Raw genomic sequence first — 72,089 nt, forward strand, 5'->3', positions numbered from 1 at the left:
GATCCTTTGTGAAACCCACACCGAGGGGTCGGCCGTGCACTGTGGGGGTTATTTACCACCTCACTTAAACGTTTGCCATGAAAAAGCCACATCTCAGAGTCACTGTAACATGAAAAGGAATGCGAGTCGGGGTGAATCTAGTAGGAATCTGGGCATTTAGGCATATTAAAACCCCACCGAGGTTCTGTCACTGTACCCCAGTGCCAAGAAGAGTGAGGGTTAAACTCCTATCACGTCTGCACGTTAAATCCCGGCATCCTTCCTGGGGGCCAGCCAGCTAGGGGCCTGACTGGTATGTGCAGTTGAAAATATCAGGTTAGTTGGTAACAAGAGTCAATCCTTTCAAAGAACAGAAAAGAATCCTTCAAGTTGATCAGCAAGACACAGAAAGACAGGCAAACAGAGAGACGGACAGACACATGGATAGGCAGCTAGGAGGATGGACCGTGAGATGGGGTGCATAGTGGGATGGATGTTGTGGTGTCTGGAGAGGGCTTAAGTTGAAAGTAACGCCACTAACCCTTGGACAACAGCAGCTTCCCGCCTTCAGGTCACCTGTTCAACATGACGATTTCTCATAACCTTACACGCTTGGGAGGCACTCACTAAAGAGTTTAGGGACATGGGATCTGCTGGACAGCTTTAAGGTCTTGACGTTCTCGAGAATGCAAACCACCCTGTTCGTTCATTCAGTTCACAGATATTAGAGTCCAGTCTGCACTGAGGACAGGAGAAACTTGGTTCAGAAAACATGGACGGCTGGTTTCTGTCCAGTCCCATTTACAGAACCATGCACAGTTAGGAAGACAGCCTAAGCCAAGTGTCCTAGTTGCATTTCCACCGCTATGACAAACACTTGACCAGAAACACATTTTGGGGAGAAAGGGTTTATTTGACCCACAATTCCAGGCCACATCCCATCCTTGAGGCAAGTCAAGACAGGAACCTGAATGGAAGGAGTGGAGGCAACTGTGAGTGTGTGAAGCCCCGAGTGAGCGTGTGTTGTTCACATGAGTACGGCCACATCAAGGACACCAATGCCTCAGCCCCACAAGAGCAGCAAAGCCTTCTCTGGGTGAGACTCAGAGGGATGGCAAAGCTTCCCTCAGGGCTCTGCGTGCAAATGTTTGACCAGGCTGTACAAAAATAGCATCTGCAGCTCTCTGCTATGGGGTGTCTTCAGAGGGAGGCTGCTCACTTACAGAGATCTCCTCCCAAGACCACCGAACCCTTCCCCATGTGCTGAACCCAATAAACACACCGAGGTTCTGTAACTGGCCCCAGACCTTAGCCCAACTGACGCCATGATGTAAGCACCATTCAAGCCCTGGAAACTAGCACAAATGCAGAACCACCAGCCAACATGAGGACAAAGACCTAATCCATCAAAGTCCATAGTTCTGGCAAGGTGCCTAAACGTACTGACCTTGCTTCTGTATTCAGCTTCTGGCTAACTGTTCTTGCTGACTGGGGTGCGTAAACCCACGATGTGGTATTTGTTCTTAAAAGCCCATCCTGAGAAAGGCTGGGGACTTCACTCAGGTCTAGAACACCCAGTGTAGCCGCCAGCGGGCTAGTAAAGATTTTCTATCGGCTTGAACCCCTGTCTGAGTGGTCTTTTCTGGTGGCTCCCCCACAGCCGTTCTGGGTTGTGGCCTGAGTAGCTACCACTCCATTAGAGTGCACACCCCACTGATCCCCTTTTCTGTACTGCCTATGTATCTGTACTTTCTTGATTCCCTTGCCACCCCTAGTCGGGGTTCGGGGACTCAAGCCAGGCTGCACCTGAGGGCAGGCCAGCTTCCTCTGCCACACACCATTGCCTCTGACCAAGGAACCCACTTCACAACCAAAGAAATGAGGTAAGACATGGAGGGTGTTGTTTGCTGGCTTACGCCCAGCTAGCTTTCTTAGGTAACTCAGAACAATTTGCCTAAGGACGGGAGCTGCCCTCGGTGGGCTGGGCCCTCCTACATTAATTAACAATTAAGTCTGCCTCCTGTCAGACAGTTTGATCTAGGCAATAACTCAATTGAGATTCTCTTCTCAGATAATTCTATATTATGGCAAGTTGACATTTATATAACTAACCTGTGTAGCAGAAGTAATAAAAACAGAAATTGGGGTTCAACCTGAAGATCTGAAAAGCAAAACAGCCCAGTCACTGACTCTTACCTCTACCTCAGTCCGAAATGACGATTCTGCCTCCAAGAATCTCAGAATGAGACTGTGTCTGAGAGCTGTCTCCTCCCGTTTTATATTCCTCTCTAGTGCCAGGATTAAAGGCGTGTACCATTACTGCTCAGTTTCTATGGCAAACTAGTGTGGCTAGTGGGATTAAAGGTGTGTGTCACCACTGCCTGGTCTGTAAGGCTAACCAATGGGGCTCTTCTAATCTCTGAACTTCAGGCAAGCTTTATTTATTAAAATACAAATGAAATATCAATACAAACCTGCACACCAAGTATGGTGGTCTATGACTGTCTACAGTCATCCTATTACTTGGGATGCTGAGGCAGGAGGATCACAGTTCAGAGTCCCCCTGGACTATAGACTGGCCTCTCTAAGAAGGCAGAACGAAAAGAAAGAAATGAACACCCTGGGAAGAATCCTGGGGTAATGGTACAAGATGGGCACAATGGGCACCTAGAGAAAGCAGACCGAGGAGCGTGCTTAGAATCCAGGTGAAACAAGGTCTCAAATGCCTGTGTTTTCCTTTTGTCTCCCAGAGGACCCCAGACTAGAGGGCAATGACGCCCAAAACCTCTGATAGACACAGAGGAGGAGAAGGCAAAAATCACATGGAGAGCTCTCCCCAACCCCACAACAGGGCACAAGTGGTCTTCGAATCCCTACTGGGCTGACCACCCCTTCTCCAGAATTGGGTAACTGGCTGTTGGGCTGGTCAGTCATTGAGACAGCATCAGCAAAGTCTGCTGTTGCCTTGCTTTGAGTCTAATTGCCGGAGGGGATGTAGGCCTATGGCTTCATTTCCTCCCATCTGCCATGGCAGAAGGTGGCCTTGCCACATAGCAGCTGGGACAGAGAAGCAACTTCTGTTCTGCCAGAAAGCAACACTGGAGGCCCAGGAAGAGCCGCAGAAACGCCAGAGAAAGTAGGCCAGTGAGCAACATCACGAGAGTGGGAAGACACAACTGGCGTTAGAGGCATGGGACGCAGATGCAGGCCAGAAGCCAGTCTATGCTCCAGAAAGCTGAGTCTCTGCTTACATAGGAGACTGAAGTCCCAGCACGAGACCCAGAGCAGAAGAGCCGACGTGCCCCGGATACAATGAAAGCCACTGGTCCTATGAGTACCCGGGGAAACCACACATTTAATGAGGAAAACAACCACCAAAATCTCCCCATGCAAGCCCTGAAATGAATCATGTTGACATCACTTCCAAGGACTGAAAGGGTTGCAGTAAGAAAGCTTCAACAGATTCCCCTGAGACAAATGAAAACCAGCCTCAGCCCAGCTCTCAGCAAACAGACACTGTAAAATATGGAAATCATCGGACAGAGAAACACAACTGAAGCGAAAAACGTGTAGGACAGACACAGTGTTCAAGCGGGGATGGCAGGAGATGAAACCTAAACACATAAAGACCTCTGTGGGAAGCATCTGGAAACCAGAGAAAAACAGGGAAAATAAACCAGCCACCGAGAGCCTTAGCTGTCTGGAGGAGCCTTAGCCCCCACACCTAGATCACCTCACAGCCGCATGTGTAGAGAGAGTTCCAGAAGAAAGTGGGAAGAAGCTGGGGCTCGAAAGTCCCAAAGGAATGGTGTCTGTCAGTCTCTCAAAATTGGCCAGAGACAGAAAACCTCAGAGTTCTACGGGTAAACAAAGCCAAATAGGATAAACCAAAACCAATGGACACCAAAAACACAAGAGTAATGCAACTGCCAAAAGCAAAATGAAATAAAACAAAAACAAAACCCAACAAATCCAACCAACCTAAACAAACAAACAAACAAACAAACATCTTTAAACAGCCCGAGATGAATGCAGTACCTATAGAGGAAGACTCACTGAGCGACCGAAGAGCTGTAGTCATAAACACCAGAAGTTAGAGGCAAGGTTTTCAAGTGATTAAAAAAAAAAAAAAGACTGTGAGCCATAGATCCTATAGCTGAGAAAATCATCATTCAAAAATGGAGGGGGAACAAGGAGGGGTCAGGGAACAGCTCAGTGGGTAAAGGACTTGCTGCCAAGTCCGGTGACCTACATTCCATCCTCAGATCCCACATGGAAGGAGGAGAGAACTGACAGCCGAGGGTTCTGATTTTCACATCTGTGGCTGGTGGCTTCCGAGTGTGCATGACACACAGACTAAGTAAACCCAATAAATTTGAATAAAAACAAAAATGAAGAGGGCCCCATCGAGATGCTATGCAGGTTTGAGGACCCAAGTTCAAATCCCCAGAACCCATCTGGCGAGATGCAGCAGCTTACGCTTACCATTCTGTCTCTCTTACAGGGAGATGGGAGACAGAGTCAGAGTTCTGGAAGCCTGCGGGCCAGTTAGCCCAGCCTACTCAGTCCAACACAGGAAGGAAATTCGGTCTCAACAAAACGAAAGGTGAGGACTGACACCCCAAGTTGTCTCTGCCTCCACATGCTCAGTGGGATGTGGATACTCACACTGACATCAGACACACACAGTGACAGGGCAGAAGACATTTTTCCATGGAGCAAAGCTAAAAATTTGTGATTTGTTCATCTCTGGGCTTAGGAGGAGGGTGGACGTGAGAGAGATGCCCTATTTGTGGCCGAGTAGCACACAGACATTTGTTCTTGGCACTCTGACCAACTGTGAGTTAGAAACTTCTTTTTAAAGTTAGTAAATGAAATTAGTAACTAACAAATACAAAGAGAAAAAAAGAGGGCATCCAAATGCCTCAGTGCTGGGTAGCATCATGACTTGAATCCTAATGCTAGGACCAAGGCTTTAGAAAAAGTTTGTAATCCAAGTCCTGGGGAGGCAGAGACAGGAGGATCCCTGAGGTAAGGGATCTTATTGTTCAGTCTGTTCTTTACATATGGTTATATAGTGTCCAGGATAAGCCTCAGTGTACTAGATGGACAGAGGTATTAGAAAGTACCATGGCTTCCCAGAACTGGGGAAGGACTGTGACATAGCCTTTCCCTAACCCTGCGGTAGGGACAACTTTTTGAAATACTTACTTTATGTGTATATGTGGTTTGCCTGCATGTATGTATGGGTACCTTGTGTCCTCACAGGTTAGAAGACAGTGTTGATTTGTGAACCACCATGTGGGTGCTGGTAATCAAATTTGGGTCTTCTGCAAGGGCAGCCAGTGTGCTGGGGTGCTCTTAACTGCTGGGGATGGGGAAGACTGGACAGAGAGAGTGTCGCGGAGACCGGCTCATCAAAGAGCACAAGAGAGAAACAGACTGAAAGTGCGAGTGAGTGGGAGGCTCAACAATAGACAGAAATAACACTTAAAGAACTGATGGATACAGAGAACCGGCATCTGTAGTTGTGTTTGTTTGGTTTTGGTTTTTGGAGATGGTTTCTCTGAGCAGCCCTGGCTGTCCAGGAACTAGCTCTGGAACTGCTAGGCTTCCTGAGCCTCCTTATTCCCCAGAGAAAGGTGAGTGTGCTATCCGCCCATTCTACAGCCCCACTACACAGGACAATCATATGCGCTAGGGAGTCGAGGCAAAGCAGGAACTCAGTTTATTACTATGTCAGCTTCTATATGTTAAGTGACATTCTGTGATGTGGGGTACCTCCAGCCAGTGAGAGACAGTCAAACTTCCCTCTGGCTGGAGGGGCATCTACCTCGTTTTTGCTGTCTCATCATTAAACTCACGCCAGGCTTCTGTCTGTTCCATAGGCCTCGATATAGAGGCCCTGAGATAATTTTGGCCCAACACTTCTGTAGACCAGGCTGGCCCTGAACTCAAAGATTCGCCTGTCTCTGCCTCCTGAGCACTGGGATTAAAGGCTGGCGCCATCACCACCCAGCTAGCATCTGTAGTTCGTGCAGCCCTGGCCCGCACATCATAGAAACTGCTTCAGATCTGCAGAAATCCCTGCACCCAGCGACTTTTTTCCTGAGCTTTCTTCATGGTAGGAAAACATTTAAAAAAAGCTGAGATATCTCCAAAAGAAAATTGGTCAAATAAATTGTACTACAGCCAAACTGCAGAACGCTCTGCCCCAGGTTTAAACGTGCCTTACTGGTGAGATCAGATTCCTGCATTAAGTCTTAATAATGAAGTTACTCTGTGGATGTTATTCTCAGTGCCCTTCGAATGTGGGTACAGATATACGAACTCATGAAATGTTCTTGGAGGACGGCCAGCTCAGCTATTCCCTGGGGGGGAGGGAGGAAGGCAGAGGTCAACCTCAAATGTCTGTCCCAGTTTCTGCCTACCTTCGATTTTTGAGACAGGACCATTCACTGAACATGAAGACGGCCTTTGGGGTCAGAGTACTGGACACACGACCACCACCTACTGTCCTATTAGGGGAATCATGATTGTGAAGTCAACCTTTTACCAACTGAACATCTCTCAGCTCCTATTCCGGTATTTGAAGAGAAGCACTTGTATAATTTAAAAGTGTAAACAGCATCAACGCCAGGAGGGCCACCAGGCACCAGGTGACAGACACAGGGTGAAACAATGACAGCCCAGCACCCCACCTCCAAGTCGGCCCTAGGGTAGAGCGAAGGGTTCATCTTGTGTGGAACAGCAGGGTTTTGAAAACAGAAATGGAGGCCCCCATGCAGAGGTCCTGCATCCCGGAGGCTGGAGGGGAGGGGCTGTTGTGACTCACGGCTACTCAGCAGTGTTCCAGGAAGCCCCGTCAAGCTGGGCTTTTCTGTGCAGACAGTAGAGAGAGCCTCGCATGCCCAACAAGGGCACCTGGCCTCAGATCTCATTGCTGTGCCCTGGGCTGAGCAATCAATGCAAGTTTGGAGTTGGGAAAGCTGCTGCAGAGTCTGCCTCCCAGTGCCCCGGGGCAGGGGAGCACCCTATAGGAGAGTCTCGGAAATCGGCACAGAGCTCCTTCTCAGGTGCCTCCTTTCCCTGCGGCCCGGAGTCCTCAGTTCTACAGCTTACAGCTGTTTATCACACAAGATGAATTCTCACTTAGCAGACGGAGGAATGGAGGCACAGGGCACATAGTGACAGTCCAAGTCTGGGCAGGTGGAGAGAGAGATGCTGAGCCCTCGTCAGGTAAGCTGCAGTCCTGCATCTCCTCACCGCTGGGTAGTATGGTCAACTGTGTCCCGAGGACTTGCTCTGCCTGGCCTTTCCCTAGCCTGTTGTGTGTGTGAACCGGGAAGCCTGCAGATTCAATGCAATGCCCATCAAAATCCCAGTAAAATTCTTAACAGACCTTGAAAGAACAACACTCAACTACATATGGAAAAGCAAAAAAACCCAGGATAGTCAAAAAATCCTGTACAATAAAAGAACTTCTGGAGGAATCACAGTCCCTGACATCAAACTCTACTACAGAGCTACAGTACTGAAAACAGCCTGGTATTGGCGTAAAAACAGACAGGAGTACCAATGGAACAAAATCAAAGACACAGATATTAATCCACACACCTACAAACACCTGGTTTTTGACAAACAAGTAAAAAAAATATAAAATGGAAAAAAGAACAACAAAAAAAGAACAATGGCGCTGGTATAACTGGATAACAACATGTAGAAGAATGAAAACAGATCCGTATCTATCGCCATGCACAAAACTCAAGTCCAAATGGATCAAAGACCTCAACATAAAGCCAACCACATTGAATCTCAAAGAACAGAAAGTGGGAAATACTCTTGAATGCATTGGCACAGGAGACCACTTTCTAAATATAACCCCAGCAGCACAGACACAGAGAAACAATGAATAAATGGGACCTCCTGAAACTGAAAAGCTTCTGTAAAGCAAAGGACATGGTCAACAAGACAAAATGACAGCCTACAGGATGGGAAAAGATTTTCACTAACCCCACATCAGACAGAGGTCTGATCTCCAAAATATACAAAGTATTCAAGAAACTGGTTATCAAAAGAACAAATAATCCAATAAAAAAATGGGGTACAGACCTAGACAGAGAACTCTTAACAGAGGAACCTAAAATGGCTGAAAGATACTTAAGGAATGCTAAACATCCTTAGTCATCAGAGAAATGCAAATCAAAACACTCTGAGATTCCATCTTACACCTGTAAGAATGGCCAAGATCAAAAACACTGATGACAACTTATGCTGGAGAGGATATGGGGAAAAGGGAACACTCCTCCATTGCTGATGGGAGTACAAGCTGGTACAACCACTTTGGATGTCAGTGACGATTTCTCAGAAAATTAAAAAACAACCTTCTTCAAGACCCAGCAATACCACTTTTTGATATACACACAAAAGATGATCAATCATACCATAAGAACATGTGCTCAACTATGTTCATAGCAGCATTGTTTGTCATGGCCAGAACCTGGAAACAACTTAAATGCCCCTCAACCAAAGAATGGATAAGGAAAATGTGGTACATTTACACAACGGAGTACTACACAGCAGAAAAAAATAATGACATCTTAAAATTTGCGGGTAAATGGATGGATCTAGAAAACATCATATTGAGTGAGGTGACCCAGACCCAGAAAGAGAAATATGTACTCACTCGTAAGTGTTTTTTAAATATAAAGCAAAGAAAACCAGTCTACAAATCACAATCTTAGAGAACCTAGACAACAATGAGTACCTTAAGAGAGACATTCATGGATCTAATGTACATGGGAAGTAGAAAAAGACAAGATCTCCTGAGTAAACTGGGAGCATGGGGACCATGGGAACCATGGGAGAGGGTAGAAAGGAAGAGGGGAGGAGAGGAGGAGAGCAGAGAAAAGTATATAGCTCAATAAAAACAATTTAAAAAAAGATTTGATTCTCTGTGTAAGAGAATAATAAGATAATTCTCAAATAAAGAATAATAATAAGTTCTCAAATAAAGAGCACATCCTCTCATTAGTGGGAAAAAAAATACTGAATGGTCACTAGCCAGGCAGGAAAAGGTTAGAGAGAGGGGAGGAGATGAATCTAGGCACTGGAGAGACACCAGAGGACATGGAGAGGAAACAGAAGGCGCAGTAGAGGTAGAGAGCCACAGGGCAAAATGTACATGAAGATAAATGGGTTAACTGAAGGGATAAGAGTATGTTGGACTGACCTAAGCTATAAGCTAAGCTTTCATAAGAAGACTTCCTGTCATTTTTGTGAACTAGTGCCCCCCCCCAAATCATCTAAAATTTATTTATTAAGGTTTTTTTGGGACAGGGTTTCTTGATGCAACAGCCTTGGCTTCCTGGAAGTTGCTTTGTAGACCAGGCTGATCTCAATCTCAGCCTTTCAAGTGCTGGAATTAAAGGCGAGTGCAATCACCATTGGTCTATGCAGACTTTATTGTCTCTGTACTTGCTACTTATCTGTTTGAATTTGATTTACCATCTGGTACCCTTCCCTTCCACACTGAAAGTCTTTCTTAGTATTTACTACGAGGCAGGTCACAGGTTTGTTGTGTTTGTCTGGGAGAACCCTTCTGTTCATTTCATTACTGACAGATAGTTCGGCTGGCTAGAGAATTCTTGATACAATTTTAGTTTCAGCACTTTGACTATTTCATCTCAATGCCTTCTTACCCACCTCCAGTGGAACTTAGCCTTATTTGAATGTTGATCTTTTGTGTTGGTTTTTGTCTTATAGCGGGCTAAGTTGGCTGTACCTAGTATTCTTCTGGCTTATCTAATTTGGAGTCTGTTGAGATTCTGGAGTTTGTATGCTATGGAAACTTTCCATTATTGCATCACCTTTCCTTCCTTTCCTTGGTGGAGAACTAAATATGTGTGTTAGTGAATGCGATGTTCCCATAAATGACATGGTCATCGTTCTCTCGAGCCTCAGCAGCTGTGAGTACCATCAAGAGACCACACAAAATTGAGCTTTTAACAGTAAGCATGTTATGGAGGTGGGCCTGGATATCCACGCAGTTCTCAATTGCCTGGTTTGCCATTGTGCTAGTAGGTAACTGGAGTAGTCACTGGTTTGCCAAGCTTAGACATGAGTGAACTGCTTCTTTGGTTTCTTTCCTTCCATCTTTTTTTTTTTTTTTTTTTTTTTTGAGAGAGAAACACCAGGTTGGCCTCAAACGCAGAGATCCATCTGTGTCTGCCTCCTGAGTGCTGGGATTAGACACCTGAGCCACCACAGCTTCTTTGGTCTTCCGCTGGTGTCTTGTCTGAAGTGAACAGATGTCTGTTCAAGTCTTGCCTGAAGTTCACACACTAGCTAGGTCTGATCTGGGGGCGACAGTGATCCTGAACTTTGAACTTCTTGTTTGTACTATGTGGCCCTTGCTGAAGCTGGAGGGAGTGCACCAACTGGAAGAGGTAGCCAGGAATCAAGTTGACCCATTGTTTCTGGACCTCTTCTTCCCAACAAACAGAAGTAGCTGCTGTTTGTAGACGTCTTTGAAAGCTTCGTGCCCTTGTCTCTCATCCAGGCTTCCTTCCCAGCTGAAAGGATCAAATCCAGGGCCTTACGCTTGCCAGTACTCTCCCACTGAACTAAGTGTCAGCCTTTGCTCTAGCATTTTTATAGTCCTCCTTAACCAATGTTAGTAGTTAGTAGGAACCTAAGAATTTTAAAATAGTATATACTCTTTGGTTGAGCAGGGAAATGGGACTAAGAAACTAAATTATTTTCTAAAACAGAAGAAAAACACACAGGGAAAATGAATAGTGCCTTAGACTTGTAGAAAGGTTAGAAGAGCCTGCTGAGCTGAGCATGTTGCTGGACAAACACTCGCTTTCAGGAATAGGCTCTTGGAGGTTTATTTCACTAAAAACCAAACAGAACAGACCCATCCCCGATAGGACCGTACCCTCACAGCAGCAGCAATCACAAGGCACGTATGAAATAGAAACATTCAAAATGTCACAGATCACTTAAACAGATGCCGATCCACCGTTAACATGGATGCACATCATAAAATGACATTTAAATGACCCGATTCCTCTGCCTGTGCAACAAGAGAAGGAATGACGGCCTTCCACGCACACGCTCCGTGGCACATACACAGCCTTACAGCACTCAGCGTGTTCGCCAAGGAGAGCAGCAGCCAGGGTGCAGCTCAAAGTCACCTTCAGAGCATCCCTGTTTTTCTGAGGCATCTGGAATTTATAGGATGAAAGAAGTTCTTACTTTTCTCAGCTTAGGAAAAGTTCACGGTTCTGTGCTCCTGGACAAAACCCACCATGAAACAGACATCTGACATATTCAAAAATGCCCAGGGCATGGTTCATATTTGGGGACCAGAATAACCCTCTTCCCAAAACTGACGAGAGAATATTAAAAATATAAAGTCAATTACACAAAAATAAATGTTCAATTCAGATTATTGCTTAGGAAGCACTATGAATATTTTCAGTTAGTGAAGCTCAGAAACGATAACATCAATAACTAGTGCATAGAAGGTTCTGGAATTCAAATACACTATATGACATTTCTAACTTGCAGGAAATGTTCTCCGCAAGCAGTTACCACTGAGCTTACGTGAGGGACTTGGGAAGATTCAACAGACTCCTTCTCCCATAGTAACTGCGGTACATGCTGAGTTCCTCTTAGCTGCTACGTCCTTTTCTATGAAATACGGAGGAGTGCTTATCAAATCATTACCACAGGCGGGAGAAGGAAAACTGAAGCTCCCGTTTAAACAAATATAAATGACAGAGAGTAAAGCATCCAAACAGACCAAATGGCACACTGTACAGTTAGTTATACGCTGTCATCTGTCTTCCTCTAAAGTCAGCTCCTGCATTATAAACAAATCCATCCATTGATTAAGGCTGTGTACTCAAGCCACAGCTGCACCACGGGACAGCAGTCCACTCCCTGGCAAACTGGAGGTCTCCAAGCAGTTCTGCCTGCAGGCGATGTGGCAGGAAGCATGGGGCTGCAGCCTACAGCAGCACAGCCTGGGCAGCCTCCCTGATGGTGGACGCAGCCCTCTCCAGCTCTTCCTCTGTCTGCTCCACTGTGACCACAACCCTGATACTGAGAAAGACAAAATACAGAGAGGTGGGGTCAGTACTGGAGATTGTTACGGTTCTTCTGGAAGCCCACCCGTGCTCCTTCCACCTGCTGCTGCTTTCCTGCTGTGCAGCAGCAGCAGCAGCAGCAGCAGCAGCAGCAGCAGCAGCAGCAGCAGCAGCAGCAGGGAGCAGCTGTGAGAGGTATCTGCAGCCTAACATCATCTCTGTGGCCATGGGCAGAAACTATGCCTCCTGGATTCTCATCTGCAACTACTCCGAGGGTTTGTACTATGTTTCCCAGCCTCAGTGGGAAAGTCCTCTGAACAACCTACCACTCTAAGCAGTCCTGCCCCAAAGCAAGAAGTCAGTATTTCTCACACCAGGGACTGTCTGGTTGCCCCTGTTTAATAAGTCAGCTGGAAACATGAATGCCTACATGAGAGAGAAAAGCTGACATGTTCAAGTTCCTTAGGAAACAGAAGCTGATGAGGCATCACTCCTCCTGCCCTCTGCCAACACTGGCTTTAAGCACCAGGCATGGCCACGAAGGACACAGAACAAGAGTGTTTCCTATCTTCGCCCTGTGCTCTGACAAGGAAGCACAGACGCACAGGGACGGTGAGCACAGACAGGACGGAGCTGGAACTTTAACTCTTTTTGAGCAGTTCTTGAGTGAGCTCGGTCCCGATGGAGCCTTCTGCATGTGAGACCCCTTCACCCAGTGGGGACTCTGTGCCCAGGTCCATGGCATCTCATTCTCTGTGCTCCAGTCCAGGCTGGACCTGGAGGTCTTCAACCACACCCAAGCCAATTAGTGTCTCATCTGCTGAAGATCATGGTGCCCACCAGCGTCCTCTTGAGCAGATACTGCTTGGTCCAGGGTGGGATGACATGTCAACAAACCCTCTACAAATTTCATCCAGCTAACACACTCAGCCAGAGCACTCTAAGGCCTATGAGCTCAGGGCATTAGCCCACAGCGTGGAAATGTCACATATAACAACCCGACTTTATATGTCAAGCTATGAGACCCCACTAACATGAGTAATCAAATGCTTAGGGAGAGAAAATCTGCAGGGAAACCATCAGAAGATAGGGACTGTCTGCACTGACTCTCCGAGGTCAGGATGTCACCTATTCTAGGATCATGCCAGTCTCCTCTGTGGCCTCTGACCTAGGACTTTGGTGGTCAGTGTGTGCACTTTCTCTGAACAGTGTAGGCACTTTGAGGTCAGACTTGTGTCTCAACAGCCTATGTGCGAATCCTCATCTCCCCCTTGCTTTGTAGTCCTGAAGTAGCTTTGGGATCCACAGCATGATGCACCCAGACTCCCACCAGGGCAGCTAGGAAGGCGACCACAACCAGGCTGCTCCCTCCCTCCAGAGTGTCTCCATAGAACGAGTTAGTGTTGGACTCCAGCTGTTATTAGCCACCGAGAGTCTGTCATCTGTTCACTCTTGGGTCTCCAGATGACCCTTCCAGTCACCTAGGAGGACATCGGTCCTGAGATGCTCTTCAGGGAAAATGAAAACCATCCAGTTGAGAGCAAACCCATGAATGTGCTATAGTTTAAGGACAGTCTTATCCTGCAATAGTCTGTAATGTTTCCCAACACACCTGTGCTTTAACGTTAACCAACCTTGGAGGAGGAAGGCACTTCTCGTCCTTGTCCAAGTAGCGTGCCTGAGTCAACGCGATGCCCTTGTTCATGCACTGCAGGGAGAAAGGGATATTAACAATCCAGACTTAGACCACAGTGCAGAGATCTATGCTGCCTTCAAAAGTACCGCCCGTTCATAGTTCCATGCAGAGTTCTAGGAGACAAAGCATATATGCCCCACTGGACTCTCAAGGTGAATCCTTTTGGACTTAGACTTTCCCGTGATGGTGGATGTGCTGGTCTATGGAGTCTGGTAGCTACAGACCCTGTGTGATATCTGAACACTTGGGAGAAAAGACTAGGCTCCATACAACTGCAAATCTGATTCTACACACTTTGACTCATTTTTCAGTTACACAGACATAGAAGCTAGAGACAATATTTCACACAAAGTAGAGTGAGGACCCAGGGAGGCCAGGAGCAAAGCCCCATGTGCAGACAGTGTTGGCAGGACTGCCTCAATGTAGGACAGCCACATTGAGACCGTCCATGGTTCCATCTTGGCAAAGTGCTCCCAGGCCCCAAGAGTCTGCCACTGAAAACGACTGTTCTGAGCTGTCCTATGCATTAGGCACCCACTGATTACCTGTCTAACTGAAAAGGCCTCCACTGTGCACAGGAAGCCCAGACCCTTGAGCGAGGCAGCAGTCTGTACAGACAGAGTTCCTTTTGGGTGATGGCAACTTCTGGAATTAGACAGTGAGAGCTGCAGAACCCGTGAATACAGCCTAGGCCCTGAAAGGCAGGCTTCCCAGGGTTGTATCGGCTGTGTTCCCTCTGGGTGCACGTGCACACTTAAGTGCACACATGGTGCACAATGCAAGGCGTGATGCACAAGAGAAGGCTGACTCCTCAACTGCCCACCAGGAAAAGCATCATCCCAAGGAAAGGTGGCCACAAGCTTCAAGGAAAGATGGAATACCATGCAATGGCATCAGAGCCGTGCGCTCACTTCAGATCCAGGGAGAGAAATTGGAAGCGTGCCATCGTCTGGACATCTGGCCTGGCTGTGTCTAGCCTGGCTGGTTAAGAGACATCACAAACCGGAGCTGTTGTGAAAACAATGTCCTGACAAACAACTCAACATAAACCTGGTGAAAGTTCTCAGGTCCGCAAAGGGTAATGCAGGTTACTGTACCCCAACTCCTTCTCTAAATACAGGGAGAGCAGGGGCAGGGGCAGGGACTAGGAAGACTTAAGAGTGGAGGCTGTGAAGACGCTGTGCGGCTCTCCTTCCATGCTGGATTTCACAGGGTGATTTCCCAAGACAGCCAGTGACGTAAGAGCCTGCAGCCCAGACATGAGCCTGGGAACTGTTCCAGGCCTTGCATCCTTAGTATTATTTGGTTCCTGTGTGTGCACATGTGTGTGTGTGTGTGCGTGCATCTGGAGGCCAGAGGACAGCCTGGCTGTTCCTCTGCACATACCATCCACCTTTTTGAGACAGGGTCTCTCAGTGGCCTGATACCAGGTAGGCCCAGCTCGCCAATGCTGAGACCACAAGTATGTGCTGCTATGACCGGCTTAAAACCAGAAGCGATTGAAATCAGATCCATACAGCCTGAAGTGATATATGGCTTGGATGAGAACAGACCCACAGGCTCATGTATTTGAATACTTGGTTCCCAGGTGGTAGAACTGTTTGGGAAGGATTAGGAGGTGTGGGCTTCCTGGAGGAAGTGTGTCACTGGGTGTGGTCATTCCTGCTATTCACAACGTGATCTCTGCCTCCTACGTGTGGATTAAGATGTGAGTTCTTAGTTGTTGTTGCCACTATGCCTTTTCTCCACCATTATAGACTCTAACTCTCTGAAATGGCAAGTGCAAATTAAACACTTCCTCATAAACTGTCTTAGTCGTGGTGGTTTACCACAACTATAGAAAAAAGCACACCGAGTCATCTCTCAGGCCCCATCTTTAGGTTTCCTTCTGAGAAGGTCTGTGCAGGCAGTCTGCTCATGTCCCCTGCTTGCCCATGAGCCTGGGTCTCTGAAAGGCAGCTTCCCTGTGTTGAGGAAGAGAGCAGAGTGGGTCTAATAGAGAGCAGATGTGCTGACACGAGGGTCACTCCAACCACAGGGCAGTGCATAGGCCACAGGCCAGGGGAGACAGGAAATAATGGGCTCCTTTTGTGGGCCCCAACAGAGGCACACAGCTTTTATAGAGCCTCTGCTCTGTGTCCACTAGCAGGCCTACCAATGAGAGCAATCCTGTTGAAAACAGCAGACTCAACAGTCACATGGAAGCAATGGAGTCCAATTGAGCTGCCCTGGCTTGTCCGTTTAGTTGCTCTAAATGTGTGCATCTGCTTTCACCTTTGTCTAAAAACTCCAAGCACAAGTTTATTTTCACACCTATATATACCTAGGGTACAGTACTGAGGTAGTAAAAGGCTAGAGGGATGCTCTGTCCCTTTTAGGAAGTCTGTCTTTCCTCAGGCCGGCAGAGCTGAGCCTGTGTAGCCTGTGTATGATGTGTCCTTTTCCAGTCAGGCAAGTACTGCTGGCCTGATCATTATGCTCTGACATGTGTCCTTAATTATGAATTTTAGATTCTGCTTTTTTTGTTTTTAATACAGTGGAGGCCAAGAAATTGTTTACCATGTGCAGTCCTGCACAGACTCACTCCAGATCACACAATTAAAACATGGTAGAATGAAGGATGGCCCAGGAAGCTTAAGCAACCACAAGAGGTCTTGACATACCAGCTGCACACTGAATATCATGTGACCAGCCAGTGCCCTCCAGGCACGCCACAGGGTGGAGGGGGAGAGGGGTAGGCTTCTTATTTTCTTTAAGGAACCTGTTGGTATTGTCTCAGGGCAGTAGCAGGGTGGAATGAAACCTTTATTCCTCCTCAAAGGCATAAAGGGCCCATGCCAGGTTCCACAGGGAGGCTACACGACCCCAGATGTGCACATCCCCAGAGCTGTAGCACACTGGAGTTCTGCACGAGAGAGCAGGAGCCTAGAAGAAAGGCAGGAAGGCCTCAGGAAGGCAGCGACTGCTGGGAGGATGGACCAAGCAACTGTGCAGTGAGCCATAGAGTCAACAACTTAGCAGTAATTTGTAAAAACAAAGTGAAACATTGGTAAACCTATTAAAGAGTCAGGAGTAGTGGCTCACACTGCAACCCCAGCACTCAGGAAGCTGAGGCAGGATGACCTGAGTGGGAAGTCCAGCCGGCTACACAGTGAGTTTCAGGCCAGCCTGGGGATGGCAGAGAGACATCTTATCTCAGAAGATGGTGAGCGGGAGAGTGTTCTGCAGGGCTATTCAGGAGAGAAGCTGAGCACAGACACATACAGGAGGAGCAGGTTCACAACTTTAGGAGCTGAGTGACGCAAAGGGAGAGAAGACCGTTAGTCAGCACTTCAGGTACTGTGTGAGCTCAGCAGGGCTGTCTGGAGGGTCATGGTGATGTGGTGACCATCTCCTCCTGGCATACCCCACCGTCTGTGGTAGGGAGGTGTTCCTGGAAACGAGGTGAGCAGTGGACAGGCTGCCGAGGCTCACTGCACAAGGGCACACTTACTTGAACTATGATTTCCTGAAGCAGCTTCACATCCTTCTCCCGAGACCCAGTGCTCTCTTCCAGCTGGAGGTGAAGTGCTGGGGACAGGGGCTCCCCCACCACTTTTAAACCAGAAATGCTGCACAAACAAACAAACATGACATCGGGACACTGCAGGCTCACAGAGATCCCCCCCCCACAGTGTAACTGTCAGGGCAGGGGTCTGGGCTCAGGGCATCATGCTTGCCTAGCATGTGTGAGGCCCTGGGTTCAATCCCCAATGCCATACATAAAACATAATAAATACATAAATACTCAGCTCTGTCAAGGCACCCTGGACTAACAGCAGAACTGGGGGTGTGGAAATGAGCCACACTGCCTGGCAGGATTCCATCTTGAGAAGCCATGTGTGGGACAGTGCCTTCCAGTCCAGGAAAGGCCCGTGATCGAAAGCTCCTATCCATGGGATGCTGTGGCCTTCTCAGTCTCCCGTGGGAGTCTGGGCATCATTGCTGCTCGACCTACAAGGCCCCTCTTCTCACAGCCCCTCAGCCCTGGGGTTGGTCCTCCCATCTCTTCACCAGATACATACTGCTCTCTTGTTCCCAATAGAGCTGTCCATACTGACTTCCGGATCACGTTGCCTTTCTGGAGGGACCTCCCTTGGGATCCAATTAGAGCAGGACGTAACTACCATTTTCTATGACTTGTCCTGTTTGTTTCCTTTAGGTCAGTGTACTGTCACACTGCCTTGTCTATTATCCAGGCTTCAGAATGCCATAGAGACTTGAAGTGATAACATTCTATTTGACTATCCACAATAGCTGTAGGGGGCATGATTGTCTTATCTGTGTGATTTGGTTTACATCTTATGCACTTTAAGATTTTCTTCTTAGAGTAACACACAGAAATCTGCTACGTCAGTGAAGAGGACAAATTCCTTTATGGTAAATCTTGTCTTTTGGAATGAGCTGCAGCGCAGCCCTGAGTGCTCCTCAGTCAGGTTCACTTTCAGCCATGCTACCCATCTCCTGGGCACAGCTGGGATGCAGGCCTGTTTGAAAAAGGGCTCCCTGTTTCAGTGTTCTTAGGCCCAGGTTTCCTCTCAGGATGAAATGAATCCCCAGAAAAGGTCTAAAACAATGAGAGATCATTTCCTGTGGAATCAAAATCAGCCTGAAGATTCCCTATTCTTTTCTGGAAAAAGACCACTCGTGACTAACTTCAATTTACTAAGGGTAGCATGGACAGTAGGGCTCGGGACTGTCTAGTACACAGCACTGTCCAGTACACAGCACACAGTGCCGCCCTCTCGCTGGGGAGATGAGATGAACCACGTGCACCTGGGTCACCCCTGAGAGCAGCTGCAGCTTATTCTCCTGGTTAGTACACTGCCCACTACACGCCATGGAACTTCTAGAATAAGGCCTTGTCTTTACGGCAGCTCCAAGTGGCTGATCCAGTTGTTTCTGAAGCTGCATGGACTGAGATTTTGCTTCTCTGGCTGCAGTGTGGGTGAAACTTCCAGAGCCCACAAAACTCAGAACTGCAGTGCTGTTGAATGTGGGGAGGACGCATGTTATGTGCTCACCCTTGTAGAGATTTATGGATGTGTTGGCATTTCTTCTTTAAAACTGCAAAAATGCCTGCGTAGAGAAAAAGGGTGATGGTTATTTAGGACATTGATGGGACCAGCTTATGAATTCCTCTACACGCCCCGATCCTTAGTCTGAAATGCTGTGAATGCTTCCGATGTGAGCAGACATTCAGCAATCACACCTTGAGGGTCTGGACTTCTGACATCATCAGCGGGCTCCTCCTCACTGGTGCTGCCCACTGGCTAGACCAGGGATGATGACTTCTGAACCAAACCCAGGCTCTTGTCCTTATCAAGATCTGCACAGTCCCACTAAGATCTCAGGGTGCCATTTACTCAGTCTGAACTCGAAACGAGTGGATAGCAAAGTAATTTGGGGGAATGTTTTCCTCTACTCAGGGAAAGCTCAAAGTGAAAGCCATGTGACTGGGAGTTGGGGCCTGCACCCTCCTGGTGTGCACATGAGTGCATGAGACACATTTGACCCTGCGAGCAGACATCTCTACGGAGATTCAGGACTGACAGCTAGGGAAGGGCTCTTCTCCTTTCCTGCTTCTTAAAATTGGTGTGTGTAGGGGGCTTGGGTGGCCATGCAACACTGGGCATGTGCGGAGGTCAGAGGACAATTTTATGGAGTTAGTTCTCTCCTACCATCTTTATCTGGGTCCTGGGGATCTGACCCAGGCTGCTAGGGTCACAGAGCATGCACCTTTGCCTGCTGAGACATCTTGGCGGCCCACTTTTGATCTTAAAGGCTGCCTATTATAGTCAAAGGCCACTTGCTAAAATGTTTTGCCCACTGAGTTATTGGTAACAAAACAGGCTAGCATTGAATTAATCAATGATTCAAAGGCTGAAGGAGAAAACAAGAGAGAAAATGACATCCACTAAGCCTTAGAACACTTCAGCTAGCTTCTCCAAACGCTATACAGCAAACGACGACAGCTACCACACTTGGGGAAGCACCCAGGACTGGCAGTGACCCAGATCCCCACCATTCTGGCACTGCCACCTGGAGCAGCAGCCAGCCACTCTGGCTCCAGCACCACACTCAGAGCTAAAGCTCCATGCACAGCCCTCAGGCAGGGGTGGCTTCTCCGCTGCCATCTTCCCACAATGTCAGGCACTGCTAAGAACACCCACTTATATTCTGGGGTGAGGTATGGTTCAGATCTTGGTGTTTCAGACTTTGGGGCATTTTCAAAGACTATTGGTTGAATGTGAAGCACCTGTGCTCAACAAGTTTAGATATCGGTTTTTGTATTAGGGGCTATGATTTCAAAAGTAATTCAGAGTTTTGTTTGATAAATAATTCCCTAGTGCTAATTCTTCCAGAAAGCAAGTTGGCACCACAGTTAAGAGAACCAGACATTACAAGGCTGTACCTGGATTCTCCTCCATGATGTTGAGGGCCTCGATGGCGGCAGAAGCTAGCAGGGGAGGCAATGAAGCTGAAAAGCAGTATCCTTGGCCAGAGAGTCGCTAAGGAGATACAAAATAAACAGATAATTTCTCTCTGGAGAGACATTTGGAAGCTACCACATATCCACAGGCATCTGAACGGCAAGCACACTGAGTGCACCAGGAGGGCAGCTGAGGGACAGTGTAACAAACCCAGGATGCTGTCTTAGTGATAGGGACCTATGTGTCTGTACACAATTTGAGTTATGCTTTAAAAACAGGCTTTTAAGTAAAAACAATGTGGTAAGTTATGAGTTAAAGTATATATAAAGCTTGTACTGGAAACGTCATTCTGCAGTGACAGCGGGAACAATTGTCTGTGACTATGCTTCATCTCTACAAGTGGTATGGGACCATGGTCTGTATTCTGTCAATTATATTTTAAATAAATGCTGATTGGCCAGTAGCCAGGCAGAAAGTATAGGTGGGAAAAACAGACAAGAAGTAGAGGCGGGTCAATGAAACAGAAGAATTCTGGGAAGAGGACATAGTCCTGATCTGACCATAGAAGAAGCAAGATGTGACTGCCCTGCTGAATAAGGTACTGAGCCACATGGCTAGCATAGATAAGAATAATGGGCTATATAAGTTATAAGAGTTAATAAAAAGCCTGAGCTAATAGGCCAATCAGTTTATAGTTAATGTAGATCTCTGTGTGATTTCTTTGGGACTTAACCACTGCGGGAATTGGGCAGGACAGAAACCCCTGACAACAAATGGTGCCCATGTAGACAACTGATCCACATAAAGCCTGAGAAAGTATGGGAAGTAATTCTAGACATAAAATAATAGAGTTAAGTACGGCTTATTGATAGCAGCACTATCTCGGGTCTGCTCTGCTTGCTAGAGGCAAGCACTCTCATTTAAGAGAGGCTTCCTGACTCAGCTTGAGCTGTAAAACCTTGCAGCTCTCCTGTCAAGAAACACATAAATGGTGTTGATGAAAAGCTGACCGCATGCTTTTTGGTTTTCAGCCATAGCAGGAAAAAAGCTACACAGTTTCAAAATGCTGGCTTTCTGGGCCATCCTGCCAGGGCAAACTCTGACTCTTTCAGGCAGGAGGTCCAGCTACAGAAAAATTGACTGTGGTTTGTGAGCAAACAGCCGCAGCTTGCTTGCTGGCAGGGACCTTGAAATGCCATAGAGTTGTGGCAATAAACGTGGCTACAGCCAGTACCTCCATCATGAGGCTGAAATCTCAGAAAGTTAAGAAATGAGTTGGATCTAGCTGTCAAAGCCATGGCTTTAATCCTCTCCATACTGATTAGCAAATTAAAGACTAAGTCAGAAAAAGAGAGATATACAGTAAAGAGAGATTTAAAGATGAAGAAAACCTCTAAATGTTTTACAGTGTGTTAAAAATATATGCTGGCTTGGGAAAAGAAAAAGGTTAAAGTCCTTAAAATAAAAAAAAAAAAAGAACAGTTGGGTGTGGTGGCATACACCTTTAATCCCAACACTTGGAAGACAGAGGAAGGCAGACCTCTGTGAGTTCAAGGAAAACCTGGTATACAGAGTAAATTCCAGGAGAAAAATACACAGAGAAATTCTGTCTCAAAAAGCTAAAAATTAAAAATAAAAAAATAGAGGTTAAAATAAAGCCACATAAAGATGAAAAATACAGAGAGAATCTGGATAATGTATGTTACGATGCTCTCTTTGAGTTGTCTGAATGCTGAGAGAGGAGCAACAGCTGCTAAAAGATATTTGTTTATAAATGCTGCTGAATTAATCCAAGATAGGTGTTTTGAAAATACCTTGACTTCAAAATTGAAGTCAAAAGGTATGTTACTTTGGAGAAGAGGTTTTGCTTTTGTTTCTACAGAAAATGAGAGGCTCTGAATTTATTCTGAGTTAAGAAAAATCAGGTTTGATTAAGGAAGACCACCTGAGAAATCTCCGATAGAAGCTGATGGCCCAGATGTACATCCAGAACAGATTCAAGATGCTGCCTGAGATGATCAAGCTTCACAGGATACTCCAGTCAGGACTTGGTCATAACTCTAAATTTTCTTTAGGTCCCAAAAGATTATCATCACCCCCAACCAGCAGGAAGTAGCCTAGAAAACTACGCCCACATTCAGAAAAAATGGACAATGGATATTCTTAGTCTTTTTTTTTTAAAAAAAAAAAAAAGAGGGGGAAGTGTTGTTGGACCATGGTCTGTATTCTGTCAATTGTATTTCAAATAAATGCTGATTGGCCAGTAGCCAGGCAGGAAGCATAGGTGGGACAACCAGATAGGAAGTAGAGGTGGATCAATGAGAACAGGAAAATTCTGGTAAGAGGATACAGTCCTGACCCGACCACAGATGAAGCAAGATGTAACTTTCCCGCTGAATAAGGTACTGAGTCACATGGCTAACACAGATAAGAATAATAGGCTAATAATGGGCTATATAAGTTATAAGAGTTAACAAGAAGCCTGAGCTAATGGGCCAATCAGTTTATAGTTAATGCAGACCTCTGTGTGATTTCTTTGGGACTTAATGACTGCAGGAACCAGGCAGGACAGAAACCCTAACATAGAAGCATTACCTGATGGTCAACCACGAAAGACCTGCCGCAGCAGAAGCCCCCAACAGAGGCGAGAGCATTTTCCATGTTAGCGCTGATCAGGTCAATGTCGTCAATCTGCCATGAAAAACAGCGAGCAGTTCCCCATCAAGCCCTCTGCGTTCACTTCTATGCCGCCCTTACCTTCACTAAGCCCCACCAACACCTATCTGCTGATGTCAGCTGTCAGCTAACTCCATGCAGCATTACTCTGTACTCTGGGGCAGGGCAGTGCTGGGGTGCAGATAACTAATGGGGCTTTGCATTTTGCCATCAACATGTATTTTTGATACATGTAGCAAAACTCATCACCCACATTTGGAGAAAAAGCACCCTGTAACTCTATTCTATAGTGGCCAGCAAGGTGGCTGTCACCAGCCTGAAGACCAGGAGCACAGCCCAGGGCACTTGGTCTCTCTGGCTCCATCTCCCTTCGGTGAAAGGAAAGGGGTCAATGTTATCCCAACTGTTTAAGCTTTAGTTGCTTTGCTGAAGCCATTCTCAGCAGTGTTTTTGACAGCATGTGTGTGTGTGTGTGTGTGTGTGTGTCAAAATTATATGTTAAACATGTACACACATACTGTCACCACCTAAACAAACAATACATATATGGTGCAATTGTACATATGAATTTCCACAGATTATATGTAGAATTTAAATACTAAACTGTCTTCTAAAGGACTAACGGAACGCTTTTTGTTGTAACTGTTTGTGTGGGGATCTCTTAATGTAGTTCATGAAGGCCTCAGTTTCCCAACTGCTGTGATCACAGGCATGTGCTGCCATGTCCAGCTCCTAAGGAAATTCTTAGTGACCTTAATAATACAATACAAAACATGAAAAGTCAAGTTCAACATTTACCTCATCCCAGGTAAACAAAAATCTTAGAGGGAGGATATGGTCCTTGACTGGGCTGCCTAGACCCACCTAGACAAAGCCTCAGAAGCCTCTGGTTCATTAAAGGCTGTTTCTCATGCCTCTGACAGGCTTGCTACAGGGCAGAGCTTCCCCACCCCCAATGAGGACTCACGCTGATCCCATAGTGCTCCGTGACTCCGCGCCCGTGCTCCCCGAGGACTCCAAATGAAAGGCTTTCCTCCAGAAAGATTCTTGCTTTATATTTGTATTTTAACTTAACCTAGGTAAAAATAAAACTGGACTTAATACCACCATCATTAACAACATACAGAAGGTCTTTTGTAGAAAAAAAATAAACTTGTAAAAGTACTGACAGTTGATCCTCAATATCTATGAATTCTGCATTTGAAAATTTACCTACTTGTTAAAATCTATGACTTTAAAATCAATATCCACTCATCCATCCTTCAGAAGGCTCATGTGTGTAGTGGTCAAGAAATGAGTGAGCTACCTGCCAGCGGGTGCACGCAGCTGAGAGGTCACTGTCCTCTGAAGAAGTGTGCGTTTCACATCACTCTGCCATCACTAGAAATTTTGATGTTCTCATTGTCCCTGCTAATGAGCTTTCAAGTATTCTCAGATGCAGAAAGGTTGAGAAATGCATTCTGGGAAAATGGACATTGGAGAAACTTCCTTCAGCATGAATTAGAGAGCTGTGGGCAGGAGTCCAGTGTGGATGAATCAACAGTATGTATTAGAAAAGGTGTCTTTAAACAGAATCATGCACAAACCAGCTATGTCCTGACTGCAGCTCACAGGAGCACAGTAGCAATGGCTCACCTTTATGTCCCTATGTCGCTGCATGTGCTACCTTTACAGAATGTAAGTACACTGAATAATGAGAATCAGCTGTCCTTCCAATCTCTGAAATGACCCACATTAGTAACAGACAGCACAGGACCTAGTTTTCAAAAGGGAAAAGTTAAGACATTTATGTGTGTAGATGTACAACTTCTCAGTTAAATACTTGTCTGACTTCATATAAAACTTCCTGGGAAGTATAGTATTTTTTTCTCAGTAGTTATTTTACTTTGGATTTGCAGAAATGTTTGAATGTAAAAAGTTCTATTATATTTATTATTATGGTTCATTACTCTGTTTTCCTCTTACTTTTATTTATTAATTTACTTTATAAGCGGGATCTCACTCAGTAACACAGGCTAGCCTAAAACTTTCATGCTGAACAGGGTGACCTAAAGACTTGATCCTCTCGTCTGAGTCTACTCAGTGCTAGGACACAGGCATTGCAGGTGGGCAGTAGCATGGACGGCTTGTTCTTCTCTGCCATTGGGCATAGAAGAAAATCTTTTAGCTTCTAGTGTTTTAGATGTGTACTTATCTGTATTTTGTTCTGAGAATCTTTTTTTTTTAAAAAAAAAAAACCAAGAAGTCAGAGGTGGATATGATCAAGACACATTGTAGACATGTATAAAATAATAATAATAATAATAATAATAATAATTTGGTTGTTCCAGACAGGGTTTCTCTTTGTAGCTCTGGCTGTCCTGGAAGTCACTCTGCACACCAGGCTGGCCTCAAACTTAGAGATCTGCCTGCCTCTGCCTCCTGAGTGCTGGGATTAAAGGTGTGTGCCACTGTGCACACTGTTGCAGGAGATTTGTTTACACTTCGTGAAGATGTTGTCTGTGTTTTGCCTCACCTCCTAAGGCACCTGATTGGTTTAATAAAGAGTTGAATGGCCAATAGCTAGGCAGGAGAGAATAGGTGGGACTTTTGGGCAGAGGGAGGAATTCAGGAAGAATCTAGGTGTGCAGCAAATGCCAGTGAGACATGAAGTAAGTTAGACATACAAAAATGGAGGAGAGGTAAAAAGCCACTTGGCAGAATGTAGACTAATAGAAGCAGGTTTAACTTAAGTTATAAGAACTAGTTGGGGACAAGCCTATGCTAAAGGCCAAGTTTTCATTAATTAATAACAAGTCTCCATGTCATTATTTGGGGATTGGCGACCCAAAAGGAAAGTCTGACAACAACACATACTTTTATTATTATTTTTTTAATAAATATTTCTGATTTATTTGTGCATGTGTGTGCATGCCATAGCTTGTGTGTGGAGTTGAATCACAGCTCTCATGGGTCAATTCCCTCATTCCACCCTGTGGATTCTGGGGATCGAACTCAGGTCAGGCAAAACGCAAGCACCTTCATCTGCTGCGCAACCTTGTGTCCCAGGTATCACGCTTTAAATACGATTACAGCTGAAAGGTCTAACTCAGATAATCAGCACACTAATAAGGACTAACAGGGCTGCTCACCAGTTCCGGAAGAGGACAGACAGTTCCTGTGTTCATATATAATCCTTCCACGACGATGAAACGCCGAGTCACACGGGCCTTCCGAGGATTCTTTAGGAAATGAGACATCTTAACTGTCATAACTCCAAATAGAAATTGTTACTCCCAAGAGCTTGCGCCTCATAAAGGATTTATTTAAAAGGGGGGAAAAGGCCATATTGAATTCAAACTCAGCTCTTGAGATCCTATTATTTTGACAGAAACACTGTGAGAAGAAACAGCTTTCCTTCCTCAGGCATTTTAGCTGACAGTGTCAGCGAGGTGACCTCACACACCACTGGAGTTGCCCGAATATTAAACAATGTCCCAGGGAACTTAATGATGAAGCACAGACTCCAGAGTGAAAACATTAAAAATTACACAGCTAGGATTTACACATTTCAGTGTAAAAGGAGAAAAAAAATTACAAATGAATGAAAACCATTGTTACCACAGGTGTGGCCTGAGGAGCAGGGAGAGGCATGGGTGGTGCAAGTGTAGTGGGAGGTTGATGATAACAGTATGGGAGGGGCGTAGTGTGTGTGTGTGTGTGTGTGAATTATACTACTGTATTTTCCTCTGTGTGTTGGTAATTTCTAACCTTCATCACCCATCAAAATATAACGAACTCCTCGTTTGCATTGGCTGTTCAGTGAGTCAGGTAAAATCCAAATGTGACCTTGTCTGATCTAATACAAGGTGGTAGACTAGAGCAGCCTAATTCAGACAGTATGTGTCTTCCTCATTGTGTTCAGAAGGCCATGAGTCTATCACACCTAAGAACCTGAAGATGCTGCAGATGTGACAGGCTGGAAAACCAGAGTTAGAACTCATCCCCACATTCCTACCCAAAGATTTCCTACTTGTTTGTGCTCCAATCACTAATTACAACAATGCTATGGCACCTTTCAGGACCAGCAGCATGTGCACGTGTGTGCAATGCCCACAGATCAGAAGAAGGTTGCATGAGACACCTAGAACTGGAGTCAGAATGCTGGAAAATGAGCCTGGATCCTCTGGAACAGCAGTAAGTACTCTAAACCACGGAGGCATCTCTCCAGCTTGTGACATCACGGCTTTGCTGGAGACATCCCTCTGGGGGCTACTTTGACATAAGTTCTACTCATATTCTAGAGATAGCATCCCAAGGAAGAACAACTTTCTAAAATTAAATGTGAAGTTATTTAAGAGCATACTCCTGGCAGAAAAATGAGGTGTAAATTAATTAGTGAAAATGTGAAATTAAATTTCTACGATACATAATTAGCTCTCTGATTGTTACCCACAGGAGCTCCATAGATTATCTTACGAAAAACACACATGAAATGTGAGCACGACAGTGCCTAGGTCCAGCACGCTGACTCCGTAGTCACATTTTCCAAACCAGTATTTATTCTGGTGGTTGGGATCAAGTGTTTAATCAGACTAAAGTCATCTTTCTAGTCTGTTGAAAGAATTAAATCTGTGAAACAGTCTCAATTTTAGAATTTCTTTAGCTTTTTCTTAATCATGTAACTATGGAACACTGGCTGATACTATACAGAGCACTCCATGGTGAGTTCATCACACTCAGTATGATAATGTGCATATTCGCCAAGTATCTATCACGCAGGCTGACTCCTAAACAAAGACGACAGAATCCTGAGTGAATAATCCAAATGTTTAGGAAAATCTAAATACAAAAATCAAAGAAGGCAGTGAGCATTTTCATCAGTTACTCTAGTTATGAATGAGCTGTTGGGGCAAAGTCCACTTGAAAGAGGGGCTTGAGATGTGACAGATGTACTTCCAGGACAGGCCACACATCATGAGGTCCTGCTGCAGAGCCACACAGCACCACCATCTCAGCCTTTCCTACCCACACTGCCCGGAAGGTAAGTCAAGATCCTCCCATGATGCTTTGAACACACTTCCTCTGTGCAGCTCTCCAATCATGTCAGGGAGACACTGCCTAATCACTACCACTAGGCGTATTCAAGGCTCCCAGGCACCCCTTCTTCAGGGAGGCTGTTCCCCACAGGCAGCAGCTGTTTAGAGCTTCAGGAGGGCTTAAGATTTGATAGAATAAGTAAGAATATTCTGAATTTAATCCATGCACTTCCTTACAGCCTTGGTGTGTTCCAGAGCTCCTACACAGAACTCAGAGTACTGTATCTCCTCAAGGGCAAGCTGCTGCTCTCCCCTCGGCCCCCATAGAAAGTCGCCTCAACCGCCTCCCCCAAATATGACAAAGCTCTCCAAACCTGAAATACATTAATAAGCAGGAACACCCTTACTTAGTATCCAAATGTGATTCACAGGCCAGTTTTCGGTGACAAATTACCATTTCATGTATAATTTAGCTGCTTAGGAAGTACAAAGAGCTGTACAATGCTCTTCAAAAGGATCATACCTTTTGATCTTCTATCTCTTGTTCTTTTAGCAGTCGCTCCAGGTCAGCTACATCATTATGCTTAAACAACTTAATGTCACTGCGTGATGCCTGTAATCCTTTCTGGATAGCAAAGCAGGCCGCACAGTCCCTGCAAGGGGGAGAGGCACCAAATTGGGGTTAAAGGGCCTTGTCAACACTCTCAGAAGAAGAATGCCTGCTTTTGTACGCCGACCAGCCTCCAACTGTTACCTGAAACACAGCACATAGAGCGTGTTTGAGCGCTCACACCCATTGTTTGCTCTTTACCCTGCAAGTCCTTTCCACATGGCTACTTAAAACAGCGAGCTGCATCATGACCTCTCTGAAACCAGGATGCATGCTGTGGCTGGCATCCGAGCTTACTCACATGCTCCTCTTTCTAAGAACTTTGCAGAACGCTGGTGACCTCACTGTCAGTGGCACCTCTGCTCACCCGACTCATCACCGGCAGTCAGCCGGAAGCACAGCGTCTGGGCTATAAGCACGTGACTGCGGACAAGCACAGGGACGGTCTAAGCTCACGCACACCAGCTGGGGCCGAGTGAAGAACTAAGCTGTTGGCCTTTGAAGGGTTATTGTAATGGAACTCTGCATCCCTCCTAGGTACACAAACTTCTCATCAACAAGGTAACAATGAGGCACCCCCACATTTTCTACTTGGGTGAGGAAACCCACGGGAAATCAAGACTGTCACCATCACCCAGCAGCAATGAAGAAACTCTGACACCCTTGGGTGTCCAGGCTGAAGCATGGATTGGCACTGAAAGTGCCTGGCATTTGGAATGACACAGTAGTCTCCCACTTCCCATTTCCCACGTGTCAGAGAAAGCTGACCCTAACAGACGGTTCCACAACACTGTCATCTGCAAAGCCCATGTTCCAGAAACACAACCAAATTAGAAGAGGTGTAAAAATTTCACAATGTTTTAAGTTTAGAATTCTGTGGTGGGCCACATTTATAGCTACCTTGGGGCGCATGTGGCCTGTGGACAGCAGGTTGGACACTAGTATGGACTGGGGCACATTACATAAAGTGCTGGGTCCAGCTGAGGATCACTTCCATTGAGTGTTACTACTGAGAAAACAGAGCCAAAGATGACCTAGCAGTGAACTCAAAGCAGCCAGGAGAAAATGAGTAGTCACCAACACACCTAAAACAAGGGACTAAAACAGAAAGCTGAGCAAAATAGAAGCTACAGAGAGAATACTATCCTATGGAGAAAGTGTTCTCAAACATCAGTCAGTGAGATGCACAGCGGACCAGAGGGAAAGGACTAGTGAACAGAAAGACACTGAAACGAGTCAGTGCGTGTCAGAGAGACGGAGAAACAGACAGGCAAGAAGAAAGCAGAGCTCCAAGGACTTGGGGGTGGAGGTATAAAACAACCTAACATTCGAGTCAGTGGAGTCATAGGAGAAAGACATTAGAACCGCTAACTGACACAAACAAGCTGGCAAAAAAAAAAAAAAAAAGAAAAAAAGACTTAAGCCTACAGATTAAAGACAGTGAGCAAAACTCAAACAGGTAAGGTCAAATGAAGAGTCACAGGGGGTACAGTGAAACCCCGAGTCTCTGCAGGCTCTCAAGGCTGTCAAATGCATGCACAATCCAACTTGGTGCCAGCCACTCAGCATATGTCTAGATGGCCAAAGGATAGCCTTCACCCATTACAGCGCGGAACAAGACTCCATTCATGGAGGAAGAACAAGAAAAGCATAGAGACACGACTTCCAAGTGTCAAATGGGACACATATAATGCAGGGAGTCACTAATTCCCCTATCCCCTGCCCATCTTCAGGTCTAAGGACAGAGATTTCCCTGGTAGCAGGATATCTCAGTGTGTAAGAGACCTTTGTAAGAGTCAGGATCACTCATGCCAGGCGCACTGACCACGGGCCAGGAGTCCACATCACCCTTAGTCTAGAGCAGTTGTGTTCTTGTGCAGGTTTGGGGCCTTATGTATCCCTCAGCTTGGCACTGCTGATGGCACACGTGGAGCACAGGAGGTTGAGTACATCTACCTACAATAACTGCCATGGCGCACGGAATCCTGTAGGTATGCCAGTGACTGTGAGGACAAGATGCCTGGGCCAGATACTCCTGATTCATCCCTAACCTGCCAACTATGAATTTGAGATGAACTTGGGCTTGAATCGCCCTCTAGTGTTCAAAGAGTAGTACTACAACAGCCCACTTAGGGTAAGCCTAGTCTTGGCGATCACAATACTCATTCTAGAAAGAGAGGCACCAGCAAAGTCAGTTTGAAAAAATGAGTCATGACTCCTTCAGTGACCAGATGATGTTTCACACCATCAACATCAAGAGCCGTCAATAAACTAAGACCTTGGGGTGGGAATACTGCCTCAGCCATTAAGAGCACTGCGGCTCTGCAGAGGGGCTGAGTTCAATTCTTAACAGCACATGGTGCGTAGTGACCACCCTTAACTCCAGTTCCAAGGGATATGATGTCTTTTTCTGACCTCTGTGGACACTGCACACACATGGTGTGCACATACATACATGCACATATACACATTAAATAGAAATCTTAAAAAACAAACAAACAAGGGGCTGGAGAAATGGCTCAGAGGTTAAGAGCACTGACTGTTTTTCCAGAGCTCCTGAGTTCAATTCCCAGCAACTACATGAAGGCTCACAACTATCTGTAATGAGATCTGGTGCCCTCTTCTGGTCTGTAGGCACACATGTAGACAGAAAACAATGCATAATAAATAAACAAACAAACAACAACAACAAAAAACCCTCAAAACCCCCCTGAACTCACTACATCATAACAAGGTACCAGAAACTGACCACACTGTAATCAGTATTGAAGAAACTACAAGAAGACTCAGGGGAAGAGTCACAGGAAGACTCATAGGAGGACTCACAGGAGGATTCATAGGAGGACTCACAGGAGGAGTCACAGGAGGACTCAGAACAACTGTTCTAAAGAAAGCCAAGGAGCTCGAGGAATAGACAAACCACTCAGTACTCTAATATGGGTACCTGCTAAGAGGAAACACACACACAGAACTCTTTGAGCAACAAAACAAAACAAACAAACAAAAAACCCACACAAGATGTGAAAAAAAATTGGCAGAAGGTATCAGCATCAGGAATGTTCAAATACAAGAAGGAATCGCTGAGTTCAGGGACGGTTATCTGCAGGGAAACAAAGAACCCCAGAAGATTCCTTTTTCCTTTAGGAGGTAATTTCCAATGCAGTGCAGGACCTGCTGAGCCTGGCGGTACAGTGCTGTTTCAGAAGGATCTGGATAGAAGGGCAGGTGAAGGCACTTACACGAAAACAATGTCCCCTCTTTTAGAGTACGCAGGAATGGCGCTGGCTATGGTGGAAAATCCATAGGAGTAAATGATGGCTTCTTCGGTCCTCATAAATTTTGCAAGGCGCTCTTCCAAATCCAGATGGACATCTATTTTACAGAAAAAGTAAAATAGTAAATCTTAAAACTCATTTTCCTTTACTAACAAAAGAAAAGAAGCATTTTAATAGTCTAATTACTGCCTCTTTCACCTTATAGATAAAATGCAATTTTAAAAATATTTCTTATTTATGTCTGTGTTTTTTTGCCACAGCCCACGTGTGGAGGTTAGAGGGCAACTTTTGAGACTTTGCTGTTTCCATTCAACAGTTTAGTTCTGGGGGTCAAACTCAGGTCTTCAGGATTGACAGAAAGTGTTCCACTTACTGACCCATCTCACCAGTCCCTAAAATGGAATTAGAAGCAACAACAACAAACCCAAAAACCTCTAGATTAAAATAATTCTGGACCCAGAGTTCTTCTGAGACATGTGAGCTGAAAGCAGTTCCCCATCTCTAAGAATGGCAAATGGAGACCTCAGTTTAGCTATAGGTTTTTTAAGTGTTCCAGAAGCCCTGGAGCAGTGACAGACCATGAAGCAGGGCCTATGCATTCTTACCCCTCTGCGGTGGGAATCCCACACCCCTGACTTTACTCACCTTACCCACCCACTTCAGTTTCCTGTGGACACTTTGCTGAGGCTTTACCACTTACACAAGCGACCCTCACACTTTAACAAGAAGACCTTCACACACTCTACACCAAGACACACTCAAGTGGCCTCTTCTCTCACCGTCCAGGCCAGCGATCAGGTGTGGCAACTGCCACTCCCAAGTACACCAGGGAATTCACATTCACAGTACTGACAGAAACAGGGCTCTTGTGTAGCAGCTAAGAATGCTGGTCTAAGTTCACAGAACCACAGAGGGGATGTATAAAGGACCAGCGGGCACAAGAAAAGGAAGTAGAGGAGATCGCTATGGATGGGTGGGGTGCTGGGACAGGAAGTTGATGGAGGGAATACAGGGAGAGACAACAAAGATTAAGGGTCACTTATATGGAAACCTAATACAGTAGAAGCTTCCTAAAATGTATACATATATGAAGGTGATCTAAATGAAACTGTCAAATAATGGGGAAGACAGAGTCCCAACTGGCTATCTCTTATCACCAAAATAAGATTCCAGTACCAGAACTGGGTTACATCTAATTGAGTTGTTGGCAAAAGGGATCCCATGGGAATCCTCAAACAATCCAGGCTGTTGCTAAGACAAACTGAATGCAAGGCCCACTGCTGAAGACACCACCTACACAACTCATTGAACACGAAGACATCGAACTAGCGCCTATATAGAGAGCCTCGACCCTCATCTTCTACCATCTTCGGTATAAGAAGGTACTCTGCACTCTACCAAAGGAGAATCTTAAACACCAAGCCAGACGCAAACCTCCGATCTACAACCCTGTCCTGCCTGTAAGATGTGCTAGAGCATTGCTAGCACAAAGCTTGTGGGAATAAACCAGCCAACACCTGACTGGACTGAAGGCCCACTCCACGAGACGGAACCCACATCCAACACCACTTGGGGGATCAAAAACCAGATATTCTGCTATACCCACAGATCAGTACCCTGCTCAGTCATCATTAGAGAAGCTTTCTCCTACAGCAGATGGGAACACATACAGAGACCCACATGATGGCTAGTTTAATTTGTCAACTTGACTACATCCGGAACGAAGTACAATCATTCATTCCATGGGAGGAAACATCGTGAGAGATTGATTATTTCTGCTTGATTTGAAGTAAGTGAATGCACTTCTAGTATTGACCTTTGCCACACCTTTAACCAGGGCCACACCATCTGCCAGAAACCTTTACGAGGATGTGGAAGTGGGAAGCTTTTACTTGTTTCGTCCGTGTCCTGGCCTTGCTAGTACAGTCATTCCTTCACTGGTATCGGAACCCACTTCTTTGGGATTCCAGCATATAATGAAATGAAGACCAGACAGGTATCCAGCCTTGTGGACCGACCAACAGTTGGACTTTTGGACTTTCTGTTCACAGCCAGCCATTGTTGGATTAGCTGGACAACAGTCCCTAAGTCATTCCAATTTCTATATTCATTCTGTAAGTTTCGTTACTCTAGACAACTCAGACTAATAGAATCCACAAGCAGGCATCATGTGGAGTCAGAAACCTTGGAACACTCAGCCCTAAATGAGGTGTCTCTAGAAAATCTGTCCCCTCAGGGCTCAGCAAACCCCAGGGAAGAGGAGATAGAAAGAATCTAAGAGCCAGAGGGGACAGAGGACACCAAGAAAACGAGGCCTCTAAATCAACCTGAACAAAGCTCATAGGAACTCACAGAGACTGAAGCAGCAAGCACAGGGCCTGCATGGGTCTGCACCAGGTCGCCTACATATATATTACAACTTCCAGTTTAGTGTTTTTATGAAATTCCTGAGTGTGTGAATAAGCAAGTCTCTGATTTTTGTGCCTTCTCTTGGGCGCTTTTCCTCCTGTTTGTTTGTCTTCTCCAACTCTAATGTGTTAGTTTTGCTTTATCTTATTCTATTTTATTATTAAATAATAGGAGTCTTTAAAAAAAAAAGTTTTGGTTTGTTTTTGGAGACAGGGTTTCACTGCATAGCCCTGGCTGTCCTGGAACTTAACTGTAACCATGCTGGCCTCATACTCACAGATCTACCTGTCTTTGCCTCCTGAATGTTAGGGTTAAAGTGTCATACTGCCTGGTGTCTGTTTGTTTTCCTATGAGAGACAGAATAAATAAATAAAAAGGGGAAAAAGAATGCTGGTATAACAGCATAAAATGTAATACTGAACTGACATATTTAGTCAATCATGGCTTCTTAAGGGCTTTTAAATCACAGTTGGAGCCCTTATCACATGCTCTGGAGAAGGACAACAGCCTTCGGAGACAGCCTGCCACCAACTGCCTCAGTCTTAGAGCTTCAAGGTCATTTTAAAAGGAGACATTCTGAAGAGAGAACTGGCAATGTGAGCACCCTTTCCCATCTCACCATAGTGGGCTCACACCTGGAAGACCAGATCGGCTTCACCGCATGCTATGTGCAAGAAGCACTCAGCTCAGGAAAGGAAGCTAGTTCTGGCTCCTGAACATTAAGGGAGGAATAAGGGGCAAGGAGGGAAGTACAGACAGATCCCAAAGCAGTGGAGGAAGGAGTCAGGGTGTGTTCACAGGAATACTCTGGGTAATGGCCAGAACAAGACTCCTCCAAGTGAAGTATGGCAGATCCCAGATCAGCTAGATTCCTTAAAAGGTGCTAGCCTTGTGAAAACACACAGTAGCTCCCATTTCAAGCCAGCGGTGAGGCAGCCTGCTTCTGCCCACTTTCTGGTCACAACAGCACTGTAAGGAACAGGAATGCACTGACAACTGCCACAGTCAAATCATGACTAATCAGTTTCTTACATCAACTGTAAATAAATGTGGCTCTCACAGGACTATGCCAAAGTTCATTAACCCCACGAAGAGTCTAAGGTAGGTGGCTGCCCAGCTTCTAGAGGAATGTCACTGGGGAAAGGCTTCAGGAAAACAATGGCTATGAGGACTTAACAGCTTGTCACCCCCAAGCTACTGAGCACAGATGAGTCTGAGACATCTTCCTTCCCTTCTCTAGGGTCCTCAGCATCATGGTCTGTGCCTCTCAAGTCCAGGAAAAAGACCCCTGTAACTACAGCCCTGCTTCTGGCTGGGAGTCTACCATAACCTTCAGGGTTTAGCTGGTAGGTGGACAGTCCAGGCCACCAGCTCTTATTTCTGATCTCCATTTCAGAACACAATGCAGGCTGTCACACTGATGTGCAATTCCCCACTGCATGCTGGGGATATGTTTTATTGCCATTGGTTAATAAAGAAACTGCTTTTGGGCAATGGCTTAACAGAGTAAAGCTAGGCAGGAAAACTAAACTGAATGCTAGAAGAAAGAAGGTGGAGTCAGGAGAAGCCATGGAGCTGCCCACAGGAGACAGACACCTCCCCTGGAGCCTGCCGAAACTTTGCCGGTAGGCCACGATCTTTTGGTGATGCACAGATTAATGGAGATGGGTTAGTTTAGGATATAAACATGCTTAAGCTATTGGCCAAACAGTATTTCAAATACAGTTTCTGTGTGATTATTTCAAGTCTGAGTGAACTCTGCCAACATCATACCATGCAATATTTTTACTGACTCTGAAAGGAATTACTATCGATTATTATGCAGGCTTCTTAGCTCTCCAGACTCTTGTACTGGTGAGGGATAAGACTGAAAAGCTGGACTTACCAGGGCTTTAGAAGAAGCACCTCAGCTACTGGAAAGTGTGCAGAGCAACCTCATTACTGTGTACACTGAAGGCCACGCACACAGCTGCAGGAGAGCACGCTCATTACTGTGTACACTGAAGGCCACGCACACAGCTGCAGGAGAGCACGCTCATCACTGTGTACATGGAATGCCACGCACACATAGCTGCTGTGGTCTGGGATAGAGAATCCGAGTAATAAATTGATGACTTGTCTAGTTCCCAAAGTTTCAGAAACTGCGGTCTTTCCTTCTATCTAACAACACAGATTTTGGCTGGTGTCAGTCCAGCAGAGCAGGTTCTGTGATGGGTCAACAGGTGTAAGTGCAGAACTCGTTTCTCTTGATGTGAGCCTGTGGGTGAACTCCTCCCCACCCAAGGGAGGGAGGCAGCAGGAAAAACCACCAAGGGCATTTCTGTGACTGCTGATGGCCCTGACTTCTGAGTGAGGTCCACCCAGGCCAGTGAGGCCCCAACTATGCATGGAGTAAAACCCAAGCACTATAGTTTCTAACTCACATCAGTAGAGACCAGCACTGGGAGGTCTGTGTCCCCCACTCCCTAAAGATTCTGATGCTTCAAGGTACTCCAGCCCTCCGAGAAACTGAGACAGAAGGTCCAATCACTGAGCTATCCAAAGAGCTCATGCTGCAACCAGGCCCCTGGGAGGTTCAGGCTGGGCACTCATCATTGGGTGTACATTCAGACAACTCTGAGACTGTTCCACACCTGCAATGTTTCCCCTGACAAACATGAGTAAGAGCCACGCCTTCCTCAAGGGACTTCTGGGAGGACAATCATTTAGCATGAATAAAACACTCAGAACAGTGCCGAGCTCTGGAAGACTGTACAGTCAAACCAAAGTCTAGGAAGAAGCTTTTACTTCAGAAAAGAAAAGTTTGGTTATCCCTTATCTTCCAACAAAGTCACGTGAATTGATAGCAGTTAAAGTTTATCTTCTGTAGGGTCACTTGTCTAGCCTCATTTACAGTGAGGAAACAGCAACCCCCGTGGTAGTTGTTTTCTAAAGAAAAGACTAGAAAGCAACCAACTTCACAATAGTGCAAATTCAATTTGCCATATTTTCTGTTAAGAACTTTGTATTTTTGTGTAAATACAACTTAGTAACACCTGCCTCACAATAAAACTACAGAAAAGGGTGGGTAGAGTGTTCACTGGTATAGCGCATGCCCGGCAGGTTTAAGTCCCAACAACACACATAAATGCATGCACTCACACACAATTTTTCCTAAAAGTAAAAACAGCAGCACGTCTGTATTCAAATGTCATGAATGTTTCACATCCAGGACACTGTGGGATTCTTACTGAGACGCTCTACACTACAAGCCTGAGGACTGCTCCCCACACCTACAAAACCACTGCCTTATGAACGAGGTAAAGCAGCAGCCGATCTAGGAGTCAGAAGAGCATGTGATCTTCCGGGCCCCAGCCGCAGCCCAGTTGACTAGTCTCACACAAAAAGAAGGAACGAATGAAGGAAGGCACGGAATGTTCACTGCTGAGCACGCCACATAATGATGTCTTTTGGTCAGGGCAAGACCAAGAAGCCAGTGAGGATTACGTGTAAGTTACAGCTTCTGTGTACCCAAACAGGAAAGCACTGGAACAAATAGGCACAGCCCACCCTCCTGAACACACAGAACCTGACTACCCCAGAGGGAGACGAGGTTCTGAGCTCTAAACCATAAATAAGCGGGAGGGAAAGAGTCCAGTCATGACTTTCTGTTTACTTGTAAACCACAATTAACAACACATAGCTGTACAAAGTAGCAGGTATCTTGTGTGGTCTGTAAACACGATATGTGTGTTGTGAGCTGGCCACTGCAAGAACTCAGTGTTCAGTTCTCTCTGCCTGTCTTTTGGGAGGAAGAACTCAGTGTTCAGTTCTCTCTGCCTGTCTTCTGGGAGGAAGGCCACATTTATTCTAAAAACAGACAAACTTTAGCTTAATCACTGCTCCACCGTGTCTCTGTATTAACCATCTAACAAATGACTAAAAAAAAGAGCATTAAAAAGCAAACCAACTTATTTTGCATGTGTGTGTGAGGAGGGGTACAGGTATACCATGGTGCATGTGTCATGGTCAGAGGATGACTTAAAAGAGTCAGCTCTCTCTTCCTACTCCGGGACAGGTCCCATATTCAGGCATAACTGGCGCGCAAAAACAAAATCTGGGTTTTTTTTTTGTTTTGGAGGACGGGGGAGCGGTGGGCTTTTTTATTTTGTTTTGCTTTGTTTGGGCATTTCTTTTTGTCTTACCTTGCCCCCCTTTTGAGAGAGAAAATAAACATGAACTTGGGTAGGATCTGGGAGGAGTTGGGGGACGGAACATGATCAAATACACTGCATAAAAATTTTTAACTAAAAAAATTGAAAAAGCAAACAAAAATTAGAGCACAGAACAATGTGTAAAACAGTTCTATTTTTACAAAAATGGGTGAAACATGCATATACAGAAATCACCCATATATGCTGAAGAAGAGCTGTGGCCTGGCAGACAAGTGATTGACAGCTGTTGACTGTGGGGCAGACGGCAGCTGGGAGGACCTGGTCTGAAATCTGCATCTGTTCCAGATCACTTGGTAAAGGAGCGCTAACTGAACAATCTCTAGTACGTGCCTGACAAGTGACAGAGAGGGAGAATTGGGCCGTTTAAACTATGTTTTCACAGCTCTGGGAAAATTAGGCTTAAAGATTTGACCCCTCCTCTAAGAGCAATATATCTCAATTGCTTTCCCAGTTAACTACTCAAGAGCAGTGAGGGTCCACAAATAAAGGCTACCACAGACTTCGAAGAAAGCAGTTTTTGTACTAAGACAAACTCACAGAGAGCAAGCCTCGTGAATCAGGTGACAGCCACCAAGTCATGTAAAAAGCAGCTTTTCCCGTTTTCTAGTCCTATGAAAGTAAACAAGTCCCTACCAGTGAGAGGCAGCAAGCTGCACTGCTTGCCTTAGACTAGACGGTAGTGGGAGTTTCGGGTCTGATCAGTCCTCTGATCCTGTCACTTGAGTCTGAGCTGGCAGCTGGGAAACTTGGCCCAGGTTTAGGGTAGAAACCCGTGAACTGTGTAACTACCTGGGGCATCCTTTCTCTTCTAAACAGTCAGGATGCTAAGGGGAAAGAATCTCTAGGTTCTAGCTCTGGGATTCTGGGCACCAGCTGTCCTCATCTGTTCCAGCATGAAAACAGCAACCACCAAACAAAAAAAACAAAGGAAGGGTCTCTTTCATAAAAACATGTTACCCACTGAGGTTAAGACACAGAAACTCCATAAATGGAAATGAGACGGCCTCCTAAACCAGGCTATTCCAAGGTTTAGCCACCAGAACACTGACTGGCATTCCAGAAGCAGGGGACAATGTACATAGTGAAGTCTCTGAAGGCTGAGTTGGGAAGCTTCTGGTACTTTCTATCTTGTACCACCTATGGACTCAGGGAGCCTGTCCCAGAGTCTCACACACAAAGACACCTGTGACTCTCCACCTCCACCGCAGAAAGAAAAAAAAAGCTACAACCTCAACCCAGTAAATGTGTTCTTGCCTTTCTCTGTGGTCCTGACTGCCCAGGGTTCTTTATCAGCCCTGCCTAAGGACCAGGTACGGCCTGCTGTTAGTGCTTGCCAGTGGACAGCGGGAAAGTGAGGTACAAGGCCCCTTGTCCTGTGGGAACGACACTGTTGCCTGCCCTTTCATTCCACAACATGGTGACACTAGACACGGATCACCACATGACTACAATGAGCAGGCCCCAGAAGCTGGACCTTTCACCCAACAACTGGACGCACAATTCAAACAGTCTCCCCTAGCCCCATGCATCAGGACTCCGGCAGTAGAGCCTTTCAGGACACATCCTCAGGCCCCAACAGCTCTTCCCCTACAGCTCCTACTACACTCCCAAACACAACTAAGAGAAAAGCAAGAAAGCACACGCTCTCAACTGAGGGTTAAGAATGCTTCCTAAGGAGCTGCAAATGCAAACTGATCTTTCAACGGAGTCTGAAAAGAATGTAACTTACCAAAGGTGCCATAAAATCCCCGTGGTCCACAGGTACCCACGCCGTACTTCTTTAAAGATGCTAAAGCTGCAGCCTTTATGGAAACAAATGTGCTAATGATTTCCTTTGCGTGGTCCTGACGACCCTCCCTACTCTTGGACCCACATGACACCCCCCCCCCCAACTTTCCTTTCTTCCCTGTAACTATGGGAATTAGAACAAGCCCAGGCAATACTTCCCACTCTTGGGCCCATATGTCTCCTCTTCCTCTCTCTTACCTTCCTTCCCCCATTTCTTGTAACTACAGCAATTCTAATGGGGTTTAAGAAACACAGATGAGTGAGACACACGACTGAAACATGGAGAGGTGACATTCGCCTACCTCCAAAAGCCCAAAGATCACTAGTTTCTCCTGAGATCTGCAAGTCCCAACAGGAGCTGGGAAACTTGCGCATGCTCTCTCACCACTGCCTGGGTCGGGCTTCCTCGGTTCTCTGGCTGTCACCCACACTGAGCCCACCTGACACATCTGCTCTGAATGGTTCAAGTCCAGATTTTGATTCTGTCAGACACCATAGTGTGAAACTGTCCCTCTCAGATGACCCCACCTGACTTTTATGTCATTTCTGTAGCTAGCAAGGTTTTGTCCCACTTCAGTATCATGCGCTACTCACCTTAACCCGAGGGTTGGCCAGCAACCCAAGAAAATTAAAGGATGCAAAGTTTACACATTCCTTTCCATTGACTACGATGTTGTGAGTTGGAGGTCTGGGGAAAGAGACAGAGAGGGGTTCACTTCAGCACCCATCTGAGCACACGAGGGCAGGCACAGCCCAGCTATGCAGTCATCCCACTCTGTCTGTCCTCCATTCCTTTCCTTTGCACTTTTTTATAAATTAGGGAATGGTAAATTAAAAGTCAAACATCTTCCCATTAGCTCTGTTCTTTAATAAGTTCCCTCTACTTAATGAAGAATAAGATGGTGGGGGGTTGTGGGAAAGCCAGCCCTTTGCACAGCATAACAGAACAGACAGATGCCATCAAAGCACGGGCCAAGCGAGGAGAGGGATTGTGCCCGGAACTGTGGTTTCAATGACACTGCTGACAGCCTGTCTGTGGAGGGCCCGAAAGGACTGCACACTGCTCTTACAGACACTACTTATTTATTTTTAACAGAACTGGTAACTCATGAGAAAAAAAGGTAAGAATTCTAGAAAGCCAGAGAAGATACTGCCTGAAATCAACTCACAGTACTAACATACAAAATGAAAAAAGACTCAGGGAGACAGAGGCAGGAGGAGCTTCGTGAATCCAAGGTTAGTCTGCTCTACATAGTGATTTCCAGGTCTTTCAGCAGTACATAGAGAGACCTTGTCTTAAGAAAACAAAACAAAGCAAAAAAAAAAAAAAGAACCTACAGAAATATGAAAGAGCACATAAGGACATGGAGAGTAGCGGAAAAGTTAAAAGTCCAGTGAGCAGACAGCCCAGAAAAAAAAAGTGGAGAAAAACCAAAACAAAATAAGACACGCATAGCAGGTGGCAGGGAGGTAGTCATCTCTGCTCTCTGCCACTCATCCGGCAGTCAAGCAGACAGACAGAAAACATCTGAGATGCAATGTCTCAGCAACAATAAAATGCATGATGCAACGGATGCAAGATACCCTGCAATAAATCAAACGTTTGCTTTATTAAAAAATACTAAAAATACATGTCATGACATTTAGTATCATAAAACACTGGTATTTTCACTGGGCCTCACTTTCTCATGATGGCCTGAAATTTACTATGTGGCCCAGGCTGCCCTTCCTGAACTCCTCCTATCTCTGCCTTCCAAGTGGTATGGTTGGCTACAGCTGTGAGCCACCACACCCAGCAACACTGTGTACTCTAATATATAATATGTGCAAAATATTTGCAAAACCTAAAAGACACAAAGCAAATCTCGGCAAGGACACAGGAATTGTTCAGAAAGAAACACATTTTCCAACAAGAAAGCAATGAATCACAAAGCACGAAAGACAGTCCAAAGAAAGCAACATTCTTGGTTTAAAAGGGAAGAGAAAGCTTTTTAAAAATCAAAATAAAAAATTGAGAGCATTCAGGTATCAAAGGTAAGTGCTAAGGGCTGGTGACTGCTCAGTGGTGAAGGTGCTCACCACAAGCCTGATGACACGAGTCAGTCCCTAAGACCGACTCCTGAAAGCTGTCCTCTCAACTCCGCAGGCATGCTGTAGCACACATGTGGATGCATGCACACTTCAAACGTAACAGAAATATTGCTTAAAGTGTCAAACTCTTTTAACAGCACATAGTAAAAGTAGGGGCTACCGCCGGACAGATCTTAGGAAGAACTTACACCCCTGAGCAGAGACCATTACCCCTTGTCTACACTTTCTAAAGCTTTAAAGCAACAAGACTCTTGGGTGCAAACCCATCCCAAGCAGAGAGGAGGTGGCAGTGCTTGCACCTTCCCCAGGCCACAGGACAATGCTCATTTATGTGAGAAGTAGATACAGTATTTTTCAAAATCTACAAAATCTGAATGTCTGCTCCTAAGGTATTAGAAAAAAGACTGAATCCTGACTAGAAAAAGTAAACACGCAGAACTGAGTTCAACTAAATTGGTGAATCTTAAAAATGTAAAAAGGAGGCAAATCCCGAGTATAGATTCAATTTAAAAAGCACTGTTGAAGAAATGATCCTGGATAAAGTTCAGCGTGGGGTATTTAAACTCTTAAGATAAGAAGGATATACAAATTGATAAGACTATCTAAATTATATAGATAACATAGAGGACAATGAAGGCATTCTCCCTGAGAACAGAAACCAAAGTCACACTTTCTTACTGCCCAGCTTATCACAAAAGACCACAGTGTGTGCAGTGACTTCACTTACATTAACAAAAACACCTTGTAGTAGGTCACACTATCACCTACAAGGCCCTGGATCACATCATGTGTAGACTCCCCACTCACGAAACTACTGAAACTGTTGGTCGACATGACATACAATGTGTAATAAAATACAGGCAGGCAGAGACACCGGTGAGAACCTGACATGGCTGACAACCGCAAAGTAGAATATATGACCCATAGTAATTAGGGCATGTACCAGTATTTCCTAGTGACAAAGTTGATACATGATATGCAAAGGTGAATTTCAGATTCTTTTTCTTCTATTATTTTTTTTTTTTGTTTTTCAAGACAGGGTTTCTCTTTGTTCTATAGACCAGGCTGTCCTCAAACTCACAGAGATCCACCTGTCTCTGCCTCCTAATATTGGAAGTAAAGGCATGCACCACCACCACCCAGAGTTCCCGATGCCAGGGAACTTAAAAGACACTCTAAAACAGATAGAAGCAAATAAAGAAGAGTCTCAGTCAGCTAAGGGAGGGAGACACATACTGCCAGCTGCTACAGCATGGACGTAAGTCACTGAAGTCACTAAGCTTAGCAAATGAGCTACACACAAATCATCACACTTTGCACATTTTCGTTCTTACGAAATACCTACAACAGTCCAGTCTGCTCATAGGGTAGATGAATACTGTCATGGCCTGGGCAGCAAGTGGGGCAGGAAGCAAAAGCTTGGGATTTACTTGAGGAGGGGAGAAAATGTTCTAGAATTAGAAAATGGTGATAGTGGCACACCTCTGTAAATACAGTAACACTTACTTATCTTAACTGAATAGTTTAAAAGAATGAATTTTATGCTATGTGGGTGTTCAGTAAAGCTTGCTTTTAAAGAACAAAACTAAACACAAGTAACACTTTCATGCCAAATCAGTATGTAAGCAAACAGGCATTACATCAACAGCAGTAAGACCTAGTTTCTCAACATCACGAGACACAGCCTCATGACAGGGTCATAGTTCAGTGCACAATGCTGTCTAGCATACAAGGTCCAGGTTCCATTCCTACCACCACAAAAACTGGTAAAATCACCAGTGTGTCTGGTTGGGGAGATGGCTCAGTGGTGAAGAGCCTGTTGCTCCATTGTGTAGAACAGAGTCTAGATCCCAGCAACCAGATTGGGCAGCTTACAAATGCCAGTCACTTAGCTCCAAGGGACCCAACCTCTTTCGGCCACCACAGGCTCCCACACATACACACACTTCTGTATATTCTCTCTTTCTATTACACACATGGACACACAAACATGTACACACACACACACACACACACAGAACTAATCAAACTGAAAAAATTTAAAACTAACTCCTTGTTGCGTCTTCCTAGTTCTCTACCACTGAGCTACAATCTCAGCTTATTTGTTATTATTACTTTAAAAAAAAAGTAATTTATGGAGACAGGCTGCTTTGAAGTCACTCTGTAGCCCTGGCAAGGCTTGAACTTGAGATGCACCCGACTCAGCCTCTTTTATTGCTCAAATTCCTATGCCAACAGGCCTGGCCTCTTGTAGCTTTTGTAAGCAATGTACATAATGCACTTGATTTAGATAAAAACTGTAGAAAAACCAATGATGGATAGTGAGGATCAGCAGAGTACGTGAGTGTGAGGTAAACACAAACTGAAGATAAGCACAAGACACAGTCCAGACTCTCAGGAGTCTTTCTGTCCTCTAACGACACAAAGGAGAAAATTAAAGAAAGGCCTGGAATTGTCAAATGCCTATAATCCCAGTGCGGTGCTGGGCTCAGACAGGAAGATCTCTGGGGCAGGCAGCCTAGCCAAACATCAGTGACAGCTTTTCAGGCAGGAGACTTGTCTCAAGGGAGTAAGGCAAGAGCAGCAGGAAAAGACACGTGACCGCTAACCTCCAAATATCTGCATATGTCAGCACTGGATGTGTGTACCTTACCTGCTTACCAACTCTGGGAGAGAGACAGACAGAGGGAGAGGAATGGGGGGAGGGAAGGGGAAAGAAGGGACCAATGTTTTCAAGCCAACAGAGAAAATGATAAGCTTCTGTGAGCAGCAGGAGCAGGACAGGGAGTTCTAGAAGAAAGCAAAGAAGCCTAATGGATGGCATGACTGAACAACGGAGATGTGCGGTTCTGGAGAAAGACACAGATGGAATGCCGACTGCTGAGCCCAAAAATAAACCAAGGATGACGTCAACGCTAGGAACACAAAGAGAAGTGTATGATAAAGTAGTCACACAGCACGAGCTTCTTTAGTGGCAATATGGCCAGAGTCAGAAAACTGAAGCAGTGCTACAGACATACTATGCTGCAGCTAACAGGGAACAGAGGAACAAGGCAGTGCACACAGCTGAGATGAGTACGGCTAAGCTGCAGGCTCTTCCTGCAGGCACCCCACGTGCGGGGACAGTAGAGGACCACAGCAGAGACTGGATAGAGAACACTGGAGTCCTGGGGACATCAAGATCTGCTGTGTTTATAGTCAGTCTTTAGTTCCACCACCAGTCAAAAAAAAAAAAAAAAAACAACAACAAAAAAAAACCTCAGAATAAGTTAGGGGAAGAAAGATAATGTGTTTTAAGAAAAAACAAAATCTTCAATTCCCAAATTAGAGTTTAAAAGATTCCCAGGCTACCCCTTGAAGAAAATTGTACATTGAAAAGTACAGCAGCTACTCAAAGAAATGTCTTCATCTAATAAGGGAATACCACCCTTCACACGCTTGGCAACAGAACTAAAAAGCCAGGTCAATCACTCCAAGCAGCAAGGCCAAGCAAGTCACCCGGAAACGATGTTGTAGTTGAGAGCAGGATGGTTTTTTGAGACAGGAGGGACGAGAGGTTCTGGCTGCCACTCTTCAATCAGTTCTTCCTTTTCCTATAGAAAAAGAGGCATTAGAGTGAGGCTCAGCACGGGTCACCTCACTTGGGCTCTGGCGAAGCCAAACTGCAATGTTGCAACAAAGAACAGCGTGTCACAAAAACTCCCCTGCCAGCTGTTGTGGAGAGTGAAGGTCAACCTTCTCGTTTTCAGGGTACTTAGCACTCTTACCTCTTTCCTTATTACAGCTCATCCCATTTTTCATGCAGTTTTTGGGTAACTTGACAACTTAAAAACCTCATTTCTATGCTTAGGATTTCTTCCATCTTACCAACACATAACACAAAAAAAATTCTAATTGGGATGTGGGTATTTCCAACTCTGAATCCCCTTTCTGAAGACCACATGGAGGACTCTCCTCTTGGCCTCAAGGACAGCTCACGTAACCTGTGTGTAGACACTGGAGTCCAGCAGCTGCGCATGCGCCCCTCAAGCCTTCTCCCAGCAGGCTGCGGGCTCCTCCAGTGAGGCTTTATGCCTCTTTCCTCAAACTTCATCTACTCTGATGTTCCATACTCCTTGCTCTCCTTATAGTCAACATTTTAACATACACTAGAGTCAAGTTCCATTCCACTTTAGAAAGATGATGTAGCTGCCACATACCTTGAATAAAACAAGCTTCATTTCTTACCTTGGCTGTAAGGTCAGAACGCTCCTGCAACTTGTAGGTTTTAGAGAAAACCAGTCTGATTATCCAAAGTATTAGAATTCCTTCCAGAATGAGATGGTATGCTGGAGCCTACGAGGGAGAAAAGCAAAGAAGGGAAGCAGTCACTTCAAAGGCTGCAGGGAAATTCACTCCACCACAGTGCTGCCTCTCCTGAGGGTTGCACTATGACTGAAGACACCTCACTGCCAGGGCTTCCTTAAGGGCTCTTCATGCCTTTCCCACCTTAATAACTGGCAGTTACTCCATCACATGAAACCCCCAGTACTTCAGCTTTAAAACCTTTCAGTAGTGAAAAAAAGAAAGAGGCAAGACCTGACAACCCCAACAGTTAAAAAAAAAAGACTCTACCATGTCTTTCAGATAATTTACACTTTTATTGGCAAGAAATGTGTATAAGGAAAGTATACACACCTACACACACCTTCTATCACCTCTACCCACCATGGATAAGCCAATAAAACTACATGCAAACCAGCTTCCATAACTCTTAAAGTTTTGCACATCTTACTGTATTTTCCCTACCCTGCTGCTAAACCTCCTTAGATCTCAGACAAAGCAGTGTGGATGGGTGGGGGTGGCAGTAATAAATGCTTAAAGGAAATTGGCTCTCTTTTCTATTGTTATTCAAAGGATGTCAACCTGTTTCATGATGATAGACACAAAGATATCTTTATTTTTATTAAAATATTTTATTCTTTTATGTGTATAGGTATTCTGTCTGCACATGTCTGCCTACCACATGTGCTCCTGGCACCTTGCAGAGATCAGAAGACTCCCCTAAAACTGGTTACAAATGGCTATGAGCCACTATGTAGAAGCTGGGAATTGAATCCAGACCCTCTCCCAGAGTGTGGAGCCAGCACAGAAAGATGGGATCTTGGCTAGTCTACTATCTTGTCCTCCACATAGTTTCAGAATAAAGGAATGGATGAGTTTATGTAGAAGAATCTAGACACCAATAACCCTTTGGCTACTGGCTGGATTCTCTATTCCAGTAGGTTACCACCAGAAAAATCATTTAAAACAGGCATGTTCATCTGGGTGTGATGGTGCACACCTGTAATCCCAGTACATGGGAAGCACAAGCAGACAGATCTTTTGACTTTAAGGCCAGGATGGTCTACATAGCTGCACCCTATTTCAAACAAACCACCACAAACAAAAGAAACAAAACAGGCCTTTTGTTTTGTTTTGGAGAAAGGTTTCACTATGGAGCCATAGCTGGCCTGGAACTTGTTGTGTAGACCAGGAATGCAGAAAGTAAAAGTCACCATACCTGGTAAACCCAGGCCCTTAAAAGTTAGGCATGATGGTGTGTGCTTAAAATACTAGGAGCATTTGAAGATCAAGGAGAACCTAGGCTACAGAGTGAGACTTTATCTCAAAATACAGACAGGTACTTACAAACTTAAATACAAAATAGATTAGCAATGTGGCAGACATAAGGGATGACATTTCACCATAGCTAAAAACAAATGAGCAAAGAAAAGCCACACCAGACCATAGACTGGAAAGTTACTGACAGTTTTCATGTGAACTTTCCTGTCAATGTGAAAATACCTTTAAAACTATATAGATGACACACACATACACATGTGCACATGGATCTTTATTTTTCAGATATACTTTACAAGCTTCAAATTCTATAAAATACACAGAAACTGAGAACAAGAAATCTCTACTTAAGATGACCTAAAACTTTTATCTTTCTTAAACATAATTAATTTAAGAGTAAGTCCAGATAACCTTGGTTTTCTCAACAATTGGATGATAGCAGGCAAACATCTCTTCAACTCAACAAACCCCATAAAGAAATTACTCTAAGATGAAAAACTAATAGTTTACAGAATTATTCAAATAATCATAAATACCAGTTTTATTTTTTTCTCTCTATCTACGAAATGTGACACACAATTCTTTGAAGTCTGCATTGGTCTCTTTTGGGGAGTAAGAAGTCACACTGTACAACAGAAAATTACTCATTTCTTAAAAAAATAACAATTTTAGTGACCCAGTAGCGATAACCAGCCTGATTATTGGACCTCGGTATAGAAGAGGAAAATCAAGCACGCTCTGTCTCAAATAATTTTCATGAAGAAATTCCCGGTAATCTGAGTTTGGTGCCGCATACTTAATCCAGCACTTGGGAGGCCAGGGTAGCCTGGTCTACAAAGTGAGTTCCAGGGCAGCCAGGGCTATACAGGGAAACCCTGTCTAGAAACAGTAAAAGAAACAAAGAAATGAAAGGAAGGAGGGAGGGAAAGAGGCAGAGCGTGATGGAGGGGAGGGTCTCCAGGCTTCAGATTCGTCTGGTCTAATACATAGTCACTAGTCATATGTGGCCGCCGACATTCACATTAAAGTGGTGTTACACGTGAAGTTAGAGACGGCCGTGTTGAAGGGGCCCTGAGACAGAAGACACACAAGTTCTATAGGACATAGCAGGAAAGCTCAGCTGTTCAAGAAACCAGCGTCCTCCGAAGACTGGCATTTGTATTATCCATTTTCTTACATAGCTGAATGAAACCACCATAACCCTTTAACTATTCTTTTAAATATCCTTCAAAACGTTATATATACATAATATAGAAACTGTGGGCAAAAGAATGTCTACTCCATGCTCATAAATTCCCAATTATTCCGCTTTCTAAACCACTCTCCCCCGCCCTGGGCAAAGTTTGTAATTTATGATAAGGCATTCCTCACACCTAGATCGCCCACTCCCACAAACCCCGTCTGGCCATCAGTTCCTACTGTGGTTCTAAGGACTCGTGTGTCCTCGGCACCCCTCCCAAGAGCTGCTTTCCTGCAAGACTCCAGGAGGCGAGGACAGCCGAGGCTCTCTCCCCTGCGCTCCCCGGGAGCAGGAAGCACCGTGGATCCGAGCCGCGGGTCACGAGACCCGGGGCCGCGGGTTCACGGGTGGTTCTGGCTACCGACGCACCTCGTACAGCGCCTGCACCATCTCCACCAGCACCCATTGCTCCGCCACCGTCGCCATGGTCAGTCACCCGGCTTCCGGCAGGCGGGTCACAGTCGCGTCAAATAGTGCGGCGGCGCGGACTAGTGACGCCACGGCACCGCGGGGCGGGGCCGCGGGAAGTTGTGCGTAGCCTGCTCCAGGGTGTACGTTGTTCCTGAACCCGTACTTGAAGTCGGAGGCTCTGAGCGCTGAGATTCGAATACCTTCGCGCGGTGGACTTTGTGTTGAGAGAATCAGTTCGTGGCCTTTGTTCTTGATGGTCGGCTGTGCACAGGGTTATTGAGATGGACGAAATTAGGCCGGGGGAGGTGGGTGACATTAATCCCATTTGGGAGGAAGAGGAGCTTATCTCTTCCTGCTAGCTAGCCTGCTCTACATGGCCAGTTCCAAGCCAGACTAGGATACACAGTGAGACCCTGTCTCAAAGTACAAACTCACAAAAAAGAAAAAAAAAAATTAAAACAACATGAGGGAAATACACCCTTCCCCTTTAAAAACAAGGAACCCAGTCATTCAGCATTATTAAAATTAACCCGTAGAAATCTATGTAGTTTGTTCCTCAGGGCAAGATGGGGAGTCGTATTTCATAGTGTGGGTATGTCTGGTTGTTGTCACGGTGAAATACGGTCAAAAAGCTGCTGTGAACCTTTAGATGCCACGTTTGATATGCACACCGATTTACACTTCGTGATACTTGTCCAGACGTGCCATTGGTACAACAGTTTTATTTTATTTTATTTTTTAAAGGAGGAGAGAACTAAACTGGGCCTGGAGAGAGCTCAGTCAGTAAAGAGGACCAGAGTTCAATCCCCAGCACCCTTAAAAGGAAAAAAAAAAAAGATTCTAGTACGGTGAGGTGGAGCAAACAATTATCTGGGGTCTCTGAAGGAGACCCCAGGTAGGGGCTTCCTCCCAACACCAGATTAGGTACAAACCACACTCAAACACCCGTTTTCACGGGGAAATCGTTTATTTAGCAGGGAAAAAAAGTTAAACTGTCTGCTTTCCGACTCGGGCAGAAAACAGCAGCGACTGACCTCGCAGGTGTAATTTTTAAGAGGAGGAAAAGGGGAGGATTGTGTTAAATTGGACTGGGATGTGGTGGTAAGAAAATAGGGAAAAGGGGGAAGGGGCATTTGTTCCAGAGGGACAAAGGACTGCCTCTGGATAGAGAGGAGTCAAACATGGCACATAGGCCAATGGCGGTTTATAAAGGTCAAGAGGGAAATTCTAATGAGGTGTTTTTAATTGGCATGTTAATTAGGACTTTTGATAGCTGGAGTTTGACAGTCAGCCTCAGGAGAAGAAAGTGACCAAATAAAGGTAAGAGACCTTGGTGACTAGCTTTAGGAATGTAATCTAACAATTTTTAGCAAGGCAGAGGGAATGGGGGAGAAGGACAAAGCCTGCCAGAGCTACATGCTCGAGTGGGCCAGTGTCCCTTTATCTCTGGGTCAGCTACCCTAGCCCATTTGGCCAGAGACAGCCCCGTGAGGAGCAGAAGGAGGAAGAACATGAAAAAAAACTCAGGACCACGAGGGGTGCGATCACCCACTGATACAAGGGGACTGTTCTAATGAGAGCTCACCAAGGCCAGTTGGACTGGGACTGAACGAGCATGTGATCCAACCAGATTTTCTGAATGTGGCCGGATTCTCTGAATGTGGCTGGCCCGGAGCCTTCCTGAAAAGCCATTGACAATGACACTGGGACTAGTTTCCTCTGCATATACTGGATTTTTGGGATCCAGTCTGTTTGGATACTCACCTTCCTGGACCTGGAGGGAGGGGGGAGGAACTTGAACTTCCCACAGGGCTGGAAGCCCTGACTGCTCTTAGGGATGGAGAGGGAGGAGGAGGGGGAGGGGGGGAGTGGAAGGGTGTTGGGAGGAGGGGCGGAAATGGAAACTTTCATAATTTAATAAACTTTGAAAAAAAAAGAACAAAAAAATAAATAAAATGCACTAATTTGAAAAAAAAACCAAGGTGACAAGGTGCGTGACTCCTGAAGAAGAACGAACACACACACACACACACACACACACACACACACACATCCACCCTCAACTACACAAATATCCACACTGCTTTCCACAACTGTAGCAGGTTTGCATTTCTGCTAGTAGCACTGTTCAGTTTCGCTCCATCCTCGGTAGGATTTGTCTCTCTTTAAAACCCTGACCATTCTTACAAGGCTGTTCCTATATCTCATTTTGGTTTAATTTGTTAGTTTTTAACTAGACCGTGACACTGAAACTTCTTTATATGTTTATTTGACATCAAATGACATTGTTTTCTTCTTATTTTTTAAATGTTGATTTATGTGTATGGTTAGCCTGCATGTCTGTATGTGCCCCTCATGTTCCTGGTACCTGGAGACCAGAGGAGGGTGTTGAATTCTCTGGAACTGGAGTCCCATGTGGTTATGCTATGTGGGTGCTGGGAACTGAACCTGTCCTCTGCAGGAACAAGTACTCTTAACGGCTTGATCTGTCACTCCATCCCCCAACTAAATCTGTTCGCTGAAATGATTGTTCATCTCCTTTCTCCATTTTACAGTTGGATTATTTCCATTTTGAGAGTTCTAGGTACTACGCTGTTGACTGGGTATTACTAAAATGAGTATTTGTATTTCCAAACCTGATTTTAGTGCAGTGATGTTACAGTTTAAATCTCCTCCAAAACTCATGCTGACACTGAATTGACATTGTAAGTCATTAAGAGGTAGGGCCTTTAGGGCAGGATTATGCATGAAGGCTCCATTCTCATAAATGGGTTTATATTATTACCATGAAAGCAGATTAGTTTCACAGTAGCAGCTTTGTTATGTAAACCAGTTCTCCTATGTTCTCACTTGTCATGTGATGGCTTCTGGCAGGTTGTGTTGCAGTAGGAAGACTCTCATCAGATCCTAGCACCTACATACTGGACTTCTAGTTTCTTGAACTATGGTAGTTCAGTTTCCTACCATTATAAATTAGTCTGTGGGGAGAGGACAGAGGAAGACAGACAATACTAGCAGCTTGGGCCTTTGGGAAGTGATCAATCATGAGGGTGGAGCACTCATCCTCGGGACCAATGCTTTTACAAAAGAGTCCCCAAAGAGTTCTCCTATCTCTTCCCAGCCCCTGACAACCACCACCCTACTTCGTTTTAAGAATTTAGTGAGAAATCTTATACACAGAGCCATCTAGTATCTTTCTCTTGTTTATTTTAGAACTATGTCCTCAATTTCAACTATACTATACTGTATGACAGGACTTCTTATTTTTAGGGGCTGGGGTCCTTGAATGTACACGATATTTTCTTTCTCTGTTCATATGTATATGGGCATCCTGATGGCTTTTCTTTGCTATCATGTGCAATATTGACCTTTCTTTTTAATCAGGGTCTCATATAACCTAGGTTGTCCTCCAACTCCCCATGTAACCAAGAATGAACTTGATCTCAGAGTACTGTATGCATCTGCCTGCTCTCTGTATAGACGAAATACAGGCATGAACTACCACATCTGAATCAAACCCAGAACTTCATGACTTCATGAATGGTAGGAAGCACTTTTCCAGCTAAATTGAACTGTGGCCTGTTACATATTTTGAATTGTGAAAAATTCTCTCTCTCTCTCTCTCTCTCTCTCTCTCTCTCTCTCTCTGTGTGTGTGTGTGTGTGCGTGCGTGCGTGCATGCGTGCATGCAGGAGTCTGTTCTCCCCAAGCACTTTGGAAATGAAAAGCTTCCCACTGGCTCACAGTTTGGAGGGATACAGTCCATCATGAAAGGGAGAGCATGGCAGCAGGAGTGTGAAGTGGCTTATAATAAGTCAGGTTGCAGAGATGAAAGCTGGTGCTCAGCTTGTTTTCTCCTTTATCCTTTCTATTCAGTCCAGGACCCCAGCCTACAGAACAGTGATGCCCACACTCATGGAGGCTGCCTCACTTAAACCTCTCTGGAAATGCCCTCTTAGCCATGCCCACTGGTGGGTGTCCTAGGTGATTCTAAGTCCAGTCAGGTTGACAATGCACATTAACCACAAGTTCACTTCTTGTCATCTTGACAGCCCAGCATGTCTCTTTAAAATCATAGCATCCTATCCTGGTCCTCAAAGACCCATTTCCATTTAATAAGGCATAGTCCGTTCATTACAAACTTTCTAGGAATGAAATCACTGGCTTATGCACTAACTCTGTATTAGCCCTTCAGGAAATGAAAACTTTTTAAAAAGTGGCTGAGCCACCTTGTATCCTCAAAGGCAGCACTTGAGGAGGACATATGTTACATATGTCATGTGTTTCACCACAGATCTATGGTGTATATTTGTTCCCCTTATTAAAATATTGTTCTTTACAACTAAGCCTTCAACTCATATGGCCAGAAATAAGTATAAAACAGTATGTTTAAACACGCATCAAATAGTTAGTAGTTTGTTAGATACTTGAATTGACTGACATCTCCTAAGCAAGTTCTTAGACTATTTCAGAACGCATCTACAAAACACACCCATGTGCTAACAGACACTGTTTTCTGACACTGTACTGAATTTCCTACTAGTGGCAGGCATCCTGGTGGACCGGAAATGGTGTGCCATGGTTGTGATTCATTCCCATATTGACCAATGATGCTGATCATCTTTTCCTGTATTTATTGCCCAACTCTACATTTTCTTGAAGAAATCTCTATCAAAAACCTTTATTCAATTTTAATTGCACCATTTATATTTATTGTATTGTGTCTTGTTTAACTTTCATAGTGAGTAAATGTGCGACTTTCTTCACATTTGTTGAATTCCTCTCAACATATCTTAGATGATTTCTTCTCATTTATCCTCCTCGTTTCTCTATTTCAAACTGACTATTAAAATATTATAACTTTTCTGGGCTCATCTTATATGTTTCTCAGGTTTACATTCTGCTTCAGTTTGCTTCTCCTCTTTTGTGCCACACACGATTGGTTTCAATCCATAATTCATCTTGTAGCATTGTTATTATGTTACTCAACCGTATAACTGTTTTCAAAGATTTAGCACGTATTTCTCTTATTGGAATGCCTCATGATCTCACAAGGATTGGGTCAGAGACTGAAGAAGCTGCCGCCAGTACTTTCTGCACACGCTGAGTTTGCTGCAGGTCACCCATTTGTCAGTATCTGTCCTCCAGTCAGAGGAAGGTGTTGACATTCCCGTGAGTGAGACACGTGGTGGTGCCAATGTCAACTGTGCACATTCATGCGGGACTTCAGCTTCACATTGTTCAGTGTGGGTCTCTGTATTTGTTCCCATTGACTGCAGGAGTATAGCAGAATGTCACTAGGAAGCATTTTATTGATATGTTCCTTTTGCAGAACCAGTATTTGGTTGCCCCTAGGTCCCCAGCTTATCTAGACTCAGGTTCTTGGCCACCTAAGCAGTGGCAGGTATGGGTTACCTACAGTAACCCAGTTATCCAGTCAGATATTGGGTGGTTACTCCCACAAGCTTTGCGTCACAATTGCTCCAGTGTAGCTCATCACTGTAGATGGAAGGATTTGCAGCTGTGATGATGTTGACCTTTCTCCCTTGGCAATGGGCAGAGTATCTTCCAGGACCACTAGCTCCAGTTGGTATGGGTTAAGGCTCTAGGTAGGCAACATCTTGGCGTCTCTGTTTATTGGGCATTGGGTTGTGTAGGTGTTGTTCTCAGCAACAGGACCTTACCGTTAGTTTGTGGAGAACATCCACTAACCTTGACATAGCCTAGTTTATTTGGGGGTTCCCACGGGGCCACTTTGGCCAACACTTCAATTAGATGTCACCAATTTCCAGTACTGGAAGCTTCATTTGGTGACTATAGCTGTCTACTTGGGACTCCATCTCCCCTGTTATTTGGCGATTCAATTAGATTGCCTCCATATATGCAAATGTTGTAGGAAGTATCTACTGTATTAGGTTTCTATAATACAGTATCTACTGTATTAGGTTTCTATAATACAGTATCTACTGTATTAGGTTTCTATAATACAGTATCTACTGTATTAGGTTTCTATAACCCCTCATGGTCTCTAGTTTTAGCTGTCCTTTCCTATATTCCCTCCTGACCCTCTCTTTTCCCCCAGCCCATTTGATCCTCTCATTCCTGCTTCCCCATCCATCTATCCATCCATCCATCCATCCATCCATCCATCCATCCATCCATCCATCCATATCTGTCTATTCTTCCCTAGGGAGATTCATCCCTCCACTCTAGACCTTTACTCTGCCTCTAACCCCTGTGGTTTTATGGATAATAGCTTACTTATCAAAGATTTAATATTGAATATCCAAAAAAAACCAAATATGTATCATATTTGTTTTTCTGAGTCTGTGTTATCTCATTCAGGATGATTTTTTTTTAGCTCCATCCATTTACCTATAAATTTCATGACTAAAAATTTTAATGGCTGAATAATATTCCATTATGTAAATGTATCACATTTTCATCGTCATTATATTGTTGACAAACGTCTAGGCTGTTTCTAATCTGGCCTTTATGACTGGAGCAGCAATGAACATGGATGTTGAAGTATCTCTGTTTTAGAATGTAGAGTCTTTTGGGTTTATGCCCAAGAGTGGTATTTCTGGATCATGAGGGAGATCTATTACTAACTTCCTGAGGAACCACCACACTGATTTCCATAGTAGTTGTACAAGTTTGTACTCTCACCAACAATGGATCAGTGTTTCTCTCATTCCACATCCTCACGGACATGAGCTGTCTTGTTTTGTTGATCTTAGCTATTATGACTGGTGTAAGATGGAATCTCAAAGCAATTTTGATTTGCATTTCTCCAATGACTAGAGATGCTGAGCTTTAAGTAATTCTGAGCTATTTGTTCCCTTGTTTGTGTTCTGTACCCTGTTTTTAAATTGAGCTTTTAGTTTTCTTGATGTCTCTTTTCTATTATTTATATAGTTTGGATATAAACCCTCTATTGGGTGTGTATTGGTAAAAAATCTTTTCCCATTCTGTAGCATGCTCCTTTGTTCAAGTAACAGTGTCCTTTGCGATATACATTTTCAGTTTTATGAGGTCCCCTTTGTTAATTTTTGTTCTTAGAGCCTGTGCTAACAGTGTTCTGTTCAAAAAGTCTTTTCCTGTGCCAATGAGTTCAAGACTATCCCCATTTTCTTCTGTCAGATTCAGTGTACCTGGCTTTATGTTAATGCTTTTGAGCCCTTTGGAGTTGAGTTTTGTGAAGGGTGATAATTGTGAGTCTATTTGCATTCTTCTACCTGCAGTCACCCAGTTTAAGCAGTACCATTTGTTGAAGATGCTGTCCTTTTCCTGGTGCGTATTTCTGGCTTTTTTAAATATAAAAATGAGGTGTCCACAAGTGCTGGGACTATAGTGCAGGAGGGAACGTGGGAACCTTCAAGTTCAGTCATATTTCAGAGCAAAGTCATGACTGGCAGAGTAGGAACAAAGTGACTGGTGGAAGACATTTAACTGGTTGGAGAAGGAGCAGGAGCAGAGCCCTGGCTGAAGAAGAAAGCTGTCACAGGAGTCTGTGTTTTACACCATTGTCCAGTCTCTCTTTGCATTCTGGGGCACCACACCAGTGCATTCAAACAACCACGAGATGAAGATATTCAGAAACATGGCCAGAGAGATGACTCAGTCACAAAAGTGCTTGCTGTGGAAGAATGAAGACCTGAGTTTGGACCCTTGGTGACCCATGAAAGCCAATCATAACAGTGCATGACTCTAATCTGCTTTCTACTGAGAGCAAAGATAAGACAATATGAGGGGTTTAGTGACCAATTAGTCTAGTGGAATAGGTGATCTCTAGGTTCAGTGAGAGACATTGCCTCAAAAAGCAAAGTAAAGGGGGCTGGAGAGATGACTGAGTGGTTAAGAACATTGCCTGCTCTTCCAAAGGTCCTGAGTTCAATTCCCAGCAACCACATGGTGGCTCACAACCATCTGTGATAAGGTCTGGTGCCCTCTTCTGGCGTGCAGGCATACATGCAGACAGAATATTGTATACATAATAAATAAATCTTAAAAAAAAGCAAAGTAAAGAACAACAGAGGACAGTCAACATTGCCTTACAAAAAATGTACCTACACATGAACACATAAACATGTATACACCATACATGGGAATGCACATACACACAGAGACTGGAAAAAGTAGTCAGAAAAAAGCTGTTTCTGTAGTCACTGTGTGTAAATGTTTTCCTATTCTTATGCAATAGAATGGGACAGTTGTCCACACAATGTGAACACGGCCTTAGGAGATGAAATGATCTAGAGAAGGTGGAAATGGAACAAGATATGCAAGAGGACACGCAAATGCCATAAGTCATGTGGCAACATGAAGATTGATAAAAATGGGTTCATTTGAATTGCAACAATTAGTCAGTAACAAGCCTAAGCTATCAGCCAAGCTTTTATAATTAATAAGAAGTCTCCAGGTGGTTATTTGGGAGCTAGATGATGGACAGAGTCCACCACCTACATCTCACAAAAGTCTTAAACCTTTTTAAAGAATGGCAGAGGATTTCTAGATAACCTATGCACACGTGACCTACACGTCAAACCACTTCAGATTGCTTCTAAGACAGAGTGAGTTCCATGCACACAAACGTTAGTCTGTATTACTTAAGGGTTATTTATCGGAAAAGAAGTTTGTACATGTTCAAAACAGATGGAAACTGTTTTACTAATATTTTTGTTCTGAGGTTGGTTGAGGTCACAGATGTGGAACTACAGGAGTCCAGGACAGACTTGTGCATTAATTATTTATGTGTATATCTACATACATGCACACAGCTTTGTGTTTCCCTCTCTCCATATTCTATTGTAGTCTGCTATGAGTAGCTGCAGGTAGTGAAGGATCTTGATGTTGATTTGTCTTAACACTCTCCCTTTATTTCTTTTTGTGCCTTTTTTCTCTACTTTGGCCCTTGTCTAGAGTAGACACAGAAAATAACTGAGTCATCCCTCGCTCAGGCTGACGAAGACCACTGGGCTCTAAATGCAGCCTGGGATGAGCTGCGGTGAGTGCACTGGTGTGCTCTTTGTCAGGGTCCTGGACTGGGAAGGTGGCCACAGGACAGAGGACAATTAAACTAGCTAGCGCCAGCTCCCTAGTTCTGGCTTCAATCCTTACTTTAAATCCCTCAGAGCAATCAACAGAGAGCCTGGTGTTTTTCTCTTTTGTGCAACCAAGTTGGAGAACTGTGAGATGAAATTCTTTAACCTCTAGGAAGCAGCCAGCAGCAGGCAGTAGGAACCCACAGCAGCTGTTATCATTAGAAAATCTCAGGATGAATGGGGAGAGGGCTGGGAGCATTTAAAGCACCTCAGAGGACGAGCCCAGACCTGATTCTGCGGAGACTCCCTCCTGGTGACACAACAGGATCCCCAGCAGAGATGGCTCATGGCTTGCCTTCGATGACTTCATTTGGGTCATTCAAGATGAGGAAACATTCACACTTGAGCAGACCTGCACACCACTGATAAGACAAAAGGAGTCCAAAATAAGCTGAGGATTTCAGCTCCCTTCCTCCTCCACAACAGTCCCTGTTCAGTGTCAAGCCTTGCAAACATAGGTGTAGTTCTCTTGGACTCAATGAGTGTTTCAAGGGTGAACTCTTTGGACCCAACCTCCTTATCTGCTTTCCTGCCCTTGGTGTTCCCAGGTGAGTCAGGTGACCTCTCTTGGCCTGAATTCCCTGGAGTGTGCGCCTAGGGACTCTGCCAGGTGTTTTATAAGACAGGTTATTTCTGGCTCACCTTTCAGGTAATACCATCTCTTGCCACCGGTGAGGCTTAGGGTTGGTTAAACAGAAATGAACCTGCTGGGTAGTCGTGGTGCATGCCTTTAATCCCAGCACTTGGGACACAAAGGCACATAAATCTCTGTGAGTTCAAGGCCAGCCTGGTCTACAGAGTGAGTTCCAGGACACCCAGGGCTACACACAGAAACCCTGTCCCCAAAAAACAAACAAAACAACAACAACACCAAAACCAAACAAAAAAATGAACCTGTGTGGAGAAACACAGTACAGGCAGTCAGACACACCAAAGGAAGATGACAAATAAGAGTGTATCATAAGCTGCCATATTGCTGGTTCAGTGGGCAGAGACCAGAGGTTCAAAGAGGAGGGGCCGGGCCTGAGCTAGAGATGGTCTACTGAGCTGAACTACTCACCCCACCTCCAGGCCTCGCCCCGTGCTGTGCGCACATGTTCTAACCTTTTCCAGATGGAGTCTAGACTGAGCTGTGGTGAACTAGAGTTTATATGTTTGGTATATGCATGAGTATGTGTGCAAGAGCACTCACCCTGGTGGGGGCGTGTGGTGACCACAGACTGACTTCAGAATGTCTTCCTCGATTGCTTCCCACCATATGTTTTGACAGAGTCTCTCATTGAACCTGGAGCTTGCCAGTTTGGCTAGACTGACTGGCCAGTGAGCTCCCAGAATCTGCCAGACTCTGCCCCCTAGCACTAGGGTTATGGACCCCATGCACTACCACATCTAGATTTTTACATGGTTGCTAGTGATCTAAACCCAGCCATTCATGCTTTTTCAACAAACACTTTACCAAGTGAGCCATCTCCATGGCCCCTAATTAGATTTTTAACCTGAAACTTTGGTCAATCTCAGTGTTTGAAAACCCAGGCTCTCAGACTGACTTGTTTCTAATGTCACATTAGTGGGTTGTAAGTAATTACCACTCTTTCTTTATTCCAAGCCTTCAGATGTGTGGGAAGGATAGTCTTTAAAGCATCAGCCACTAGGGAAGGAAATAAAGGAAAGAGGGAAAACCAGGAGCCTCAGATCTTCTCAAGTGTCTCCTCCAGAATCAAGTGCGGGCTTCTGTAAGATCATTTGGGGTCCACAGGAGCAGGGTTGTGTTTGGCAACATCTTGTTCTTGCTGCAGTTGTTTCCCAAGAGCAGCCTTGCACAACAGCTCCTAAGGTTTATGTCTTAATGTGTTCTGATGTGGGATGTCCTTCTGTATATGTGTTGCTTTATTTATTAGCATATCAATGTTCCATTTGTTCTTGGAATTAAATGATTATTTCAATCCTGGAACAGAATTTATGTTGGAGTAAGGATTTTCTCAATCTAAGCCATTGTTAAGGTGACAGGAATTCTAAGCCTTCCTGGAACTGACAAGAGAATGAGCCGCTTGTGGGGCTGGAGAGATGGCTCAGCAATTAAGAGCACCTGCTGCACTTGCGAAGAACCTGTGTTCAGTTCCCAGCAATCACATGGCTGCTCACAAGCACCTGTAACTTATGTTCCTGAAAATCCTACAAACCACCCATACACATTCACAGTGAGAGCCAGCATATGCTGCGGAGTGTAGAAGAAGGCTATTGTGGGATTCCCCTCTGTGTGCTGTGAATGTGTTTGCTTAATGAATAGAGAAGCTTCTTGGGCCTATGACATGGCAGAGCGGAGCTATATGGGGAAAACTAAACTGAATGCCGGGAGAAAGAAGGCAGATGCACTGAGATGCCATGCAGCCGCTGTCAAAGGAGACAGACACCCAGGAACTTTACTGGTAAACCACGAGCCTCATGGTGATGCACAGAAATGAGTTAATTTAAGATTTAAGAGCTAGTTAGGAAGATGCCTAAGCTATTGGTCAAGCAGTGATTTAATTAATACATTTTCTGTATAATTATTTTTGGTCTGGGTGGCTGGGAACAAGCTGAGCCATCTCTCCAGCCCCACAGGCTGGTTCTCAGCCTTCACCACCATCCACCACCAACTGCTGAGCTGCCTCTGAGTTCTGATCCTCCTGTGGATTTGCTGGAACTGCCTCAAGGTGGCTTCTGTGAAAACCTGTTCCTTCTACATTGTATCATCTACTCGTCACTTCAAAGATTAAAATATGTATTCACTGGTGTTTATTCTTCCTGCAAAGCAATTGATTTTAGAATGATACTTTTGTTCAAGTTCCTTTCCAATTTAAACAGCTGTACCCCGCTGTCCTTGTTTGTTGAAGGACCTCTAAACAACAAAAGGGTAAAATCCAGGAATGTTTGGCTAAGTTGAAACTGTGGGATCACAAAGTCTGTCTGGAGTGCAGCGGATCATTGTGATCCTGGCAGAAAGGGTCACTGCCCACACCCACACCATGTTTTCTGTCAGGCCCTCAAGACTGGAAAAGGATAGTCAACCTGAGACTATTAAATTCTAACTTTATCCACTTTTTGGCTGATAAAGTTTGTGTTCACGTGGCCACTTGGTTTTTCCAAGGCTTGTAACTCATTAGTCAATATCTCATATTTAACAATGTTATCAAACCATTTTCTAAGAATAACATATGAATTAACAAACTGATAATAATTATGACCAACATTGTATTGGTCCCAGTTATGCTGTTTATCTCATTCATCTTTTCTATTTGCGTCCTGCCCATAGTAGCAGTAAACAGGGTCCTTATTCCCTTTATTGTGATGTTTCTAATTTTTAACATGGGAAGCATATTATGATCTCTTTCCCCTAAGAGAGACACGCATGGATCCTCTGGGAAGGGGAAATAGAAAAGTCCCCTGAGTATATTGGGAGCATGGAGGATGAGAGGAGAGGTGGGGGAAAGAAGAGGGAGAAGAACATGAGGGGAATGGGGTGGTTGAGATGGGGGAAGGACAGAGAGGGAGAGCAAGGAAAGAGATTTCTTGATAGAAGGAGCCATTATGGGTCTGACAAGAAACCTGGAACTAGGGAAATTCCCAGGAATCCACAAGGATGACCCCAGCTAAGACTCTAAGCAATACTGGAGAGGGTGCCTGAACTGGCCTTGCCCTGTAATCAGATTGATGACTACCTTAATTGTCAACATCTGCAACTGATGGAAGCCGATGCAGAGATCCCCAGCTAAACATTGGGCTGAGCTCCTAAAGTCCAGTCAAAGAGAGGGAGGAGCAATAATATGAACCAAGGGGTAAAGACCATGATGGGGAAACCCACAGAAACAGCTGACCCGATCTAATGGGAGCTCACTGACTCTGGACTGGCTGTTGGGGAACCTGCATAGGACCAAAATGGGCCCTCTGAATGTGGGTGACAGTGTGTGGCTTGGGAAATTTGTGGGGCCACTGGCAGTGGGACCAATATTTATCCCTAGTGCATGAACTGGCTTTTTGGAGCCCATTCTCTATGGACGGATACCTTGCTCAGCCTGGATGGGGGGGGGCTTGGTTCTGCCTCAACATAATGTGCAAGACTTTGTTGACTCTCTATGAGAGACCTTAACCTCTCTGAGTTGTGAATAGGGAGTGTGATGGTGGTGTGGAGGTGAGGGCAGCAGAAGGAGGGGAGGGAGGGGAACCTGGGATTGGTATGTAAAATGAAAAATGATTATTTAAAAAAATAAAATAAAAATATTTTTCCTTTCTCCTTTTTAAATTTATTTATTTTAATTAATTAATAGCCTAGTTTGTCATTTAAAAGCTTCCAAGTGCAGATGCTGAAAGGATCTATGACGACGTTTGACCAGCAGGTGGAGCAGGCGCGGCACCAAGGCGGCAGGAGAAGACCCAAATGCAAGAGAAGCAGTATTCTGGTTCAGTACAGTAGGAGAGATTGTGTCCACACTGGGGAGGGTTGGTCAGGCAGCCGGGATAGCTTCTGCCCTGGCACTTGTGAGCGCTAGGCAGAATTGGCTGGAAGGGGGCGGGGGGCATCTGTGTTGCACGGGCCTGGCTGGAGGCAACTATAGCTGTTTGGGAATTGACTTTCCTGTCTACTGCCAGCGGCTTTGTAATAGCAGCCACCAAGGTCCAAGTCCCAAGCGGGTCTCAAGGTGAGCCGAGATGCCTAGACGGGCAGCCTGGAGAGGGATTCAGAAAACCCCCAAACGCAGGAAAGAAGGCTAAAAGGGACTTGGGGAAGGGTGTGCACCAATGCCAGACGTTGAGCACAAGGTGAAGGGATTTGTTTTACCTTTATTAAATATGAAACTTGAGGAGAAATATAAGGTAAGAACTTGAGACAGTTACACTGCAGCGATGCCCACACTTAGCCTTCAGGCTCCCAAAGCACCCTGCAATCTTCTGTCCGCCTATTCTCCCCACGGGCCACTCTTTCTCTCATTCATCCATTCTGGCTAGCTGAATGTGAACTCCACCTCTCGGACCAAATGCTCTGCTCAATTGGATAACAGACGATGATAGAAACAGAATTCCTGTAACACTTGTCTGTTATTGTTACTATTGGCAACAGACATCATTTGCCATCACTTTCCTGACAAAGCAGTCTCTCTCTCTCTCTCTCTCTCTCTCTCTCTCTCTCTCTCTCTCTGTGTGTGTGTGTGTGTGTGTGTGTGTGTGTGTGTGTGCAGGACAGACAGCAGGGAGAAGTGGGGAAGGAGGAATGGAGAGACTCATCTTCGGGGGATACCTTTTGAGGTACATGCCAGTAGGCACTTTGGTCACTGTTCTGACAATGTCTGTGGTACTTATATCACACTAAGAACTGGTATTTGATGTGGCTGCTGAGGGAAAGAAGAGACACCGTAACACAGGTGGGGCTGCCACCACCAAAGCAATTGGTGATCTGCTCAAAACAACACTTCTGTAGAGAGTGTGGAAGACCAGAATCCTGAGAGAAATGAAGTCTGTGCTCACGAGACTCCAGGAAAGCAAAGGACTAGAATTAGCAGAACTAGAATTAAAGGCCACTCACATTGCATTCTGCTAGACTCTGGCCACATGGTGCTGCTATACTACAGTCTTACCTGAGGTTGAATTAAAAAGTGATGACTAGATTTGTTTGGCTAATGAAATTTCAAAGCAACATAGCATTCAGTTGAGAAGTGAATGGGGCTTGGGAAATACGTCGAGTAAAAGAAACCAGACTCAGTTTTGTACCTTACTGGAAAAAAGATGGGGATGTCAGAGGTAGGGAGAGTAAGATAGGCAACACAGGGTTAAAGTTCAAAGCACACTATACACCTGAGTGAAAACATTATTGAAATCATTATTTTGTACAATTAATAGATGATGTGTTAGCCTCTAAACAAAACGAACCCAAAACCTGACACCTATGAGAGGAGATTTATATCAATGAAACACCAACTGAATACTATGAAAAAAAGACATTTGGGCAAAACACTTAATAAGGAAAACAAAACAGTTAAGTAAGCCCAAAACCGAATGACTGGAAATTATAATGAGGAATTCTAGAAAGTACAACTGAAAACTGTAGGGATTTCGTGATCCAAATGATCCCTCACATGTTCAGTGCAAGGAAGGGAAGCCGACTAAAAATGAGGGGAAATGATCTTGCATTTTAGCATACCAGAAATCAGAAGGAGCTACTACAAACCATGACTCTTTAAGTGTTGAGAGGTTAGAGTTGACTAAGATTAAAAAAAAATTTAAATAGATTCTAATACAGGTTTTAGAGGTAGAGAAGGGTCCTCAGGAAAAGGACAGTACATACTCAAGATGGAATCAGACCTTTTAAGATAGCCACATCTTCTTTAAGATGCCAGCTCCCTAGAGTTAGGACTATTTCAGCCCGCTCATTCCTGGAGATATCATCTGGCCAGGAAAGATCTGACGTGCAGTAAGTGAATAGTGAGTGTGAATTGATTGCATAACTCGTTCCCGTTCACTCCCAAAGAACTAGAAGCTGGGAGCAGACCTAAAATTAGACCTTCAGAAAGTGGGTGTACTTTAGGGAAAAGGTGGGAAGGTCTGGTGGTTTGAGTGAGGATGACCCTCAGAGCCTCATGCATTTGCATGCTTACTCCCCAGTAGGTGCAGCTGTTTAGGAAGGCTTAGCAGATGTGGCCTTGGTGGAGGAGGTGCATCACTGGACTTGGGCTTGGATGTTTCAAAACCTCACATCATGGTTCAAAACCTCACATCACTCTGCCTCATGGTAGCTTTCTTTCGGGATGTAAACTCTCAGCTACTGCTCCAGCAAGGTAATGGTAAAAAAAAAAAAAAAAAAAAAAAAACAACTCCATTTCAAACTGAGTTTCAAACTAAGTTACTGTATAAAAAGGAAAGATCTGGGAGTCAGCAGAACATTGTTTTTAGTCTAAGGATTTTTAGCCACAGGATGTCTAGACCTAAGGTCAGCCTCATCAGCAATTGAGTCTTGACGGCAATCTAAAGAGGAGATCCACTTGGCTCATCTTCCCCTTATTGTGTAATTGTTATCCAGAAATGTCAGTCAGACACACATTCTGCTTCTGTAATCTCACATAACCACTGCTTGTTCAGGAAAGTAAAAGAACCAAAACCAAAACCGAGCAACCAAAAAGAAAATGATCATGTCTCACGTAGCAGAAAAATCCCTGGAATTGAGACAGTTGTTGTCTATGCCTTTAAAACTCCAACCCATCTCCCCCTTTGCAGCATCTGTCAGGTTTGCAAAGGAGGCTGTTGTCACAATATTGCTATAAATAGGATAAACTTGGTTTTTTAACTTTTCAATTGAAGTTTTGTTTGGTAAGGTTCCCCCGGGTATCTTGAACTCTGCAACAGCACTGCACCTGCTGCCCTGCTCCCCACTATGATGGTCATGGACCCACTATTTGAAATTGTAAGCCTCAATAAACTCTTTCTTCTACTAGTTGCCTTGGTCATGGTGTCTCTTCACAGCAATAAGAAATAACTGGGAATTTGGTACCAAAGTGGGGAATTGCTGCCACAGGCCTGACCACGCTGTGATTTTTGAGGACCATGGAAGACTTTGAGACTTTGGACTAGGAAAGTGGCTGAATGCTGTAAACAAAGCTTTAAGGGAAGTCCTAGTAGGCACTTGGAAGACATTAGTGCTGAGACCAATGTGACTATAGAGGCCCAGATCAAGAGAATCCAGGGTGGAACAATATTAACAATATGGCTAGAGACAGGTCTTGTGATATTTTGGCAAAAAAACATGAGCGCTTTCTGTCCTTGTCCTAAGAATCTTCCTGAAGCTGAATTGAAAAGCTTTGGACTAATTTCATAGATTTTAATAGGAAGAGAAGATGTCAAGATAGTTTACTATTGGCTCTCTTGTGTGGTCATTAGAGAGCAATCACTGTTATGCACATCTTCAAGAAAAAGAACAAGCAGGGCAAAGGAAATACAAATGTACAGTTGGAGGGGAAGACTTTGTAGTCAAGGCTTGTACTGAAGGGGATAACAGGTCAGATGGGAATAGAATAAAGGGCAGGTGCCCTCAGGGCACGACTGGAGCCAGCTAGCACTGCAGTCTGTAAAAAGGAAAGCCTTTGGAGGGTTCAGAGCCCAGGCAGACAGCAGAACTTGGCAGCATCAGCCGTGCAGTTCCAGCTTTAGAGAAGGACACAAGAGTAAGTGGTTTGTGAAACCTCCCTCCAGGCTTAAGGAAAGCTGCTGCGACCAGTCGAGTTCCTGCATGAAGGCCTAAAGAGGCCACCGTGGGAAGTTGTGAAAGTGAAGGCTGAACTGTGCTGGAGACCCTAAGATGTTGAAGGTGTCAGAGCCTTCGGATACCTGCTAGGAAGAACTGCAAACTGGGCCTAGAACAGGCCGAGAGAGAGAAGTGTGTTGCAGTTGGAAAAGCTACAAGGATGGAGCCATCTAAGCCCTTTGACGGCAGCATCGGAGTTACAGGACTTGGAGTTTTCCAATCTATGGGTTTCAGACTTGCTCTGGTCCACGTTTCCTCCCTTTGCTCCCTTTCCTCCCTTTTGCAATGATAGTGTATGTTTTGTGCAATTGCGTGTGGAAGTATGATTTGCTTTTGGATTTTACAGGCATTACAGTTAAGATATTGCCCCAAATCTTAGACTTTTGAACAGTGTTGAGACTGTTAGAGACTATGGGGACTTTAAAAAAAACGAACTGAATGTAATTTTGCATTATGATGCGGTTGCAAGTCTATGTGGGAAAGGAATGAGGTGGTTTGAATGAGCATGGCCCCATACGTTCATGTAATTGAAAGCTTGGTCAAAGCTATGAATGACATTCCTTGGGAAGAATTAGGAGTGTGGTCTTCTTGGAGGAGGTGTGGTAAGGGGGTGGGCTTAAAGCCTTCAAAGGTCAGTATCCTTATCAATTGGCATTTGCATGCCCCCCCCCCCTCTCTCTCTCTCCGCCCCCTTCTGCTTCATGCTTGTTGATCAGGACATAGCTCTCAACTTCTGCTCCAGCACTGTATCTGCCCTCCTGCTGCCATGATCCCTGCCAAGATAGTCATGGACTCCTCTGAAATTGTAAACCCCCAATGAACTGTGCCATCTACAAGTTGTCTTCATCATGGCTTCCTATTACAGCAACAGAAAAGAACCTATGGTAGGGAAGAAGTGTTGTCATGGATTCTTCTGTGACGCTCACTTGAATTGGCTAGAACAGCTGACTAGCAAGCTCTAGGGATGCATGTGTCTTTACTGTAGGGATGACAGGATGTTCCTCTACATCCTAGGGATCAGACTTGGGTCCTCATGCTAGTGTCACAATCACTTTACTGAGTGGACCATCTTCTCAGGCCCCAGTGTCATGTTAGGGAATTTTTAGTCAGTGAACATTGTTTTTTTCCTTAAAGAACAAGAGATAATGGTTTTTAATCAAACATGAAGCTGATGGTGCTGGGAGTCAAAACTCATGTCTCCCACTGTGCCGAGTCCTCCTGCTCTCAAATCTCCGCTGATGAAGGGGACCCCGGTGACAATGTGGACCCCTGAGAGGATCTGTGGTTTGTGGAACTCCTACTCTAGAAGTTCTTCTTAGGACTAAACCACATAATCTGACCCTGGATGATTGATTCTTGAGAATCCGTGTGAGGTCAGGAGAGATCTGAGGGTTTTAAATGCACCCACCATTCTTACTGCTTTAACATTGGTGTCCAAGAGCACTAAAGTCCCATCTGAAAAGATGATTTGTGTTCATGAGGTTCAAAGGAACTCCATAGAGGAAGTTTAGCTATCAAGAAAGAATGCCTGTAACCAATCAGTGTGCTCTTCCCTGGAAAAGACTGTTTTACCCACACTCAGCCTTCACTAGGTGCCTATAATTCTTTGCCTAGTGAGGATGACTCGTGATGTTTCTGCTGTCCACCTTGGCATGGCCACTGTTGTCCTTGTTCAGCTCATTTTCGGCAGTCAAGGTAATGAGACTGCATGGCTGTAGCGTCTGACATTGCTACGAGAACCCGTTGCTCTTGGGTTTCAGGTGTGTTCTGTCATTCCCAGCTTTTCATGTGGCTTCTGGGAGATTGAGCTTAGTTGCTCAGGTTTGTGTGAGAAGCACTTTACTGCCCATGTTATCCTCCCCGCCCCTCTAGCGTTCTTCTGAGCTGGGCATATGCAGTATCTAGGACTTTTCAACAGGATTAATAATATTTCCAAATTCTGGGCTGCTTTCTCTCTCCCTCTCATTTTCTAATGGAAACGTTCTTTTCAGACTCACAAATTCATGAAGTCACCTCACCTGTGCATGGTACGCTTGTGAGAACTGCAGAACAATGAGCTTGCTGCTTAGCACCAGATATTGGGGCTGAAATATAGTCTTCATCTTCCCCAGAAGGCAATGATGCACTACCATAGGTAACTGGGTTCGCATGTCTTTTGGAGTTTATTGGGCTCCTATAGCTCATTCATTATGTTTACAGAGTAAAGTATTCAGCTATCATAAGTTCAGATCTTGTCTACAATGAAATAAGAAACATAAAAAAACATGTCTCTGACATCAGTTGAGTAGCTCAGAACCAGAACTAGGCAAATAGGACAAAGAATACCTTTCCAAGTCTAAAATTTGTGACTGTATACCATGTTGTATGAGAGATTTTTTCCCCTTTGGAGACAGAATACATACATGCCTACTTGCTCCAGAAAGGAAACCAACCAGAGACTAAAATATTATTGCACGACAGCCCAGCTTGGGGAAATGATGAGTTTTATTACTGTTGATAACAGAAGGAGGGGCAAGGGGTCACCTTTGGGACAGGAATGACGTAAGGGCAGCTGCATCTCTGAAAAGCCTACCCTAACACGGTGACAGTTCACATCAACTGTGACCTTGAACTTCACACACCTTGCAAGCAGCAAGTGGAAGTTTCCTCCCCAGCAGTCCTTCACTGATGCTTCTAGAAGTCGGGGAGGGGCTTTTCCAGACATGAGGGGTCTCTTGAACTTCCCGCCCCTCCTGAGAGGAATGTGACAAGTCTGAGAACAGTGTTATGTGATAACCATGGATCAGAGGCTAGAGCTGTTGAAAAGCCCATAGGAAACACAATGTTGTAGGCATACACACTAAATCTCTAAGTCTGAATAGAGGCCATGGAAGTACATGGGGAAACTAAATTCCTGTGCCTTGCCCCAAGGAGAGAACCCAGTTTGTCCATATCTGATTGTGCTGGGCTTTTAGGTCAGGGTCCCTCTGGTGATACGAGTCTCTTAGGGAATTGTCTGTGGGAACTCTGAGATGTCGTATGGAGGCATTCTGGCGGGGATGGAGGGGCTGGAGCAGTGTCAGGTCTCTGTGAGATCTCTGCACTGTCTCTCTCAGCAGACAGAGACGTGCCTGGGTGACTGTGAATTACTGTAGGGCTGGCACACTATGAAAGATCTCTCTCTCTGACATTGTGAGAGAACTCAGGAGTCAGGTGAAAGTTTCTCATCTTCTGGGTGGACATTTCTGCACAGCATGTAAAATGAGAGGGTCTCTCTGCTGTGAGACTATGATGTAAGAATCCAGCTCCTGCTCAGGCACAGCAGGCACAGCATCCCTTCCCCTCTCACAGGCAGTGAGAAGCACACTATTGACACTGTCTGATTTTCCCGCTGACAGAGTTCATGGGCCAGGCAGGATGTCTCACATGAGAACTGATTTCACAGCATAGGGCTATTGATGGACACACATCCTGCTCCTCGCCCCTTTCCCTTCCTCCTGCCTGGGAATCAGAGCACCGGGCTGCGGGCTTGTATGGTGAAACCTCTCTCCTCCTCAAAAAGGCATGAGGAGAACCCCTAATTCTGCAGTAGGAGCCCTTTCTTCAGTGCCCTCCCCCAACACCACTATGCTCTCTCTGGCGTGGACCCTTAACTCTCCTCAGAGCCTCCATCAGGCATTGTCTACCTGACCATGGAATGGATCGCTCATCTAACAAACTCCATGCCCCAAGCAGTCCGTCTCAGTTTCCCTCTTGAGTCGTGGGCTGCATGAGGCCCCAATGACAATCTGCCATCGCGCCTGGTGACTGTGTGTGACTTTTCTATAGGTCTTTCCATGGTATCTCTCTAGGAGACCTCTCTAAGATCTCTGTGAAACTCCAAGGGATGACACGAGGTCTCTGGAGTCTGCACGATCTTCGTGTGTCATGAGAGGTCTGGGGGGCGTGTCTTATGGTTGTCTTTCTGAGGGTACCGTGTGACATCTGGAAGGCTGGGTGATATTTCTGTGAGGGAGTGCTGTGTGGCACCCAGAGGCCACCAAGTGACATCTATACCTCAGAGCTCTGAGAAGTTTCAGAATGTCTCCCTTAGTGTTTCTATTAAAAAAAAAAAAAAACTCTTTGAAAACTTTGTGTGGCTTCTGAGGTTTGTTACTTTTGCATATTATCAGCCATCAGAAGTCTCTTTGGGGTCTTTATTAGGACTTCAGTGTGGATCTTTATAGGGTATTTCTGTGTGTTCCTGAAAGTCTGTGGCTGACGTCTCTCTGTGAGGGTCTTCGTATAAGTCTGTGTGTGGTTTCTGTGTGCATGCCTGTGGAGGGCTGGGGATCTGTATATAGATACCAATGACAATCTCCCTGGAGGGAAGTTGATGCGTCTCTGTGAACTTCTCCCAGGACCGGCACAGATCGTATTAGTCACTACTGTCTCCCACTCTGCGGTGTCTATGAACATCTCCTGAAATCTGCGTGGATGTGCGGGTGGGTCTGTGAAGGTGTCCGGAACTGTAGACTGTCAGTGTGGGATACAGTCAGGGACTTGAAGGATGTGCGTGGTTTCTGTGCTGGGGAAGTCTGTGAAAGTGTCTGCATCTCTGAAATGGTTTTGGGGATCTCTACTTGTGGATTTCTTCCAAGAACTCTGTAGCAACCTCCTTCTGAGGGGTTCTCTGAGAAAATCTCTATGGAGACATTTGAGGATCTTGTATTTTTATCCATGAAGGTCACTAGGGGTAGTTTTGGGAATTCTGGGATGTTGTCAGTGTGGATCTCTATCAGGGACTCTGTAAAGATCTCTGTGGTTGATCAGTGAGAATATTTTAGAGGCCTCTGTGAGGTTCTCCAGGCCCAGAATATATCCATTAGAGCTGACAGGGCTGACAGTCACAGCCCCATTCCTGCTGCTGCCTGGTCTCTCGGCAACACCACCTCTAGCACTTGTACCCTGAAAACTACTGGGACTCCCAAGTCTTTGCTGGACCCAGATGCGCCTCCTGGGTTCCTGAGAGGACCCAGTAGTGCCAGTCTCAGGGTCCTGACTTCACTTTGGCTTCAGGAACTACTATAGAGGGCTGCCATCATTGATACTGGGCTGGCACAGAAGAGGCCTGTGTTTCCCATTACACTCCTAAAAACCTGCTGGGTGTCACAGATAGAGT

At 45.0% G+C, this 72,089-nt stretch overlaps 1 protein-coding gene across 1 annotated transcript; it reads right to left on the minus strand.

Annotated features, from left to right (window-relative positions):
- Positions 1 to 11,810: 11,810 nt before the first annotated feature.
- Positions 11,811 to 49,670, minus strand: Sptlc1 (serine palmitoyltransferase long chain base subunit 1). Its single transcript, XM_048447861.3, has 15 exons — positions 49,538 to 49,670; positions 46,555 to 46,662; positions 45,826 to 45,920; positions 40,831 to 40,924; positions 40,178 to 40,250; positions 31,790 to 31,922; positions 28,464 to 28,593; positions 26,054 to 26,143; positions 23,890 to 23,997; positions 22,842 to 22,937; positions 20,228 to 20,324; positions 18,837 to 18,891; positions 17,267 to 17,384; positions 13,712 to 13,785; positions 11,811 to 12,093 (listed from the first exon to the last, which is right to left on the minus strand). Exons 1-15 carry the CDS (start codon positions 49,592 to 49,594, stop codon positions 12,000 to 12,002), a joined length of 1,422 nt encoding a protein of 473 aa, XP_048303818.1. The 5' UTR covers positions 49,595 to 49,670; the 3' UTR covers positions 11,811 to 11,999.
- Positions 49,671 to 72,089: the final 22,419 nt, after the last annotated feature.

The sequence above is a fragment of the Myodes glareolus genome, chromosome 14 (assembly GCF_982192425.1).
Source record: "Myodes glareolus chromosome 14, mMyoGla1.1, whole genome shotgun sequence".
Lineage (NCBI taxonomy): Eukaryota > Metazoa > Chordata > Mammalia > Rodentia > Cricetidae > Myodes > Myodes glareolus.

Coding starts and splice junctions, on each gene's coding strand:
- Sptlc1 (XM_048447861.3), bottom strand. CDS start 49,594: ATGGCGACGGTGGCGGAGCAATGGGTGCTGGTGGAGATGGTGCAGGCG. Junction 26,144..28,463: donor AAGAGATAGAAGATCAAAAG/GTATGATCCTTT, acceptor CATTTCCTAAAG/AATCCTCGGAAGGCCCGTGT. Junction 13,786..17,266: donor TTCAGGAAATCATAGTTCAA/GTAAGTGTGCCC, acceptor TTCTCCCTGCAG/TGCATGAACAAGGGCATCGC.